The 58,588-nt window shown below is 35.8% G+C and overlaps 4 protein-coding genes across 6 annotated transcripts in view; 1 reads left to right on the top strand and 3 right to left on the bottom strand.

The window, feature by feature from the left end:
* LOC110458821 (tripartite motif-containing protein 2-like) overlaps window positions 1-6,054 on the bottom strand; it is a 117,646-nt gene extending 111,592 nt beyond the window's left edge. For 2 of the 3 annotated variants that reach the window (XM_021510748.1, XM_021510747.1), the window contains exon 1: window positions 5,973-6,050. The gene's annotated coding sequence lies outside the window, so the exon portion shown is untranslated. Of the gene's footprint in view, window positions 1-5,972 lie in introns of all 3 variants that reach the window. The other variant, XM_021510751.1, reaches the window with a different exon arrangement.
* Window positions 6,055-12,127: 6,073 nt separating this feature from the next.
* LOC110458814 lies at window positions 12,128-18,849 on the bottom strand. Its single transcript, XM_021510737.1, has 4 exons — window positions 18,775-18,849; window positions 15,441-15,605; window positions 14,691-14,818; window positions 12,128-13,195 (listed from the first exon to the last, which is right to left on the bottom strand). Exons 1-4 carry the CDS (start codon window positions 18,825-18,827, stop codon window positions 12,483-12,485), a joined length of 1,059 nt encoding a protein of 352 aa, XP_021366412.1. The 5' UTR covers window positions 18,828-18,849; the 3' UTR covers window positions 12,128-12,482.
* Window positions 18,850-26,184: 7,335 nt separating this feature from the next.
* On the bottom strand, window positions 26,185-39,874 carry LOC110458915 (cyclin-L1-like). Its single transcript, XM_021510889.1, has 11 exons — window positions 39,644-39,874; window positions 37,926-38,000; window positions 37,640-37,749; window positions 33,787-33,907; window positions 33,260-33,324; window positions 30,207-30,306; window positions 29,926-30,030; window positions 29,410-29,530; window positions 28,763-28,853; window positions 28,110-28,187; window positions 26,185-27,801 (listed from the first exon to the last, which is right to left on the bottom strand). Exons 1-11 carry the CDS (start codon window positions 39,851-39,853, stop codon window positions 27,459-27,461), a joined length of 1,419 nt encoding a protein of 472 aa, XP_021366564.1. The 5' UTR covers window positions 39,854-39,874; the 3' UTR covers window positions 26,185-27,458.
* A 234-nt stretch (window positions 39,875-40,108) lies between these two features.
* LOC110458845 (45 kDa calcium-binding protein-like) lies at window positions 40,109-48,176 on the top strand. The gene is made up of 6 exons (XM_021510799.1): window positions 40,109-40,536; window positions 41,634-41,770; window positions 42,127-42,240; window positions 44,514-44,669; window positions 46,347-46,522; window positions 47,822-48,176. The coding sequence occupies exons 1-6, from the start codon at window positions 40,229-40,231 to the stop codon at window positions 47,996-47,998; spliced, it is 1,068 nt and encodes a 355-aa protein (XP_021366474.1). The 5' UTR covers window positions 40,109-40,228; the 3' UTR covers window positions 47,999-48,176.
* The last annotated feature ends 10,412 nt before the right edge of the window (window positions 48,177-58,588 follow it).

Below are 58,588 nucleotides of genomic sequence, written 5' to 3'. Positions count from 1 at the left end.
TAAAACCTATCAATCAATCAATCAAGTTGTTTTCACTCGTAAACTTAATATTGAACGTACCTATCGCACAGAAAAAGAAAGTTTTACTAATAATATCGTCATGTATTAGGAGATTGTTTTTAGGTCCTGCCTTCACAAATATTAAGAGAAAACGATTCTTGAATCACGATCAGACAGTCGCTAATGGCTGATGAAAAGTTCGAAGTTATTTTTTGCAGTAAAGTGGCGTATATGATTTAACACACCAGAGTGCTTTGGCATGTTGGATAGACATAGAACGTAGGTAGTCCAATAAATAACCATGCAACAGATCGGATTGCAAACGTGGTATAAATGCTAAGGGTCTAACTGTTATTTGTTGCTTAGAATAGTAGCCAGAAGTAATTGTAAAATATTTTTCCAATGTCAAATTATCATATTTTCATGTTATGAACTTTTTCATGTTACTATGGTAAAGTTCTTACTTTTGATATGAACTGTTATTTTTTAAACAGGTCATGGAAATACAGAAAAAAAGACTGGTACCTGTTCTAGCCAAGGGTGGAATCGTTACAAGAAAGATTATATAATGTGTTGCATTTCTGATGTCAGTTTTTTTGGTGTAATAAATAAAAATCTTTTATATATCTGCAAAAAATGTTTTGTTTTATTTTCCTACAAAGATCTTGAAGTGAAAATATCAACAATGCAGATGTTATATATAGTAGTCAGAGAAAGCCAGGATTTGTTCAATACATTTGTAAATGTTATCTTAACCCCCAAAACGACGTTACGCCGCGACGCCGTCAAAAGTCTCACACATTGTAAAACCCAGTGGAGGGAGATCTCCCACACTGGACTCCTAAGAGGTTGGCAACCCTGGCCTATACTGTATGAGTCAAAAATGGAGACATGAGGTGGAATTCCCTAAACGACCCAAAAAGGCTCTGCTAAAATCTAGCCAAAGAAAACTTCTAGGGTCAGCATGAGTTCTCAGAAAACAACCAGCAGGTCAGCTTGGAAGCTTATTGACCATGGCCTAAATTAAACTAATACAGGAACCTACCATAGAAATTAAAACCCTCCAGCTTATCAGGATAAAGCAGACAGCACACTCAGAGATGTATAAGTAGATCACTTTAAACATGTGTCAATATATGTCCTACAGGACCTTAAGTTCTTATGTAATAACCAGTACACAATGTCCCGAGGAGGTCAGCAGGCCCCTCAGCCATTACAAATCTTCATTGTACACTTGACTTATATCTTGATTTTGAACAATGGATTTGATGACCTGAAATATCACAGATTTGTTTGGGGTGTTATATTGAATACTGGTTTAGTACATCAATTAACACTATATGTACATGTTAATTTTGACTTGGATCAAATATGAAAACTTGATTTCCAGATTGTTATATACTTAGTGACTACATTACATAGTTAACTTAGTAAGTTTCACGTTATTTGTAGCCTAGGGATATTGCAGCATTTGTCTAGCAATATGGTTTTAAAAAGCTATTAATCTATTGCAATATTTTTTCTAATAACTGTTTATGGATTTAAGCAGACTTTTGAAATAATTTTACAGATATAATGTTTAGATTGAATCAATATTATCCATACTAAAGTTGATTGTTGTGAAACTTTCAAAACCAAAATAGTTTTCTATTTTATCATTGAAGCTTACTGACCTTACATACTTTTTGAAATGTTCACGGGGCAGATTACGCATGTTCACAATTAAAAGCATATATAAAATGTGTGTACGTACACCCTAGGGAAAACATAAAACTTTGAAATTACATATTTTGAGTTATTCTTATAGATGAAATCATTAGATCTTAGAATATAGGAATAGTTTAGCAAATTCACTGGTTGAAAAAACTCAATTTTATGATCCAAAATCAGAAGTCTCCCTCCAAAATAGGGAGAGTTGGCGAGTATGACCTTATGCTCACATTTTTATATTATCTACATAAAATCTTTTTGAATAAACTATTGCAGATAAAGTGTATTTAGTTTTTTATTCGGATGCACAAACAGATGTGTACATGCAGGCCAGGATTTGAACCCAAGACCTTCAAAATCACAGACGGACTATATGGACAATTTTACTACTATGCTATATAGTCACAACCCAGTCCAGATTTGGCCATATTTGTACACTAGTAAGAAAGGGTTGTGACTTCATTTAAAGTCAGTTTTTCTTCATCTTATGACACATAAAGGAGGGTGAGTGTACGACTTCTGAGTGTGCCTTGATGTCCTATCCCCTTATACATCTGACCCATGTCAATATATGGTAGCTAAATTAAAGAAATTGTGCTTCAAAGAAATTTGTTTCAAGTTTCAATCGCCCACAAAAACATATCCATTCAACAAACAGAGCTGTATGACCTTACATTAATGACTCACCACAAATCAAAATACTATGAATCTTTGTTGCTTAAAAATAAATGAAAAATTTGATCCCATAAACAATCTCTATACAAATAATGAAATTTCTTGCTTTCCTTGTAATTTGAAACGTTGCTAAATGAACTCTTTGAGCTTATATAAATGTCAAGTGCAAAGAAAGACAAGTAAAATTAGATTATTGAAAAGTAAAGAATATACACATGTATTGGGAGGCTCAAGTTCAAACTCCCATTACCTTATGAACGCTATTGCCAAAAACGAATTTAACAATTACATTGTAGTAAGTTGTGTGGGTTTTCTGACATGCAGGGATAATTCTGGAGGGGGCCATCGATGGGGCCAATGATCCCTCAAAACTGAAATTGACCCCTCAATGTTCCAAATTTTCTTTTAAAACCTGTTTCACCACTGTAGACCATAATGGGCCTATCCAGATCACTTCATGGTAGAGTTTATCAAAGTTACATAGGGGTGAAAGGGTTACTTTTACATAGCATGGCCCCACTTATTGACTCAAAATTGCTGAAATGGCCCTCTGCTCTCAAATTTCCAGGATTGTCCCTGGAAGTGAATATAAAAAAGGTGCGAATTGATGTTGCCTAGCATATAAAGGGTTTCTACCGTACCTACTGTTCACCCAATAGCAAGTTGTTCCATAGACAGGGAAGTCGCTCTTTGTTACACTGAGGGAAGTTCACTGTTGACATGACAGGATTCATTATCCTTGCTTAACCTGACCGTAGTTTAAGGTGATACCGACCAGCTTCTAAACCCATTGTGTAGACTTCTTTTTCAGCACTAAAAACCTTTTCATAGACTTACCTCTAAAAAGCTTACAAATTGAATAGTCCATTCTTTATGTACTTACAAATATTTCTACTTGTATTATAAGCTGACTCACAGACACTTAATCCAGCTTGACAGAACATCTGGATGATAAACTTTAACACAATGGATTATAAATGAATAGGATTTCTTATTTCAAATTATCAATATCCTTTAGGAGCTCAAATAGCATATGACAGTATTATAGTTGCTTACATAAGAAATATTGCCAATAATGTGTCTGTATAGGCAGTGTATTTAATATATCTGTATCATCCAAGTATACATGTACATGATTTTAATCTTCTGAAGAGTTAGAAAGATATCCCTAATTTTCATTGGTATACATCAAGAACTGTGTACAATGCTCCCTACATTTCCTGCTTCAGTTACAAAAACAGTATTCTGATTGATAGTTAAATAAAAACTCTAGTAAATACTTAATTCAATATAATTTATATAACTCACAATACCAATGTCATCAGTCATCATTCTGTATTTTCTGAGTAATTTGTGATTGTGTTTTAATGAAATCTTGAAGTTGTTGTTATGTATTATTTTTCGAGTGACTTTTTAATGCAGAACTACCCCCAGGTGGTTACTTCTCAGTATGGAGGTGCATCATGNCCCCCCCCCCCCCCCCCCCCCCTAACTCAGCTGATTGACTAAAGCACAAATAGGAACAGTCAACCCAGATTTCTTAACAAAGGTTGACATTGACATTTGTCAGCATCAATCTATTAGCATTAGGATTGGTCAAATTTTTATCCAAAACTGTCCTTACTATCACGAACCGCTATTATATTCTGCTAGGAGGGTCATCAGTGTTTAATCCTTCAAAATTTTCCACCTCAGCGACGCCATTTTCTAAGTTATGCAAATAACATGTGAGTGATTATTCAACAAAATGGGGTGGTCCTCTAAGGATGGTTTTGGATAAAAAGTAACCTATTTAACGATATAAGTGAGGAATGTGATATATATATGTCAAAGCAGATTTTTGTTGTCAGCACCTCAAAACTTTCCGACACTAAAGTGAAACAGTGTCAGAGAATTCTGCGTCTTCCAATACTAGTGAGCTCTGACCCCCCACCAAACAGTGGGCTCTGACCCCCCACCAAACATATATCCGTCAAAAAGTCTAAAACTGGTGTCAGGGCCAGAGGGAACTAATTTCATATACCTCCGGTCAGTAAGAAGAAAATTAATTAAATATTGTCAACCCTGTTTGAATAATATGAAATTAAAGCTGCTGAAATAAAGAGAAGTTTGAACAATCCAACTCGACATCGGCAAAAATCAAGTCGTTGATATGCGACAACGACGGCTTATTACAATATGTTTGCAAATATGGCGATGGATAATGGTTCATAGGTCTTCCTTATATTTACTTATATATTGATAATTGATTATTAAGTTCAATCTGCACGTAATAGCAAAGATGGTTGAGAGACAAGCTATGTTAGCCGCAACCCTCTAGTATCTATTGACTTCCAGAATACGGAGAGCTGATTCAAACTGTGGTTAAGGATTGACTGGTCAAATCTGTTTGTTTTTGCACATACACAGGTAACATATCAATAAAGTAATAAATCAAGTGATCCGTGGCCAGGTTGCGATTATATAATCAAATTGTAAACACAGTAATATCACGACAATGCACAAGTGTCTGTCATCAATGTGTGACAGGAACGCTCCACGCTATGTACTGATAGGATATTGTATACATAGTCGGTTGTTGTAAGAAACTCAACAATTGCTAACATGTAGAATATATATGTATAAATTGTCTATCATAGATGACTATGATGGTCGCACATCATTGGTACTTATACTCACTACTCAGTTATTAAATGATGTCGATGCGAAAATAGATCAGTTTAGGCGAATTTCGCAAGGCTTAACTTATTGCATCGTCGATGGCTAAAATTGATCAATTATTGCGTAATTTCAGTACCCAAATTTAGTGTTCCAACAACCTGAAATGTTGGTAAGCAGGGTTCGAACTATAATCAGACAGAAATTTATTGTTTTTATTATACAAAAAGTGTGCTCAAATTAATTATTCGCCTATTTGAACTGACTGGAGGTTTACCATATTCTCATTTGCCGTAATGAACCCCTGTGGTATAGGGGTGTTTCTGAATTATCCCTACAACACATTTATATATCTATACCAGTATATGTTTGTTGATGTGTCCAGCAACTGTAGTAACCCACACTGTAGTGTAGCCTTTTACATAATGCAGTATCATTCATATTTCTTTTCTATTCTGACAATATTTTTAATTCCTTCCACCCTGTCAGTTACTTCATGCATGACCATATTTATAGAATAATATATATTTATGTTATAGAAAGAAAAGTATCTTGCTTTGAAATTGAAGCGTTGATTTATTTTCAATCTATGAGCCTTGATGCAGTAAATATTTTCAGTTTTGAGATTATTTACATCTTTATCCGATAATGATAACTAAACACATATAGTAAAAGATCAAGACCATGACAGCATGTAAGAAAGATTTTGGTGATATATCCAAAAATATCTCACTCCAGTCAGGTCGACAGCGATTCGCCGATATGCATCATCCGATATTCCGACACAGGCTCTGGTGACGAAACAATTCCACTCATCATGGTTCCTGTTCTAAATAAAGCCTAGCACAAGTCTTCAGTTGTGTTTGAACATTTTGTTATTCGGTGTGTTTCCTAAACTGATAATGACACATGTAAATTACTTCACTTACCGGTTTTCGAAGACTGTGGTGTTTTCTTACCGCCGAACCAAAACAAAGTGACAGCAGTGATGAATAACAGGAGGTAACAGGGAGGTAACTCTAACTGACCTCGGTAGTACACATGTGGTAGCATGCTAGTAATACCACTCATTCCAATTCATGCATTCACATTTCAATGCGTTTTACCTGTATATCTGTATTATTTCATATTTATCTGAAATTTGTTCATGAATTCAGAGAACAGGGCGTAAAATAAATGATAAAGTGCACTATAGAAACTAAATAGAAACCGCATCCGATAAAAAATAATTAAAAAAAATGTTTAACGGTAAGACTAAGGCCTACTTTTTCTAACTTCATAGGTTAATTAACAGATCTATGTTTTATTATATCCCAATAGTTATTTCAGATTCAGAAAAGTGGAGTTGGGAATATATTTTCACTGAAATCACCTCCGAAATCGCGAATGTTTTCTGAGATTGTGATATTATTACAATCTAACATAAAACCTACATGTATACATGTACGTAACGTAAATAAATTAAAACGAAATAATTAAATCTTAGACAGTCGGTAATTGACATTATCTTTCATCCGGCCATGAGTCTTTCACGTTACGCCAGTTTCCAACTGGATGCCATATTAATTTACTATTTTTTTCAAATGCTTTCATGACTTTGTTTAATATCCAATTTTGATCAAACTTGAAATCCTGTTAGAGAATTGGAAACATGGTCATATTTATATTATAATCCGTGACTCAATTATTGATATATCACCTTTTTTCCTCAGCATAAAAAGTATCCCTGCAAATCAGTCCAATAGACACAGTGTTAAATTTTGCCGAAAAAAATGCATTTGCCAAGTAACCCATCAGGGTTAGACTTGATTCAACGGCTAATTATTATTATTAGCCAAGAGAAGCGCCAGATAATTATTTTGCTATGTGATGAATTTCATCAATTTCTTGACTGAAAATGAAGACAGAAAAACTGTTTTTCCGAAAGTAAACTAACAGAATTCAATGGGAAAATGACGTAACGTGAAATACTTTTGGCGCTCAGGACTGTATAAGACAGTCAGCAACATTAATACTTTTAATCAATGTTAGACCATAGCCAGGGTAGTCTTTTTCTTTCTTTTGGAAATATATATATATATTTTAACTCACTCCATTGTCCCCTCATAAACCGCACCAGTGAAATTAATGTGCTAGAGCAAACCTTCATACCACGAAAGGATGGCTGATGTGACAATGGGCGTGGACATACATTTCATTTATTTACCGCGGGCCAATATACCTGCAATCGTGACATGTCCTGAATACTGATTGGAGTTGACCTAGAGTAGCGGTTCACATAAAATAATAACCTTATAAAAATATCTATTTGAACAACGAAGGTAGGTTTGGCAGACCTCTCATTCTCTGTCTAGGCTGTTTTCCTCAAACTTTACCTCATCTCCAACGATAGTTGATTAAACCATACCGATATACAAGCTTCTTACTACCATTGTTGGTACCATTAAAATGGGCTATATATAGGAGTGGAAATTAAGGAATTGGAGGTCTTTAGATAAAATCTTGATGTATCAGAACTTTAGACTACGATACCCCATACCAAACTGAAGGAGTGGCTTTGTTCTTTTTTTTTTACGATCGTTTTCTTTTCCAAGAAAGGTGCACAGTGATATGTACAGGCAAATAATTGTAAGTTTGTATATTATTTTTGTGGAGCATAGTTTGTGCAAAATATTACAAAGGCCAAGACGAAGAAATAAATTATTGAGTTCCTGTTTGACAATATCTTTGTTCAGCTCGGTTTTCAGCAGTCTGTTGGCTTCCTACAGGTCGACTTGCTAGGCTGAAATAGAGGAAGAGCTTATCATGACCTGTAACAACGACCTTGAAAAGTCCTTCCATTTTACTTTCAGTTATATTGACGAGATGCTGTCTTTGTATATCAAGACATATACTGACCTAATCGATCATATATACCCTCTTGAACTTGAACACGATAGACTCTTCTACATCCCTCTTTTTTCTCGGTCTTTACTTATAATTATAATAATTAATGAATAATTCGAGGTTCTTATATACCGCTTTATCACAACCTAGTTCGTAGGTCATTTAAAAGCGGTTCACAAATTAGTATCCGTGGCTAAAGGACCTTTGCAAAGAGCCAATACCTTTCTCAACTCCCTGGGAAGCATACAGCCGGTACTGCCATTTCGGCGCTCACAGCTAGCATTCAACAATTCTAGCGCTGCTCAACCACATACTCATTTACAGCTGAGTAGATTGGAACAAGCGGAATAACGTATCTTGCTCAAAGATACAACACAGCGCCGTGCCGTGCCGTGACTCGGACCCAAAACCCTTTGGTCACGAGCCCGGCGTCCCACCACTAGCAGACTACAGTCAAAGCATTAACCACACGACCAAGAGAAGACGGCTTTCTACCAAGTTGTACGATAAATGGGAGAATTTCGATTTTCTGTTCGAAAAAAAAATCACCCCTTCTAGTGACACACGTGATTTCTCAAACTATTGTGTTAACATGTCACAGCTAATCTGGTATTCAAGAGCTTGCTTTAGTATAATAATTTGATAGATGTCCACTACTGATAAACTAACACTTGGTTTCCAAACAAGATTATGGTCGCCGTAATGATCTCATAGGGAAAACATGTTATTTATAATTTGTTAGTGCGATATGAAGATTAATGTCTTTAAGTATGTAAATACGTTTTTGTTTTTGTTTTCAACACCCCGGGGTGTTTAACCTTTCTAAAATTTGACCTAGAAAAAGAAGACGCTTAACTTTCCGGAACACAAAATACTTTTTTTTTTATTGTATTCTTCAAACGTCTCCACGTAAATATGTGCTGTGTTGTGCCATTCTGCTTTATGCACAATGTACTGTAAATAGTTAACGTTTGTAACGATGAGTTGAACGACTCAAAATAATATAAAGTTTGAACTTGAACTTTTGAGGGAGGGGATAAATTCCCTTTGAACAAGGCTTGTAAACGATGTGATTCCGTAAGCATTTATGCTTCTTTGCATCAACTATTCAGTGACGTCAGTAAATGTTTGAATACATAATGCTCAAAAGTCAACTAAATAATTTCATATTCAAATATCATTTTGCCAACAATAGCAGAATTTATTGATTGATTTTGATTTATTGATTTAATATGTCTGTATGTCAGCCCCTTTTCTATGTACAGTAAAGCATGCTGAAAATGTTATACCTAGGACACTTAAGTAGGCACAAGTAAAGTGTTTTTTTCGTTTTACCTTTTTTTGAAACTTGTTTTGTGTATAACTGGGAGTTTTCTATTGGCCAAATATCACATATTGATACAAAGCAAGTGGACAACAGAATGGTCTATCGGCGCGAGTTTTGTTTGGTAAAGAAGAGAAACTTTACTCATTCACCCCTGAAATTTCATTATGAACTATTCCAACCTTTGAATTGAAAGAGTTCAAATGTGCCTTCAAGGGTGAATGAGTGAACTACATTTTACGCATATATTGTGAAATATTCCCTTACTATTGCAATATCTTGTACTATGAATATAATTTGAGATACTAGTACCCGCCCTATACTCAACAGGGATATTCGCTAGTGCTTCAATTTAGGTAAGTATAAAAAAAAAAAAATCTGGACTAAATACATTGCACGTAAGTCGTATTAACGGTATTTTTTTCGCAATTTAAAATCAGCTTCCTTCCTGTAAAACACATCGAGTTACATTGCTTTCATTGCTGCATCGAGGTTGTATTTCTCTCTCCTTTTGGCGGCTTGTGCGATGGAAATATTTATCACAGTGTTCCCATAAGATTACATCGTGAAAGTGTTCCTCACCTGTGCTTCTTCCTTGTGTGATATGAAAGTCAGTGTTTTTCATTTTGCCTATTAGCTGCTTTGTTATTTCGTTGTCACTATCCCGGTTCTCGCAAAGAGGACATCACATTACTTGGATCTGACTTAGATTTATTTGGCGGATATCGCCGAAGAAGCAGAAGACGAGTACCCCTTCAGGACACCTAATCTTATACAGTAGTTAATAGTTCAATTTCTATTAAGGCAACATATTACATTTCTGCTACATAAATCTCCTTCCGAAAAGAGTTCCAGTCTAAGTAACCTCTAAGATATCTTGTATGACTGTTATTATTAATTAATGACACTGTTAAGGCTTACAAGATTGCAAGTATTGATGACAATGAAGTTACTTAAAAGCAGAAACAGCTAAATGGCGGCAACTTTGTTCAAACGACATGTATAAAATGTAAGCTAGCCCATATCCTTATAATTTATGCAATGGTGATGTCCATAGCAGTTGTTCCTGTCTATTTCTCGGATTTCAGGAATAAACAGATATGCCAGAGTTTACTCTATGAAACAAAATAAAGAAAACTGTAGCATACATATGTGATTTAATTCGAGGATACATAGGCAAATACAAATGCATGTAGAGAAAAGTTCAAAGAGTTTTAATTATGGAATAGAGTGCGCGTAAAATCTGAACAGCATTGTCACGGATTTTTGTTCCAATCCGATGAACACTTTATCTATTCACATTCGTATCCTCACTGCTTGCCAATCTGTATGTCCCTGGATGTCTGCCTCTTCATCCAAGCCTGAAGGCACAGGTCCTGTTGGGTCGATGGTCCATTCCCAACGTGTGGCCTTGCTGCAATGTCCGACAAATCAAGAATGGCGCCTGGTAACACGTACTCCTCGGCTGACACAATGGTGCAAGGGGTTCGAAACCCGCGTGCTGCGCCAGGACGAACCCTCTTTTTATTTGAAATTTGGCTGATACAAAAGTCTTGGCCTGCTTTCACTAGGATCCTCTTGTCATTCGGAATTGATGATAAAGATTTCACCTGATCTACTCCGTCAATCACAGCTTGCATGTCCTGCTCTAATGTTATGACATCTGCTGTGATATCAACACTGCGGTTGTCGCTGACGGGTTTCCTTGGGCCTTTGGCGGCCTTTAGTCTAGAGTTGTTGACCCTCAGACAAGATTCAATTATCCACATTTTTATTTTCTCCTCCATTACCTGCAAAGTAGTTTCTTCGTCCTCAGGGATACCCTCAACAATAACAGCCTTTGCTATTGATATTTCTTCAGACCTGTTTTGTTCTAAAATATCCGCCATGACAACTTCTAGTTTGGACTTTGGCCTAGGGCTGTGTGGATTTGCAACTTCAGAAGACTTGCTCAGTATCCCTGATACATTCTGAATGCGAGACGTTGTTCTTGAATCCGGTTTGTCCTCCACCTTTCTTAATCTCCATCTTCTCCATCTCCAATTTGGATTCTTTCCGTTTTTACGACTAACTGTCGAGAGCATATTCCTCGATTCTGTACAGCCCATGATTATTCCCTATCGCAATAAAAACTTTTTCCGAGCAATTTGGTAAACACGAAGGTTGCGCGGTCCCGAAATGCATGCGATAATGTGACTATGACGGCGTGTATATTGTACGTCATAATGACGGTCACGTGCTTAACAACATCTGGTTATTTGTCAGCTTCTTCCGTTAAGGGGATTAAACTCTCAGGCTTAAGTGTAAAACATATTTGAGTACCTTGTCCGGCCATGATAGACAGTCCTCTGTTATACCATTGGAATAAGAGCGTTTAAGCTCGTCCATGATTTAAGCCTGAACTTGGTTATTTCATATCAAATACTCGCATTTCATACAATTTCAAATTTCTAAAAGGTGCGTTTGTTTAAGATGCTCTTGAAAATGACGGAAATTGAAATACGGTTCTTAATAACCGATTCATCTGTTATAGATCTGTGTGACACCCAATTCCATATACAAATGCTCTACCCACTTAACGATCTGAAAATATTACGCCTAATTACATTTCAGTAGTCCGAACAAGGAATAAAGAAAAGAAAAAAAGTTGCACCTCATGTTCTGGTTCAGTGCCGCATTCTGATATTTTGTTAGTTTCTTATTTCCATATTAGAATGCACATTATTCTTAAGGTTATTATTTAGAAGACGAGTACTCCTTCAGGAACATCTAATCTTATTCTCCTACTCTCCAAATAAATAGTTACCTTTGTTCATATTTTCCCCACATCTTACATATTTTGAGTTCAAATTACCGATTTGTTGTCACTAAGATATCCTCCTGTTTGTTTGTTTGTTTTTCTCCTTTACATTAATGTAAAATTTCAACAAAATTTGATTTAATCATAAGAGTTCATTGGACCAAAATAATGTTTCCGTCTGTAAAATCAAATTAATTTCATTTTTCAAGCAGAGGTGTACTGAATCATTTGATTACTTGATAACTAAAAAGTGTTCGTGAACAATCAAGTTGTTTTATGGTAATGCAATGAGCACCTCCTCGACCTACACGTTTTAGTATTTGTTTATACGCTTACAATTTCAATTGTATTCATTCGGAATTGTTCAAGCTAAATGTTGCATAAATGGGGTTGGTTAATCTTGGCAAAGTCATTTTGACAGTTCTTGTCCTAACTGAAGGCCGGACTGCTCTTGACCTGTAGCTTAGCACTTTCTGACCACTCCGGTAGCCAGCCAAGGTCATTGGGTTGTCCATCCTCGAAATCGTATTCGTCCAAGCCTACAAGGAGTCGGACTTCCCTGGTTTTAGCGATTTCCGGTATTTCATCAACCATTTCGATAAGACTTTTATGTTTTGTCTTGCTGCATTCGGAAGTGCTCGGGAACAGCCATACTCCTTGTGATGGCCAATGAGCAGTGGCTACCATCTTCTCGAATGCTTCCTTCTTCAGCTCCAAATCTTTCTTTCTTGCCCATCTTGCCGGAGTCATACAGACGAAGGTGACAAATCGCCATCTATCAGAATGTAGGCGATTCTGTTCCGGTTTGACGTTATCGTGGACTGTTCTAGAATCCCAAAGAACCATACCACCTTTGGGGACTGGGACCTTTTTCTCTTTTAGACCTTTATTTTTGTACCATTCGATATACTCTGGTTTTAAAATATAAAAATCTTCACCAGCGCAATCTTCTTTAGCCTCTTGGAAAGTGTCGAGGAATTCCTTATGAACTTTGCATGACCCCTCGATAACCCGGAAGCAGTAATCCTCTTCTGTTGTTTCTTCCAAGTACATCGCCCCTTGGAACGCATGCAATCCTATTCGCCAACTTCCCTGGTCGAAATGAAACCAAGTTTCACCTTGATTGTTGAATCTAGTATTTCCTACAGAAAAAAATAAAAGGATTTAAACAACAGCCTATAGTCCGAGTTAAACACCGGAATAACGATTGAAATATACACATGGGGAGATACACCATGCATTTTTAATCTGAAACCGTCGACACTTTCCGTAAACGAGAATTATGTTCGGTAGAAAGTGCAGACGGTTCCCGATTGCACCGTTCTGTGACTTTTCCGCGGTAAAGGAAGTATTGCTTGACGTTCCAGGGGTTTAGATCAGAATATAAGGTGTTATGATAACAGGAGAGAGACGACATTAGTTTTACAATGCCTCCGCTACGGTTCGAACTCGGGACCTCTAGCTTATTAGTCTGACGTTCTACCGAATGAAATTTCCAGGAGTCATAGTGATTCTGGTGGAAGTTTCGCTGCGTATTATTGTCAATATTTCCCCATTCCTTACGTTTTCCTTGTTCCCTACAAGGGCGCCATTGTAAGAGGCCATTATGTTTTCAATGCTTCGGCTAGGGGTCGAGTCCGGGACTTTTAGTTCTACCAGTTCTACCATATAGTGACCACCTTCAACTAATTGAAGATTTTGTCACGAAGTTGGGTTTATGCAGCACAAATGACAGACTGTATATATTACATAATAATTAATAATTAATCACTTAGTTACAGTTAAGAGAAGGAAAATTTAGTTCGAGGAGAGTCCGAGAGAAAGGTCGGAGCAAGCAAGTGATTGGGCAGCCCCCACCGACAAAGCTTGTTCATAAAAGGGGGAAAAGAAGAGAAGTGGTAAATTATTATGTAAAGTTTGTTGAAGTAACTTATTACTCTGCATCTTCAATTTTATAGGTGTGCCTGGAAAGAGATGTTTTGAAAGAGTTGAAAGTGGGTGCATTAACGATGTCAGATGGTAATTTGTTCCAGTCTAGTATGGTACGAGGAAAAAATGATTGTTGTCTAGTTCACTAGCCTGGCGCTCTACCGACGGTACTAAAGATACATTCGGTATGGGGCGGTTATCGTTTTGACAGTACGACAATAGAAACGTGGATCATGAGAAACTCAATCAAAGCTTCCCACAGCTACTCTCTTCTCAACGTTCCTCGGTGTGCCATAGTTGTGGAAAAACGGAATGCCACTTCCATCCTTCTTGTTGACATGATTTATTGGTGCAAGATTAATGTTGATTTAAACCCATAAACGTCTACAATATCCCCTACAACACATTACGTCTTAAATGAAGATTTCTATACATGATGAGATTGTACAATCCTATAACAATAGTAATTTGTGAACAAAGTGAATATAGCCCATTAAAGTAGTAATTGGACAAACATTAGGGAGTGAGTGCATCTCAAGCAAACACCCATAACATCTGGAAGTAGGTATATATATAGTCATAAAGAAACATGAATATGATTAAAGCATTATATATCATGATTTTTATTTTTGTGTTAATTTTCCTATTGTAAGTATGAAAGACAAACAGGAAGATATATTTTTTTCTCGAACGGGAACGATAACTTACCGAGTTCCGGGGGTTCTCCGATGGCCATTCCGTCCATGCTCGATAGAAGTTTCTCCGTGCCCCATACTGTGGCGAACACAGGTTTGGCCTTGAGGCGAGCTTCCCAGGCCACAGGGGAAGCTGAAACTCTGTAAAACATATATTTAGGACAGTTATTTTACACTACCAGTCGATAATACTAGTACCACAAATTCATGAAATCGTTCTAGTACTCAAACTCAGATGCAGTGCTCTAGCTCAATTTCTTGTTCCGGCGACAAATGAAATTTCTCAATGGTTTGAAGGAATTTTGTAGAAGCAAAACAATGAATACCGTGTTCAAAGTTTCATCTATTGCCTATTTTTACCATTAAGATATAAGCAAGTTACAAGTTAGTTTTTGCACAGAATCCATCCTTGAGCACACAGACGGTTTCATTAATACGGGTGTAGAACTGTAGCTGTCTGGTCGGTAAAAAAGGCAAGGGTGTTTGTCAATAACGCAATGTAGCGATATATATGTTATTTAAAAGATAGGGAATTTTTCTGAAAGAATACACAAAGATCATATTGAACTCAAAAAAGGGCTGTTTGAGAAAACTTTCTTTAATGCCCGATAAACAATATAGATATTACGACAAGAAAAGCATGTGCGTTACGTTGGGTCGAGCCTCCTTAACCAATCGTGGTGAAATGACAATTAACATGTACCAAAACAGCACGGAAAGCAACACTGGAAGCCATACATGAAGACAAAACGGATAGACCTACCTGTACTGTTGCGTGAGGGAGTTATGCTTGTCTATCGGCGAATCTTCAACAAATTTGTCTAGCCATTGTCTTATCTGGTCAACCAGATCGTCGCACGTGTCTGGGGACAGGACACCAGGAACAACTGTGTAGCCCTTCTCCTCGAGATCTCTCATCAAAGAATCCCTGCCAACGTGACATTTAAGTGAGATTGCATTTAAGATCAGTATGATTAGTTGTGCGTTTTGTGTTAAGGTTACCCCCCTTGAACTCAAATACACTATAATTACCCGGTCAAATAGTCTTAACCTTTCAAATTAGGGTTGTCAAACCGGTAAAATATTGGTAGCCGGTTACTCGAAAAATCTTCCGATCGAGTAACCGGTTAATCGGTCAATTTGGTAATCAAACGATTACATGTTAACCAAATGTTCTATGCAAATATTAATTAACATGATAGTTTACTCGCGTATTTCAAGCTAAACGCAGGAAATAGTTACATAAAAAGTGTGTTTCATGGACAACGAATGTATATGCAGCAAGACGGGATTCAGTAAGTTATCTGCAGTACTCGAAATCATATACGGTAATATTGTTCTTTAGGACAAAATTTGATCGACAAACGTTTTAATACATGCTTGCACATTTAAGTGTGCACTCCTCAGATTATATATACATCTCATTTGTAAAAGCTCTAAAAAAAATGGTTTTCTTTTAAAACCTGTTTAGGTTTGTTTATGTTGCTGGCGGCATCCCTTTGTCAATCTTTACAATAGAGTACAATAGCAACACTAACATGTCATTTTTTATTACAAAACTATTCGATTTTTATCGCATCTATTCCGTCTTTGCGTATTGCAGAGTTATCTTCTCTTGGGAGCAGGTATTGATTGTTACGTCATTGGTTTGTGCGAGAAAATTACGGCGTTTTCTCAAAAATTGATGACGTTACTCTCGCAAACAAGTGACGTAACAATCAATCCCTGCCCCCAAGATAAGATAACTCTGCAATACGCAAAGACGGAATACATAATAAGTAGGTCAATGCCAGTGAAACGTGGGGCTTCCCAAAGGGATGATTAAATGTCCGATTGTTCTGTTATTGAGACCAAGTAACCGGCTTACCAGCTAACCGTTGACAATTATATTTCAAATATATTATCAAACCACGGAATTAGATTAGATGCTATCTTAGTCCGTCATCAAACTAAATAATATTTATTCATTCATTTTATTCATCGTATCTGGATGAACGCCAACATGCTTAAACTTAATCAGGAAAAGACGGAACTAATCGTCTTTTCCCCAAAGTGTCAGCAAACAATGGCTCTCTAGCTCAAGGTCGGTGCCAGAACTATTGAGACTGTTCCAGCTGTTAAATATCTAGGGGTATACTTTGACAGTTCTCTGAACATGGAGAAACAAGTGAACGCTATTGCCAAATCCTGTTACTACCAGGTCAGGAACATCGGCTGTATTCGGCAGTTTCTAACTGCAGATGCATGCAAGATTTTGGGTGCATTCACTTGTTACCTCTCGGTTGGATTATGGTAACGCCCTGCTCTGTGGTATATCTGACAAACTAACTAGTCGTCTGCAGAGGGTCCAGAACACTGCAGCACGGCTAGTTACTCGTACTCGAAAGAGAGAGCACATCACACCTGCGCTTTATTCGTTGCACTGGTTACCTGTACGATACAGGTCACAGTACAAAATTCTGGTATACACATACAAGGCACTGAATGGAACAGCTCCTCAGTACCTACAGGAGCTTGTTACCCTGTATCAGCCGTCAAGATCACTGCGGTCGGAGTCAGAATCTTTGTTGTGTGTCCCAAAATCTCGTACTGTGACCTACGGAAACAGATGCTTTGGGAGGGTTTCGGCTACGTTGTGGAATAGCTTACCATCTGCTATTAGGAAGTCAAATACCCTGGCCAAGTTCAAGAGGGACATAAAAACTCACCTCATCACGTCTGCATTTTAGAATCTTTGCAAAGACGTCATGTAAATACCACCCTTTTATTTGTTCAATTATGTGCACATTGCTTGTTAAATGTATGAAAGTGATTGCAAGCCTTTGTTTTCACAATTATAACCATTATTATTATCCATATGTTGTAAAGCGCCTTAGAGTAATTTTACAAATTATATAGGGCGCTATATAAATGTTGTATATTATTATTATCATTATTATTATTAATATAATTTGCGCATTCCTTTAGTGCAAAACTCTTTCTGGAGTTGAAGTGCGTGTCAAAAAAAAGGAAGCATATACCGTTAAATACAACCTTAACTTAGATTGACTGATAGCCTGATTGTCGACACTGTCAACTTGATGTCGATATACCACGAGACATGACTATGGTTAAAAATATGTTTAATGTTGAAACACATTGTATATTATACAACATATTCCACTTATCTTTTACCCGATTTTCGATGAAAATTACACTTACAAAATTCCAGAAATGTTATAGTTTAATAACGTGTAAATATCACGTTTTCATTCAAACCTTCATCAAATTGGGAACCGTCCCTACGGAATCTGCCGAGATGTGACGAGTGGGGGGGGGTTAATTCTTTATTTTCTCGTTTACGGAAAGTGCCGACGGTTCCCGATTGTCATTCTACATGGTTGAATTTATTTGTCAGAACTTATCAATGATCAGTAATGAACCTAGATAAAACTGGGGCGTTTCCATAAGCACTTGACAATAAGTTATGTAAGAGTAGTTGTGCAGTACGTCCTACATAAACATTTGTCAATTGGACCTTTCCTTTTTGTTTTGTTGGTACAAAATGCTTGACAGTCGGATAAATGTTTATAAGTAATACTTTACCCTAAAATGAAGCAGGGGCGTAGTTTGAACTTTCAGTATTTAAACTGAGTAAAAGAGAGTGAGCGCCGATCCATAAAAGGGTAGTCATAAAAAGGCATAGTTGACAAAAGTATTTGTATAGGCACGTACGTACCTTCTGTAGCCTGTCAACATTGTCATATACATATGTATATATGTCAGGTATCTAGGTCACTCAGGGGTGTTTAAACGACATCGCGTGTCACCCCCTGGATAATCTTTCGTGTAATTTTATGGGAATAAAACCCGACCCCAGTTCTACGGATGTTTCATGAAAAAAGCAAAATTACAATGTAGAAGTTTAGCGAGGTGATCTCTCTCAAATTGCAAATAACATTGATACAGCAATAAGCAAACATGGGCTTATCGATTTTACAGCCTTAAAAGTCTGTCCAGGTCATGTAAGAAGCACAACTGGACAACCCAAAGAAGCTTACTTCCTCACTGAAAAGCAAAGTCACGATGTCATGTGACAATCGTAATCATACATGTACCTGTCGAAGACCGCCGATCCGTTTTCCTGGCCAGCTGTACATGTGTCGTCCATGATGACTCCACCAGTTACTATATATCTGACCTAAAAAACATTGAAGGATGGTGTCATCAAGCTTATCTCGCATGCACATCTCGCTATTTATCAGGTCTATTCACTGAAATTCTCACGAGTCTACGTGCGGGTTTTTTTCATTTGTATACAGGCAGTATTTAACGTATATACAGTAGTTCTCACTTGTATAGAAACATTATTTCTAATGTGTATACTGGTGTTATTATCAGGCAGCATTTCTCATGTTTGAAAATGTTTCAAGTTAATACCGTGTACATTAGTCCGAATTATTCTGACGTTTTATCGACTTTTTTCATATCGGTCTGTCGTTAATCGACGACAGACCGATTTGAAAAAAATCGATAAAACGTCAGAATAATTCGGACTACGCGTACATGTATGTATCCAGCGGTATTTCTCGCTTGTTTATCATTATCATGCGTATACAGAAAATAGTTCTCATGTGTATACTGGTCTTTTGGTTTCGAGTTAATACAGTGTATATTTCTCATGTGTACACTGGTGTTTTGGTTTCGAGTTAATACCGTGTATATTTCTCATGTGTATACTGGTGTTTTGGTTTCGAGTTAATACCGTGTATATTTCTCATGTGTACACTGGTGTTTTGGTTTCGAGTTAATACCGTGTATATTTCTCATGTGTACACTGGTGTTTTGGTTTCGATTTAATACCGTGTATATTTCTAATGTGTACACCGGTGTTTTGGTTTCGAGTTAATACTGTGTATATTTCTCATGTGTATACTGGTGTTTTGGTTTCGAGTTAATACCGTGTATATTTCTCATGTGTACACTGGTGTTTTGGTTTCGAGTTAATACCGTGTATATTTCTCATGTGTTGCAGCGGTATTTCTCGCTGCATGGAAAATCCCGGATCATGAGAGCAGTTGGCCATTTCAGCAATTTTCACTATCAAAATTAAGTGGGGCCATTCTGTGTAAAATTAAAAGAAAATTGGAACAAGGAGGGGTCAATTTCAGTTTTGAGAGGTCAATGGCGCCATGGTCCCCTCCAGGGTTATCCCTGTGTATGTAAGTATACTCATTCTCATGCGTATACAGAAAATATTTCTCTATGAATACAGAAATTCTTACGTGTGCACAGCTGGTATTTCTAACATATAGCAGTATTTATCACATGTGTATATCCGTATTTTACATTTATACATGACGTGTTAATGGGCAAATTGTTCGAGTGGTTAACACTCCGGCCTTCCACGCAGGCGGCCGGGGTTCGATCCCCGAAGTCGTCGTACGCATGGATATTCAGAGATAGGGTTTTTACTCCTGCCCACACAATTCCTACAACCCAGGTGAAGTATAAATTGGTCTGGGATGTATATTGCGGTCTCTGTGCTGTAGCATTCAAGAGAGAGGCACTATAAATGATGCCATTGGAAGCACGGTCCCAGTACAAACAGAACACATTACATCTCCAGCACACACACATAGGGAGATACTAGTCAGGTGGCATAGGACTAGTAATTAGCGCCTGATAAGGCAGCTCTTGCGAATTCCCCAAACTTGTATTAATTAATGTATATGCTAATTGCATTAATTGTATATCTATGTACTGTAAAGCGCTATTGCCGGAGTGGCTTATGTTAGTTAGATAGGGCGCTATATTTAATGCTGTAGATGATTATGATTAAACAGTAGTTACGTGAACCGTAGCTCAAGTTCCGATCTAAATCTCTTTTTATTTTGAAATGTCAGGGCCATCTAGTCACGGTATTCTTACGCAAACAAAGACAGTATTTCTAACGCGAAGACAAACGATATTCCTCACGCGCAGGGAGAATTTCTCGCTAGTGTAAGGATGTAGTTCTCACATGTAAACGGACTGAATGGCGTGTTCTCGATCACCTTATTAATCACGTGTTTCAGACAGGATTTCACAGGTATGTACGCAGAATTTATCACCCGTTTTCAATATTTCCAAGGTTACACTTTACCCGACGTATATACAGCGGTATTTCTCACGTTTATACTACGACTTTCTCGTGTGTATGCCGGTAGTTTACTCGCGATTATACAGTATTTCTCATGTGTATGCCGGTAGTTTACTAGTGTTTTTACGTATTTCTCATGTGTATGCCGGTAGTTTACTCCCGATTATACAGTATTTCTCATGTGTATGCCGTTAGTTTACTCGTGATTATACAGTATTTCTCATGTGTTTGCCGGTATTTTACTCGCGATTTTCCAGTATTTCTCATGTGTCTGCCGGTAGTTTACTCGTGATTCTACAGTATTTCTCATGTGTATGCCGGTAGTTTTCTCGCGATTCTACAGTATTTCTCATGTGTATCCCGGTAGTTTACTCGTGATTATACAGTATTTCTCATGTGTATGCCGGTAGTTTACTAGTGATTTTACGTATTTCTCATGTGTATGCCGGTAGTTTACTCGTGATTCTACAGTATGTGTATGCCGGTAGTTTACTCGCGGTTCTACAGTATTTCTCATGTGTATGCCGTTAGTTTACTCGTGATTATACAATATTTCTCATGTGTTTGCCGGTATTTTACTCGTGATTATACAGTATTTCTCATTTGTATGCCGGTAGTTTACTCGGTATTATACAGTATTTCTCATGTGTATACCGGTAGTTTACTCGCGATTTTCCAGTATTTCTCATGTGTCTGCCGGTAGTTTACTCGTGATGCTACAGTATTTATCATGTGTATGCCGGTACTTTACTCGTGATTATACAGTACTTCTCATGTGTATGCCGGTAGTTTTCTCGCGATTCTACAGTATTTCTCATGTGTATACCGGTAGTTTACTCGTGATTCTACAGTATTTATCATGTGTATGCCGGTACTTTACTCGTGATTATACAGTATTTATCATGTGTATGCCGGTACTTTACTCGTGATTATACAGTACTTCTCATGTGTATCCCGGAAGTTTACTCGTGATTATACAGTATTTCTCATGTGAATGCCGGTAGTTTACTCGCGATTGTACAGTATTTCTCATGTGTATACCGGTAGTTTACTCGTGATTGTACAGGATTTCTCATGTATATGCCGGTAGTTTACTCGCGATTATACAGTATTTATCATGTGTATGCCAGTAGTTTACTCGTGATTATACAGTACTTCTCATGTGTATCCCGGAAGTTTACTCGTGATTATACAGTATTTCTCATTTGTATGCCGGTAGTTTACTCGGTATTATACAGTATTTCTCATGTGTATGCCGGTAGTTTACTCGTGATTGTACAGTATTTCTCATGTANTGTATGCCGGTAGTTTACTCGTGATTATACAGTATTTCTCATGTGTATGCCGGTAGTTTACTCGTGATTCTACAGTATTTATCATGTGTATGCCAGTAGTTTACTCGCGATTTTCCAGTATTTCTCATGTGTATGCCGGTAGTTTACTCGCGATTATACAGTATTTCTCATGTGTATGCCGGTAGTTTACTCGTGATTATACAGTATTTCTCATGTGTATGCCGGTAGTTTACTCGCGATTATACGTATTTCTCATGTGTATGCCGGTAGTTTACTCGTGATTATACAATATTTCTCATGTGTTTGCCGGTAGTTTACTCGTGATTATACAGTATTTCTCATGTGTATGCCGGTAGTTTACTCGTGATTCTACAGAATTTCTCATGTGTATGCCGGTAGTTTACTCGCGACTATACGTATTTCTCATGTGTATGCCGGTAGTTTACTCGTGATTATCCAGTATTTCTCATGTGTATGCCGGTAGTTTGCTCGCGATTATACAGTATTTATCATGTGTATGCCGGTAGTTTACTCGTGATTATCCAGTATTTCTCATGTGTATGCCGGTAGTTTGCTCGCGATTATACAGTATTTATCATGTGTATGCCGGTAGTTTACTCGTGATTATACAGTACTTCTCATGTGTATCCCGGTAGTTTACTCGCGATTATACAGTATTTATCATGTGTATGCCGGTAGTTTACTCGCGATTATACATATTTCTCATGTGTATGCCGGTAGTTTACTCGTGATTCTACAGTATTTATCATGTGTATGCCGGTAGTTTACTCGTGATTATCCAGTATTCCTCATGTGTATGCCGGTAGTTTACTCGCGATTATACATTATTTATCATGTGTATGCCGGTAATTTACTCGTGATTATACAGTATTTCTCATGTGTTTGCCGGTATTTTACTCGTGATTATACAGTATTTCTCATGTGTTTGCCGGTATTTTTCTCGCGATTTTCCAGTATTTCTCATGTGTATGCCGGGAGTTTACTCGTGATTATCCAGTATTTCTAATGTGTATGCCGGTAGTTTACTCGCGATTATACATATTTCTCATGTGTATGCCGGTAGTTTACTCGTGATTATCCAGTATTTCTCATGTGTATGCCGGTAGTTTACTCGTGATTATCCAGTATTCCTCATGTGTATGCCGGTAGTTTACTCGCGATTATACAGTATTTATCATGTGTATGCCGGTAATTTACTCGTGATTATACAGTATTTCTCATGTGTATGCCGGTAGTTTACTCGCGATTATACAGTATTTCTCATGTGTATGCCGGTAGTTTACTCGTGATTCTACAGTATTTCTCATGTGTATGCCGGTAGTTTACTCGCGATTATACAGTATTTCTCATGTGTATGCAGTATTCTGATGTGAACATTATTTCTCGTGTATATCTGCAGTAATTCTCACACAAAAAAATATTTATCACGCACTAACAAGTTTCCATATGAATTTCATATGTTAATAGTTGTCATTACATATCCTCATTAGTTATCGACCTCCACTGCAACGAGGAAACAAGTCAAGGCAACCCCATCGTTCTATTCCAATTTTGAATAGCAAGTTTTGCCTATTGCCAGAATCCAGCTTCATAGCAATTTGCAGGAGTTATGGCCTTTTTATTAACTGAAAATAACTGAAAATGTTAGCATTTTGAGATTTATGGAGACAAAAAATGTTGCTTCTGGAAGATAATATTACTCAACTAGTTCACATACTGTATTTAGTAGGATTTACATTTAAACTAAATGCGCTAAAGGCTCCAGTACAGGCATATAGTCGACCACATTCAAACAAATCAAAGTCTTGCAAGGCAATCCATAGTCCCCCACCAGTAATGATTTCTATATTTAACAAACTTTGTCCTAGTGACCTACACTTATGTACTTCTTCCACTCTACTATCCCAAGATGTCCTTGTACTGGTTCGCCCGTTCTCAGTATAATGTGACTGGGTTGGTGTCTTCGGCAGTACGTTTCAGTGAGATAGCACTATAAAGTCGGCATCAGTTCCGCGCTATCATAAGGAGACGAACACATTGCAGCCACCCAAAACACACACGCATACATCTTGCACACAGGGGAGGCTGTCCTTAAATGACCATAGCTGTTGATAGGACGTTAAACCGTGTACCCCAGATTTGGATACTCCAGGTGAATTGTTATAGAAGATATATCCCCGACAAATATTTTCAAAAGAATTGTTTTGTTTTTGTATTGTTTAACGACCCATCCACAATGCAGATTTCGGGCCAACAATACTGTTAAAAATCACATTCACGAACATAAACACACAAACAAGAGGATATATTTATACAGAGAGTTGATTTGTTTTTAACAAGAACAGAAATATTATTCAGTGACAAAAAACAATAAAACCACCTTATTCAATATCTAGCATACAGATTTAAGACTAAAAAGTATTTGAAACTAGCACCTCTGATTCTAAACAAGATTATTTTTTTTTTTTTTTTTTAGCACACTGACTCCTTTGGGCCCCACCCTACAGCCCTTGGGGGTAGGGCTGACTCAAAATTTTCAAAATATCAAAGTGTCAACTCAGGGTAATAATTCAAATCAAGTTATTAACATGTAATATTCAAAGTAGCATTTGCCATTATAAACCACAATAAATTTTGTGTCTACCATATCTAGGTCTTGAGAAGAAGATTTTTGAAATTTCAGTCAATTCAACCCTTTTTGGCCCCACCCAATAGCCCCGGGGGGTCAGTCAGGGCTCATATGTGCATACGATCAAACTGCTACTCAATGCTGATAATGCTAACCTAAATTGAATTACCTCCAATGGCAATTAAACAATTGTTGGTCCAAAATTTGATTTCCCTATATGAACTATAGTAAAGTTTACCCCCTCCCCAGGGGGAAACGTGAGACCCCAGGATCAAGAAATTCTTGAGAAAAAGATTTTTGAAATTCCAGTCAATTCAACCCTTTTTGGCCCCACCCAATAGCCCCCGGGGGGTCAGTCAGGGCTCATATGTGCATACGATCAATCTGCTACTCAATGCTGATAATGCTAACCTAAATTTAATTACTTCCAATGGAAATTAAACAAGTGTTGGTCCAAAATGTGATTTCCCTATATAAACTAGAGTCAAATGTCCACCCTCCCCAGGAGGAAACGTGATACCCAAGGGTCATGGAATTCACAATTTTGGTTAAGCACCTTAAGACCCTTCCATCTATGAAGAGTATTTGATTCTACCATATCTGGGTCTTGAGAAGAAGATTTTTAAAATTTTAGTCAATTTGACCCTCAGGCCCCTGGGGTCGGGGACCAAACCGGCAACCATTTTTGTTAACCTTTGGCCATGGAAGGTTTCTGCAAAATTTCATCGAAATTGGTTCAGCGGTTTTGGAGAAGAAGTCGAAAATGTAAATTGTTTACGGACGCACGACGGACAAAAGGCAATCGCAATAGGTCACTTGAGACTTTGTCTCGGGTGACCTAAAAACCCACTAAATAGGTTAACATATGTAAAGGATTAAAGAAATACATTAAAATCGAACAAACTGGATGCACAATATATCATATATTATTGTAAAGATGATTAGTGAATAGTGTAGTAAATAGTCAAATATTAATTGCACAGAAACTGTATGAATAATCTTTTCAAAAGTAAATGGCAAGTCATAGGTCACAGCGACGTTATTCTTGCACTCTGCATTCCCTTACCCCAAGACATTCTTGTACAGCAAAATCTGGCTACTCCAGGTAAAATAGTCTAGAAGGTATGCCCCAGACAAATATTTTCAAAGGTGAAGTCATAGTGACCTTCTCACACTCTGTCATCCTAAGATGTCCTTGTACACCGATCTAGTTAATCCAGGTGAAATAGTACAGAAGATATGCCCCGGACAAACTTCTTGGGCGGATGGAGTGCAAACTTTACCCCGCCCCCGGAATTTAGTGCCGACAGGCTTCGATGTACACTACAAGAGCTATAGAGTCTGCATCTCCTGAAGTTGGGCCCTGAATAACTAGGTGCAGCTGGAACTACACTGAATACTAGATATAGTGCAATGATTCAAATAAAACAAAGACATATAATACAATTTAAAATTGTGTATTAAAATGCATCATATCAATTCAAATACATAAATGTACAATCTGTATACAGGATGCTCAAAAACATTCTTATTCTTGCTCCCTTTCAACTACAACACTTTCTTGTTCCCTCAACCTTTTACTACTATTTCACATGCTTCCTCACTCCCAACACATCTGATGTATGTACACTCCATTTTCAACCACTACATATATATATACACACTCCTTACAATGGTACACCACAGCGGTCACGCACATTACAAACTCAACCAGACAAAGATGCAAGTACCCGTACTGCATGTTTAATTAAATAACCGCTACAGTCCAGTCGGTTAATATCATTGGTCCTTAGCAAGAGAGCTTACAAGGAATACCAATTGTAAACCACTTGTACATTACCAGTTCCTCATCTGCAATAATGCTTTGTTCAGTCTTCTCATCTCGAGGAGTATTTCAATTCTCTTATAATACCAGTATGACTTAAGAAGACTTCAAAGGAAAAAGTAGTTTCAAAATACAAGTGGTTTACAGAATTAGAAAAAATAATAATATACATATTGAAATGCCCATAGCTCATATATATATTCAGCACTTGTAAGGAATCAGCATCTCCAGTTACAATACTTACAGTTGTCTTTTCTGAACAACAATAGTATAGATAATAAGATAGTGTCAATCCCTGTATTAACAGCGTTCAGACCTGCTACCTAGTTCCATACCTTATGCCACAACATTTCTTGTGGTCAATAAAATAGAGAAAAATACTGAAATTGTGACCACAGGGGTAGAATTTGATATTATAAAAGACACTTTTATGTATTTGCATAATTTTGAAAAGGATAAATGCATTTTACATGCATTAAATAAGAGACATTCAAATTATTTGATTTCTTGCGCCTTATGACTGTGCACAGAATTATTTTTCTTTAAATGGTTGTCATTTTTAATGATAAATCATTCTTGAGCTTTTAAAGAGATTTTGTTGGTAGCACCATATGAAAACAAAGACTTCATTAGAAGGACAACTATAACAAATATCAGCTCTGTCCCCTTCCACGGTACACACAACCAACCTTTGTTCCATTGTTTCAAACAACAAAATCTTGATATTTCCAACAAATTAACCCAATTTTTTACAGCAAGTTCAAATACTTCATATCACTTGTGATGTAATTATTATCAGAAATTACACACATCTTACAAAATCCTTTCTTCCTTGTTCACTTACGACTTCATTGCTATTTAGATGAAACATTTCCTAGCAATAACAATCATTATCTACGGTATTTGTCGTAGCGGTCTCTAGGTGAAGGGCTCCGGTGGCCATTTCTGTGTCGTTTGTGGTGGCGTTCTGGCGAGTGGTACCTACTATCCCTCTCGTGTTTATATTTCTTATGGTTGGCCTTGTAACGCTCTGGCGACTTGTTCAGTGAAGGACTGCGACTTTTGGAATGTGAGTGCTTCTTCCTTTTTCGGGAATGTTTGTGCTCTTTAGTGATGTAGCGATCTGGGCTGAAGTAGCGATCCTTCTTGTATCTGTGTGGAGAACCTCTGTTCTTACGACGTTTCATCGAGGGGCTTCGACTTAAACTGCGACTAGATCTGGACAGAGAGGACCTGATTGTATGGGGGAAAAAATAAATGATCTTCATAAATTTGCAACTTTCAAGGTTTCTCATCGAAAAAGTGCATATGTAAAATTGTAGTAGATATAACTAAATGACTATGTGAAGGAAAATTGGAGGGAATACAACTTAAATTTGTATGTAGTGTTTGCTGGATTTTGTTATTGCATATATTTTTTCCAAGCTTATGATTCCAAAACAACTTAATTTCTAGTTTGTTAATTCTTTTGCATTACGATCAAAATTGCATTCACATAATAAATATTTTTCCAAAAGTCATAAGTGGAAATCCAGTTTTACCTTTGTCGACTTCTTGACCGAGATCTACTTTTATCATGTGGACTGTGACTGCGCTTCTTTTTTGACGAGTGATTTTTTCTGAAAAATTTAACAATCGGATGAAGATAAATTATTGATGAATCTGTAATTGTTTATGTTTACAAATGTCAATATTTTTGCTTTTTGCTTTCACATAGCTATTCAAGGAAGAATCTGTCCAATCCCACGATGAAAATGGGTTAATGAACACTGAAAATAGCTGGTCCCACTTAAAAAGCTGAAACCTGTATCTCTGCAAAAACAATGACTTCAGTCCATGCTTGTGTTTTCTGTCTGTTACTTATATTTTATAGTGAATCAATTCTTGATTAGATTTTATGGGCAGTACCCAAAAACAAATCTTTTTATGTGGAGTCCTGGGATTGGAAGGAATAGCCCTTACCGAGATTGTTTAAGTGGAGTAATAGAATACAAAAGACATCAAATTAACTGTTTGCTCTTTAAATAACCTGTTCTATAATATTGAAGCATTGGGTATATCCTTTCCTGCGAAAGGTTGAGATTGATATAGAATAATAGTGTAAGTATCCTTTTCAAGGATGAATTGCAACATTTTTTTTCCTATCACTGCAAAACTGCCTTGCGTAAAATATACAGAGTTAGTAGATACTTACATGGAACCTCTTTCAGAGTCTCTGTCATCTTCTTTCAGCCTTTTCATACTGGGAAGAAGAGCAGGGTTAGGACTGACATTCTTTGGTGAATCTGAAATTCAAATTGCCACATCATAAAAATTGCTACATACAATATTCACAAGTTAAAAGTCTTAATTTCTTTATGGGGCCATAACTTTAAACCACAATTCTAGTAAATATCTCCAAAATGTCAAAGAGGTTAATAGATAACAGAAGCTACAACACCTTACTGTTATTCATAAACCTTTTAAGTCTCATGAAATACGATCAAGTTAAAACTGGACAGCCCAAACATTAGACCTTGGACCCTCGTTACCTTGCCATTGGCGGTAGCAAAGTGTTTGCCTTTTCACTTTATCAACAAGAACTGATGAATTGATTTCAGGAGTTCAAAAAGAATTTGGGGCAAGCATAGAGATTGTTTCCACTTTTGTGACCTTGCCCTTGGGGTACAAACATTTACTGGTACAATGTATGTGATATACCATCTTCCCATAAAACACCTTTCTAATAACTTTTCATCATTTTTTTCTCTCATCAAGTAAGAAGTTAAGGTCCAGACAAGATATGAAGGGATAGACAAATGAACTATACTTATATAAATACACAGTTGGGGGTACAATTACTTGTTCGAGATGAGTGATTTGGTGTCCCATTTTCAGAAGAGACCCCTTTAGCTTTCATCTTGGCTTCTATCTGAATCTTCTTTGCATCGTTCACCTTGGCTTCTAGTTTATCATAGTTTGGCTGAAATGTCAAGCAAATATATTTGCATCAATGAGATATATGAGGCATTTTTCTTGCACAATCAAATGACACTGGAAAAACCATTAGCGTGTACAAAAACATGTATGCAATAACAACATTATTTCATATCCCTGTATTTGCAATTTAATATTTTAGTGGCAAATGACAAGTGTGCAAATTGTTAATAATTCAGAATTCAAATAATACATTTTCCAACATAAGATTTTTGTATTATATAACAATGATAATTTTGGAGATTTTTTTTTTTACTTAACATCTCTCTCAAGTGTTAAACACAAACAAACAACTTGGTCTAGATCTATCTATTATTTAGACTTGCTGAACTTAGGTTATCATGTCTCCATAACCTGGAAGGACGGACAGTATATACCTACCCGAGGACGAGCGTAGAGCCTTAGAATGGTGAGACAAATGTCCGCTACCTCTTCATCGTCTACGCTGAACACATAATACCAAGGTGGACTGCTGGGCAGTGGTATCTGTCAAACAAAGACAGCAATCAAACTAACATTTCTCATAAAAAGTACGAAGTTCAAACCTTCAAGGACTTGTGACAAAAATCTTTTCGATACAAACTTCATCCTTTCCCTTTGACTAATTCTGAATTAAAGTAAAATTGTGTAGATGTATGACCATCATTCATGATGTCACTTACTTGTAATTGTCTTGCTGCTAAGTAGATACAGGCACATGCGATCACCTCTGGATGGAACCGAACAAACACGTCAGTCCTGAAACTATCGTTCATGTAGTTCCTGCAATTACAATCATAAAAACCATCAACAAATCCAACTTCATGTTTGTCTTACTAAGCTACTTAATTCTTATATAAACATATTTCATAGGGATTGCTTTCTAAAAGTGCAAAAGGATTTGTTCAGTATTCAATGGACGATTCTTACAAGTGACATTTTTTACATATGTTTTATTGCTTATTCCCAAACATGGTGTAGAAATTTACCAAGTCTTGACAAGTACACAAAAATATACAAGAAACTGGTAAAAGTTAAGGTAGAGAGTCCAATATCTATTGTTTTGTATACAGATGTTGAAAAGTTATATTTATAAATACTGTAAATTATGATATGTCCTGGATATACATTCAAGAACAGTTATGGGTTGGAGTATTTTTTGAGGAGTTAAACACATGGATTAAGCTCATTGCTTTATAATCAAGAGGTCCAGGAATCAAATACCTGTGGTGTTGATATTGTGAAAACAAAGTATTTCTTCCATATATAACTTTTCACTGTAGGAAATTGGAAAGCATCTCTAAATCAGAAAAATTCCCAACTAACTTGAACACTTTTTTCAATAGAGATACCTCCAACATTGTACCAAGACCCTCTACCTTGAAGATAAAATGAAATATTGACATCCTAGAAATATGCAACAAAGGCATTTGATGCATCAATATGACACAGAATACTAACCCATGGTTGAACCAAGTATCTCTTGCTACCGTAGATGTAATATTCCAGCAACAATTCAATACCTTTACCACAAGTGATCAAACAAAAAAACAAAATGTAACTAAAAACAAAACGGTAGAACGATAAAGTCACCAGCCACTATCTCATACATCCACACCACTCCATTTGACAACAGCTATTTTTCCTCGCGGTAGACGGTTTTCTCAGACACCGTTCCAGACATGCATATTGTTTTCAGTAAGCAAAATCCTTCATACGGTCCGGTGTTATGAAATTCTGTTTTCCATCCTGAAAGAATCTTTCATGATTATATGCAATTATTTCAGACCTTTTTTGGGCAACTGCTTTCATGCATTATAAACATATAATGTATGTAAATGTCTCCTTTTGTAATCTCACTTTAAAAACATGAAGCTTTTATGGACAATTAAATCAGCATCATGATAGGGTCTGAGGAGTCTTGGGGCTTAACAAGGCTTTATAAAATTATAGACTGTCAGTAAAACCAGTTATAGCAGCCTTCGCTCTACCACAAATGATCTTGAGTTGAGGATGTTATACACGTAAGTGCAACACAACACAAACAGTTCTCTGCTTCTTCAAATAGCTTGTTGCTTGGAGATCGTCTTCTATGTTGGTGGCAAGACATTCTGTAGCTGGTAGTTGCTGGATGGATAGCTCTTTAAGGCTGGTGAAGCCTGGGTGAGGCTGTTTTTGGAGGATGGTGCAATTCAACACATCTACCCACCTAGGCTGGGGTAGGCAAAAAGGAAAAGTATAGATTAATATCGGTACTTCTTTACTTCACATCTACAGTAAACCATATAAATATTTACCTGTCCAGCTCTATAATGCTTTTTCACACAAAGTCGTCTATGAAGTTGTATCTTGTATAATACACAAGTGATGCAAAACATAATTTATGGATTTCGAAAGCTATTGCAAATTACATTTCTTTGTATACAAACATTAAAATTACACAATCATTATTAATTAACTTAACAAGTCAATGTAAAAAATTCTTAAATACACATTAAAATTGTAAAATTCCTTTTTATTAATTGGAAAGGCAAACACAAATCTTTCCATTGTTACTTACTTTTCCAACATAAAAACAGTCGGAGTACAGATTTGTTTTACTAACAATCAGTAACAAACAATCTTTACAATTTATTACTTCTTTTTTTAACAATGATTTTGTATACTAGAATCACAGTAAATGTCACCCCATCCAACACTGGTCAATCTCACTTATTATCTTCTTAAATGCTTTATCACTTACAATCTTGGATATTGTTAACTATTTACAAGTTAGTTTTGCATTAAGTTGTAAAACTTCAGCAAACGAAGAAAAGAAATGTCACAAGTGATTCGTCTCCTCCATGCCTATAATTCTTTCACCCAAATAAATAAGGAAGATATTCTGTTCATACATCTTCAATACTATGCTGCGACTATGACCAGATCTTATGAACTATGCAACATGTGAAACGTTAAAACAACCAATTACTGGCTGGAGTCAAGGTTATTTGATTAACAAACAATATCAAATGCATACATCTGTATCATAAAAAAATCAAAAGTAATTTAAGTCACAAGTCCAGACACAAACACTACAAATTTCATGTCATGAAATGAACATTGGTTGCGAATTACACATATATATTTTTCCATTGAACAATGAAACAATCCTTTTGCACTTTCAACCTAACAATAAACAGTAACATAATTATGAAATGTCTTACCACTCCATGTCAATGATTACAATTATAAAACTACAAGTTTTTCACTTAGTTTTTTCAACTCTTTGTAATGCTTATTTGAAGGGACAAATTTCTTTTTCAATTATACTTCAAGAACAAAAACAGTTAAGTCTGCTATTTTTCAGTCAAAGATTCAAAATAATTGACAAGGATCTGACATTACTGCCCTAGGAACATAGTACCTTTTGCAAGTACTAAAATAGTGTGTTTTTCAAAACTCAAAATGTCATTTGTCGTATAGCAAGATCATAAATAGGACTATTATGTGATAAATGGTACCATCATTTTGATCTTGCAATATGACATATGCTGTATTCATTCTAATAAATGCCCCCACCTCCCATTCAATTTTTATGTCGGAGCAGGACATAAAAGTCTTTAGCTGAAAAGGTCACTTTTGTGCGAGTTTCCCCCCTTATATAAATGTCCCTCATTTTCAAGGAAATTAAATACTTTAAGGGCATCGGTTAGAATAGTTACAGCAAGAGATAAGATATATATGTGGTACCTACCATGCACACTGCCCCAACTTCTGGTCTCTTTCACATTCCAGCACTTGCAGGAACATGACAATCACCTGGAACAAAGAAGTGGTAAACAATACAACATGTGTGCTAAACACTCAACTGATCTTGCTCTGACAAGATCCTAATTTACCCATTGCCTTCCTATGTGCGGAGGAAACTCAAGTTTAAAAGCAAAAACTTTTAACCAAGTCCTTGTAGGTACTGCATCAATTATTGGACAAGTTCAACAAAGGAGTTCTTAATACTCAATTTCAAATTTACGAGTGCAGTTCTCATACTTAAAACCAAGTTGTTAATTATATATACCAATGGTACAAGTACCATTATAATCTTGCAGCATCTCTTTAACAATTTGGCCAAGCATGAAACTACTTTCTCTGTAACAAATCAAGTACATTTCAATCAGACTGGAGAGAGATTTTAAATCATAAAAGATCCTTAATATATCAGTGTTAATGTTATCAGTTATACAAACTTCAATGAAAACAATCTGTTAAGTAGTATAAATTTACCTTGTGAGGGTTTTTGGCATGTACAGAAAATCCCAACTCTTTCAGAACCCTTCTTTCAGCATTGTTAACTTGTTTCTTGAGATTGATGTAGTTCTGGTCTAATGGAAGAGGATGAAGTGTCCTGGAACGATAAAATATTGCACACATCCACCACTTGTCCAAACAAATATGTCTTTGGGGCATCTAGTCCGTGAAGGAAACATCAACATGCGCTTATGGAATAAGTTTAACACAATTTTCTCTTTTACTGCACAAAACCACCCATGAAAACAACCAGTGACCATTTTAAGTTACATTTGCAAGTCTGGCGTGTAGGGAAAAAATCTAAGAAACTACTTGGGGCATGTAGGCATACAAAATGCTCTTGGCTCAACAAACCAACTCTTCTTTAGCTATTTTTTCTCTCGATGAAACCGACATTACCACACTTCAATGGAACATACTTATAAAATGACTCCTACCAAGATTGAGTATCAACCTGCTTGAATACAAAGATCTACATAAGCCATATGTACATCAATGTTTTCAAAAATATAACCGATTGATTTACATATCAGTATCTGAAATATGAACAAGTGATTTCCGGATTTCACAATGAATCTTGTCGTGCCAGACTATAGAATTTGTATCAATACCTTGGTGACCCTCCATCTGCATTAACTTTGAAAGTATTTCAAGCCAGAAGACAACACTAATGTGGAGATTTTTCAATTCAAGTCCCAATTAAGGGAATGTGTCATTTTATACTTCTTTAGTATACAGGGTTTATTTTTGTATGTTTTAACAGCATACGACAAGAAAGAGTTTCTTCTGACATCAACAGCATTATATAAACAAAGGAAAATAGTTACAGAAATAGACATGAACACATTGGGTTTCACAAATTCACATGATGTTGAACAAAATTTATATTATATACAAAACATATCAGCATAATTGTCAATGCATCTCTGATATACTGATTGAAAAGCTATTTTCACTTCAGTCATCTGTTGTGCTTGAAGACAGACTTTTCCCCAGAATAAAATTCACTTGTCCATCCTCCAACATCTGATCAATATGATTGGCATCAGTAGCCGACTTGTAACATGCATGTAAAACCAATACATTTCCAAAAAAAAAAAAAATGTTTCTCGACTGAATGGAAATATTCCAAGGTTCTCAACTAAGTAAGCTCTTATTACAATATTTTGCAGTATACAGTCTTTTAATTATTGAAAAATTTGCTCACACATGCTTCATTCGATTTTAATTTTCTGATATGCCACATTGAAGCCATTTTAGTCTCTGTGGAGTATAACATATAGATTGATAGATATGCCAGTTAGTGAAATTTGACATAGGTATCTAAACATTTTTTTTATATCATGATGTGACTGGAAGTTATAAAGTAATCACATGATGAAAAGTGAATTTCTTTTATATCATGATGTGACTGGAAGTTATAAAGTAATCACATGATGAAAAGTGAATTTCTTCTGATAGATTCCATCAATAGTTTACAAGTGTAGTATTCTGTTCACAGTTGTGATATATCACGATACTTTACTTGTCTTCAACCTTTATTAATAAAGTAAGGTGACTTTAAGAAAGCATAATTTATTATGATCTTATATTTACTTCACTCGATTGTTTTAGTTACTAACATGGAGATGCATACCAACAAATTTGGAATTCAATATACTGCATATTGTCCAGTTCATCGACTTGTGCACGTAAAAATAAATCCTCCTTGGCTCGTGTGTCAAGGCAGATCAGGATTATGATAAGAGCAACTTTTACTGTTCACGAATCAAGTTCTTTACAAATTGTCTTTATAAGATTTAAATCTCCTTCCAACGATTTTCAACTTGTCAAATTGAATGTTGTTTTATAGACATATCATATTTCTCCCTCAAGTTATCAATTTTGACATATAATGGTATGAATCGTAGGGGTCTCGATAAAAGCTGGTTGCCGACAAAAACCAACGATTATTTCTGTGTCTTCTTCAACCGGATATTTTTTCAGATTTTTTTTTTTTTACAGAATTGACATTTCCATATTGTGATGATTTGATCAATATCGGCGAACAACAATATTGACTTTACCAGTTGGACAGAATCACTCAGAACTTCCCAGTCTATTTCACCTTTCTACCTCGATCTTTTACATAAAACAGCAATATCACCAATGCATTTGAATTATACCAAGGCAACACTTCCGACAAACGTCTAATTGATACAGAACGAGATCAATGAGAAATGGAGCCCTCAAAGGAAAAAAATATCAATCAACAATTTCTTTGTCGCCCAGAGCAGAAATACAGGCGATTTGGTCGCTGTAATTGGCAGCTGTTCATATTTGCTCTAAATCCAATCTGAACTGTTAGCATTTTTTTTATGTCAGTCACTTCTGAATCATGTTGCGATTTAAATTTGTAAGTGAAGTCATCAGTCACGAGGAAAACCCTATCAGTCTCGTGAATTTTCACGAAATTGCAACTTTCGAAATGATAATTAGGCGTGTCTAATTTACGTAACAAGCACTAGTATGATTTAATTGTGAACTTCAAAAATATTCAAAAGAAAACCTTAGATAACGGCAATGTTCCTGGCGATAATGGCGAGACATTCGCATTGTGTACATAAAGGGGAGTAACTTGTGGTGTAAGAAAACAAATATCCAAATAAAGTGTTGACAGTTTTGTAACAATTTCTACGTCAAAACTTTTAAAAATTAAATTATCCATTGATTTGTGAAAGTTTCACAAAATTGGACTAAAAATCATAATCAATTTGAGTTCAAAACTTTCATGCCAACAGTGCAAGATGATGCCATCAATATTTTAAATATATGTGAAAATGTGCATCAATAAAGAAATACAAAATGAAATTGTGTTCTGTGTATAGAAACAACATCTAACCCCCCCTCCCCACCCCAGTAATAAATTAACAAATTATCACTTTTTTTTTTTACTGAATGTAACAATTAAAGAATCAATATTTTCCAAGACATTCGAGGGCAGAATAATGAGGTGCCTCTGAATTGGATCAATACAATACAATCAGATGTATCAATTTCCAAATTAAGATGCAAACATTCTACACAGTAATTCTTTTAAACAGAGTGCAAAATGACAATAGAAATAAGAATATCTTGGATCGATCCAGCATAAAGATTTCCATTTCCTTTCAATTTTGATTTTCGACAGTCAAATGTAAAATTTCCTGATTCACATTGAAATAATAGGTATATTACCAATGATAAAGTAGATAGGCAAACACCGACATGTGAATGAGGATCATGGATATTTCTTTCATACGGTAACTTAATGGCCACTGGTTGTTATTTTTCTCTACTTGGTGGGGGTCATATACAAACCATCATTACCATGTACCATGACAAATGTGGCTGGACTTGCACCATACCACATTGGCGTATCCTGGGTGGAAAGCCCAAGGTCACAGGTCAAGGCCACCACGCCAGGTCGAGCCCTTGAATCATGTGCAGTTTCCCAGCAAGATTTGAAGAATCCAGGTGCTGTTTAATACAGCAAAGAGAAAATAGTGTTAAACCATGAGAACAATTACACTTCACATAAATTGCTCTATGTAGGAAAGCACACTATACCATAAGCATTTTCTATGCTCATGTCTAATATAGAATCAGATGCTTTCCAACATATTGAGCAAATCTAGTAATAGTATTTCTAAGGATTTTTACTTACATTTTTGTTATATCCCTGATTAGAAACTTTCCAACTGACAGCATTTTCTGCAAAAAGCTCATCTCAACGCCACACAATAAAAGCAAATAATCATAACAAAACCTTAACCTACAGAAACACAGAAAAACAATTTATCATACTTACTTTTGATTTCTAACTTGTTTGATGTGATGAATCACATTGATAACATCCCTCATTCTTCTTGGACATTCTTCTATCTTTGAGGCCAAGTAGATGCATGCCATGACAATGATCTACGAAAAGAAATATTAAAAATTTCAAAACTAGTTGAATAGAAAACTTCTTTTTCTGTTGAATTTTTTATCATTTAAGACTGATAATTGATACAATTAATACATTAAAAATTTGAACAGCATAATATACTGTCAACAAAATGCCTTGACCTTTTTGATTAACAAAGTGAACTTACTTCCATATTATGCTTGACAAATGACTTTGAATAGTAGAACCTCTGAAAGATGACCTGCCCAGTAGCCATTGCAAGCTGAAATGATAAATGTCGAACAATTTATCTATGATTCCGAGTTGTAGGAAAAACTTGTATCGAGCAAGATATGTGATTGGTCCTTATTTCTGCTATATACTGCTCTATAAGACACAGGAACTTGTCAACATATTCTATTTAGTAATTGTGAGAGTTTTACAGGACAGTCAGGTCCAGTACACTCTGCTGATTGAGCTATAAAGACCTAGGGTACATTCGCGTTCCGGTTGAATCTGCAAAGAAAACGACAGGCACAGATCTGGACCGAGGCCGACCTCAGGAAAAATTGGCACGTGTAGAAAGGTCATAACATTCTTGATACACTGTTTTTTATTCTCCGAAACATTGCATGTTTAGCTCTGCTTATATAAAGAACGGTCCAAGCGCATTCGTTTATCGTGGAATATTTCTTCGCCACATGCACCGTTTCAACCGGGATACGCGAATGTAGCCCTTTATGGCTATATTCACCTAAAAATTATAGCTGTATTGAGCTATATTTTCTCAGATTTCAATTTTCATTAAATTAAAGCAAAGTCGCATAAAATAATAAGGTTTATGGTAATGTTGACAACAAATAGCATACATTTAGGTGTTTATTTTGATTTTTACATCAGGCCAATTTTTTTTTAAGTCTATTTAGGGTTGCATGGGCAAAAAAAAACAAAGGTAGGAAGGTCGATTTTTTTTGTTTTTGTATATTTTTGTGTACCGTGTGGTCATGTGATTATACCCTACTATTGTATGTAAAACAAAGAATTACATAAATAGGTTCATTTGGAGGCAATTGTGCTACATATGATGACATTTAGCGCCAACACGGAGCTGGAAGCCATTTTGAAAGGCAAGGAACCTTTTTTTCCAACAAAAAGTTTTGGGTCACGGGTAAAAAGCTAAGGTCGGGACCCCAAACTGATTTTTTTTAATTCAATCATTATTTTTTAAAAAGAATATTTATTTTGAATGTCTTTTGTTATCAACCTAATGATAAAATATTTTCAAAGCGACTTTGATTAGTTTTCCTTAAAAAAGAAAATCACAGCAAATTTCAGATATTAATTATTATAGGTCTTTATAGCTATAGAGCTCAATCGGCAGTGTACTGGACACGATAGTTTCATTAACATTACCAATCAAAAAAAGATGACCGTTATTATTTCAATAACATAGTCAAAAAGTTTAAGAATGTATATAGCTAAAGTTTGATGACAATTGCTACAAAGCCGTGGTGTGCTTTCATTCTATAAACAGGGAAAATATCCAATGAGGGACAATCCCTCACCCAACAGCAAGGCACATAACACAACAGTACTTGAGAAGTTAAATCAATGTGATCAACGTAAACGCAAAGTTAGTTTTCGAACGTAGGTTAAATATTATTATAGTCGAAACACATGGGTCTGAACAGAAGCAACTGACATATTTAACAACTTCACACCGAATAACCTAAGAACTGTGAAAACATTTTTACCTCATTTCATGGAAATTTAAATAATTCTATATGGTGAATAAATAATTTGTGATAGTAACAAATAACAGTAAATCAACATCTCTTTCGAGGCACATATTCTTTTAAACACATTTCTCTTTCACAGAAGAACAATACATATTTATAATTTGATGGAAATTCAACATGGCCGCACCTGTGGAAGTTTCAACAGGATGCCTGCCGTTTGTATCAACTCGCAACCAAGTATTCGTAAATCTGTTTCGGTTTCATTGTCAAGTCCGTCTTGCATTGAGGGAGTCGGTGAACGTTTATCGTCGGGTAACAATACATTTTCCAACGTCAAAACGACCCTGCTGAAGTCTCTAGTATTGAGAGGATTCTTCTCAGCCTTTGTCGCCGTCATCTTGGATCGTTTCACAGACGTGTGCACGATGTATTAATCCGCGATATGGCCAGAGCCACTTTTTCAAAATTCATTTTTTTTCTATTTTTGAACGTTTCCTTTATAAAATGACTTTATTTCATTTCAAGAAATGTTGCAAAATAAATATATTGAGACAGAGAAATTGGAAAAATATCGAAAGAAATACGTAATTTTATTTTCAGCGGATGAATGTGGTAAATTGGTAGGAAATGACGTCAATGCAAAATACGCAATAGACCGGAACCGGAAAAGCTTCAATATTTTCCATTCTCGTTCCCTGACTTTTGTATTATTTACGTGTGAACGAGGAATAGACACATCGACGAGTTGGCTACGGTAGTTTTGACAACAATCATGCGACGAAGTGCAGTTGTGTTGTTTGTTACTTATATAACGCTTGTAAGCAGCAGGCCTCCTCGGGACGTTGTCGCAAGAGATGTTATTCGCATGGATATGGGAGATACTGACAACGATCTTGGACAAAAACCAGTTCTGTCCGTTGACAAACTTGTCCCTCCAGATCATCTTGACGCTGTCCGTTTAGAACAGGACGGGCACATCAACAAGGACTTTCACAAGGAAGCTTTTCTAGGAAATCACGAAGAGATTGATGATGAACCCGCTCCTGTGGCTGAATCAAAGCTGCATGAGATATTTAAAAAGTATGAGTTATCTTCTGTAGTAATGTAATAATAATAATATTTATTCAGGTTAGTAACAGGCAAATAATACACGTATATCACATTTTGCAGATTGGACAATATATATATATATCATCACAGATATTATTTATGCCATAAAACTAGTAGTCAGCCAGGTGTTAAAACTGGATTGGATTAGATTAATTTAGGCTTTTACCTGGGATGACCCTACTCCCATAACATGAGAGGCCGCTGGTCGGCCTTTTTTCAATCGGATATGATTTTGCCGACTGCGACGCCTGTCAAAAAATTTTCGCCGTGTAAAACCTCTAACATTGTTGAAGCAGGGATGACCCATAAAGCCACATTGTGGCTTAAATCCAAAGGGGTCCCTTGGACCTAACACAAGGATATGAGAATTTGTTACAGCACTATTTGGACCTAAACTAAGGTGTTCAGACTAATTTTACATTGTTTAGATCGACTTTCGGTAAAAATGATGTAATGTATACGAGAAGGATGGAAAGGTCTTGATGTCGAAAAGTCGACCCAACTTTCTTGCATCAAAAACAACATTTCTAGAAAAATGCTTAGTACCTTTGGAGAGATGGATAATTTTTCCTTTTAAAAACCTCCTATATATATGCACGTAAAATGTATTCTCCTTCCGTGGTCACAATCGTCGTTTCCTCGAAATACACACCATTGAAGAGTTTCCACGTTGTTAGCAGTCATTGAGCCACTTTTTGTATATTAATGTGGTTGATGTCAGCCTCATGTCGAAACATGCAGTGTTGGTTGGCTGGTAGTTTTAGCGGAAAAAAATGCTGCGCTTCCAGCCAATCACGCCACAAGTCTTGGCAAGTGGCTGACATACTGAAGGAACGATGAAATATTTTTGAAATGAAATGTTATATTTTACAGTTTATTGGTATCATACCATATCTACCTGTAGCTGGTGTGTAGAATATCTTCCTTCAAATGATTGCATGGTCGCAATTGGCAAGACACTGAAGGTCACATCGGTCAAACATGTTAAAAATAAATGAAAAGATATTAAGGGTCCGGAATTTCTTTGTAACAGATGTATCATTATATATATAATTATAACTTTGTAGAGTTGATACGAATGGAGATGGCTTTATGGAAGCAAACGAGATGCAAAAGTGGATTTTATTGAAAATCAACGATCATTTTGATGAATCTATGAAGGAGAATTCCCACATATTCAAACACATGGATCCAAAAAAGAAAGGTACATTTTTACTTGTAATATTCCGATGATTGATTAATCATATCACTAGTTGATAACAGGGTGTCATCTGTTATCAGGAGAACTGAAATTTAATGTTTTTTTAAGTCACCTGGGTCAGTGATAACATTTCATCCAGATAACACAAGAAATTGGTGGCAAAATACAGGCCCCTTTGGCCTCTTGTAAAGTTTTTTTTTAAGTCACCTGGGTCGATGATCACTTTTTATCCAGATAACACAAGAAATTGGTGGAGCAATACAGGCCCCTTCAGCCTCTTGTAAAGTCAAACATTTTCACTCGTAAAGTTGATCCAAGTACAGAAATATGTTGTTTCATAAATGTTTATATGATTTCAGGTTACATAGAATGGAAGGAGTACTACAGACATTTCCTGCTGGCCAAAGGTTACGAGGATTCCAAGGCCTCCAAACATATAGAAGACTATGACACAATAGACATGAAGGATGACGGTTGGTTAAAATGTTCACTTTTATGATGTTTTTGTCATGATGGTAAAAAAGTACTGGGTGCATCCTTTAATGTTGTTTTTGTCATGTCACCCTGTGAAAATACTAGCTGCTTCCTACCCTCTCAGAAGTACTGCAGTCGTTAAGGTGTCTGACATTCTGCTACAATTAGCCCTAGGAATTCAGACTTTTCTCCGCCACCGAAACCTGGCATGTCCTTAAATAACCATAGCTGCTAATACGACGTAAAACACAAACAAACCAAACCAAATCCTACCATCTCGGCTAGGGAGAATTTCTGTTAAGTGCATTTGGTTGAGCATAAGACTAGTAAACTAGAAGTACCAGGTTTAACAAGAAACTCCTATTGGAGGCATTGAAAAATAATGACCCTCCTACATCGGCATCCACATAGGCAAAAATACTCTGTCTTGCAATTATTGCTGTTACCCCTTGAACACTCTGTACAAGTTCTTTACTAAAATACTGCACCTACTCCAACAGTGTTAGAGGTGTACCAGGCGCCATGTAACGGTCGACAAAATCATATCCGATAGAAAAAAGGCTGACTTATTTAGTGGCCTCTTGTGTTTTAGGAGTATAGCCGTGCCTCACCTACTCGGCTAGGAAGAATTTTCCTTTAGCTCTTTCAATGGAGCGTCAGACAGTAAAGCAGATTTCTTAGGTTCAACCCCTAGCAGAGGCATTGGGAAAAAAATGACCTCTGTTAATTTTTGTTGTTGTTGTTTGATAATTTGCCACGACAAAACCTGTTTTTTTGTTTTAAGTTCTTTGATAAACAAACAAGGTATTGCAGCATGTTATCAGAAACATCATGTAGAACTGTAGGTAAACAGTTCCAAATAATTGTTGAGTAAATAACTATAGATTAATCTACAGGTTATAAAGATTGTAGATATTTAGGATAATTACATTTCTAAACTGTTGCCAACACCACCATTACCCCACCACAATCTTTTTAAAGAGTCATAAAGTGAACAGTTCTTGTCAATTTCCACATGTAATATTTTTGCCTCGAAGTAGCGGAAGCGAGACTAAGGGGTTGCTTTTCCAGCGTTTGGTTCACTGAAAGTATAAGTGCTAGACTAACCAAACTTGGACCATAGATGTATCTTAGGCTGTACATCTCAACCCATGCACCAAATGCTGGATGCGGCCTACCTTTCATGGTCCATTGACTTTGTCAACATCTCCATCAACATTAAGTTTTTGAGTTTCTCTGAAACTTTAAGTGCTAGACAAACCAAACTTGACATGTGCATTGATGGTCAAAGCGGGGCACAGGTGAGACATATCAATCTGAATGGCTTGTCACTTAAATTACAGTATGTTCCTGTTACACACATTGAATGCTGGGTATCAATCCATAATTTGATCACAATACTACCAGGTACTGCGAGGGAAAAACTTATCACAAGTAAACAGTCGTATACTGTCACCAGTGAAAAGTAGTTCCTCGCAAGAGTATATATATATATATTCTTATTTCTGTCATTCAATACATTGATTGAAACAAAGAATATATGGACCTTAACTCATTCACCCCTGAAGATACATTTGAATTCTTTCAATAATAGGTTGGAATAGTTCATTATGAAATGTCAGGGGTGAATGAATTGAATTAAAATGTCTTAAAATTGTAACTGGTTCTAAGGAAGCAAATTTTAGTTTTGTTTGCTGTGATTCCAGTCAGTCTTATTAAAATCTTTATTATACACTATGTATGCAAAAATGAAATTCTTGTTTGCTGCCAAATACCTAGGTAATGAAAATAAAACAACAATTGAATATCACAATTTACTTTGTATTCACTTGTAAAATTAATTTCATCACCTGATTATAAAAACCTTGTGAGCTTGATATTTTTACCTGGCAATGTTGTGCAAAATTTTGTCCCTTTGAAATAGTTCTAATGAGGAACACTGTGAAATATTAGCATTGAAAAATTAAACATTATTTTAATCAGATAGAATTCTGGTATATATTTTTTCTAGCAAATAATCAAAACATATGATTATAATATAAATTTTAAAGTGGCCCTGCAGGACTGACTATTTTGTCTTGCTGGTTCAAGACCGGAATGTGGGCAGATAAAGTTTCAAGCAGGTGATATTGCACGAAATGGGCTGGTACCGATATAGGTTGTTACACATGGGCAGCCACAGGTAATATGGAGAGTCACAATTTGAGTGATAATTCAAGACAGTACATGATAAAATTCAGTATCTAACAATGACATGTATCTAATTTTACAGAACGGGAGTCTTTGGTGAGGTACAAATTCCGTTGGACAGACGCAGACCAAGATAACAACAACAAGCTAACGGAGGAAGAGTTCCTGGCGTTCCGCCATCCCGAACAGAGCCAGATCACAATGAACAATATGCTGGAAACCATTCTTAATGGACTGGGTATGATCAGATTAGTTATAGGTCATATGTTGCAGATCAAAGTCATTTTCAATGTATTGGATCACAATTTGTTTAGGTCACCTGAACTTTGTTTTAGTGACTTATTTTGATCACTTTTCGCCGTCATTGTGGGCTATCTATTGTCTGTAAACATTTTGCGTTTTTGACCTAGAGCTGGTGAAAGAACTTCTGTAAAACTTGATTAGAATCATTCCTGGTGGAAGATAATATCAAATTATAAAACTTTGGTTCCTGCCCCAGTTTCAGATGCCAGGACAGAACTCCAAATGGGAAATTGACTAATGTTTCAAAAATATTTTTTTCGCCAGGCTCAGATGTACTAGAATCAAATGAAGAATCCTTAGGTGTTTTATCTTTAATAAGTGTAAATTTCATGACCTCCGCTCATTCATTCTTCCTTGGTATTGGGCTGAAATTTATTTCATTTTTTTGTTGGTTTACCTAATGATAATCACACATGCAACATACAGTTTTGTCTCGTTGCATGACGTGATGATAGCCCACATTAAATGATGTCAAGTACTGTACAGCGGTTGTATTACGCGGAGGTTTTAATTTCGCTATGTTCACACTTTGACTTATATCCATGACTTCTAAACACCAGCGAAATTATCGAAAATGTTACATGTAACCACTTTTACAGACCTTATCACTACATTTTGAAAATACTTATTACTCAACCCTGTTATGTATATGCAAGCTTAAATGAACTCTAATCAGACTATCACCGGACAACTGGACAGTCCATGTAAAATCAACACTTACATATAAGTGGCCACAACATATTTATGTGTACACAGTGGGTGATTGATCTATTACAGTTTACTCCTACAAAGGTACATACACATTTGATTTTCTTTCGAGTGAAGTCACTGGCGGATGACAACACTCGGGATCAGTGTTTTCAAACGGTTTACCTTAATTTCTAGGTTTCACCCTTAAATTATGACACCCAAAATACTTTACACTACACTTGGGATTCGGATGCACAGCCATATTTAATCCCCGCGAATATGTACTGAATACGAAACTGCGAAATAATGACCCCGCAAATTTAAAGCGCTATACAGTACACAGTGACTGTTAACATTATACACAGAACTTTAATCCAGCCCCAGATTCAGCTGTGTCAATGTCTGTTCATCCCAAAACATTCCATGTGGTAAAAATATGAGTGAATAGTGTACTCCTTTCAATTAAATGGCTTCAAATCAAATTTCCCAATCAGGTGTAAATAGGTATGGGTTCACCTGCCCGACCAGGTGGGCTTTCTCCCATATTATATGTAAGACTCCTGCGTACTAACATCTAGGCCAACAAGTGTTGCGGGTTCGAGTCAAGGCACAGCACTGTGTTGTATTTTTGAGCAAGATACTTAACTCCGCTTGTTCCAGTCTACTCCGCTTGTTTCAGTCTACTCAGCTGTAAATGAGTATGTGGTTGGGCAGTGCTAGAGTTGTTGAATGCTAGCTGTGAGTGCCGAAATGGCAGCACCAGCTGTGTGTCCCCAGGGAGTTGAGACAGATATTGGCTAGTTGCAAAGGCCCTATAACCACGGATAATAATTTGTGAACTGCTTTGAGACGACCTACGAACTAGGTTGTGATAAAGTGGTATATAAGAACCTCGGATTATTATTTTTTATGCTTATCACAGATGTGGACAAGGATTCGGAGCTGACGGAGGAGGAGTTCTGTGCCCTGCCCCCGGGGGAAGTCGTGGGGGAGGAACAAAAGGAGATGGACCGTAAATGGCAGGAAGAGAGGCGTCAGGAGTTTAGGAACTCGATTGACAGAAACGGAGACAAAAAAGCAGACAAAGCAGAACTCTTGGTAGGTATATTTTAGTAACCTTTTCACCACTGTAGACCATAATGGATTCATCCAGATCAGTGCATGGTAGAGTCTACTGAAGTTACATAGGGGTGAAAGGGTATATTTAGTTAATATGGGGTTAGTTAATATGAGTTTACAGTAGATTTGTGGGAAAAAAAAGTAACGACAATGACATGCCTTAAGTCTTTCACGCTACATCATTTCTTATTGCAGTATTCGATTCTACGTTAATTTACTCCCGGAAAATTAATTTCCTGTCCTGACTTTGTTTAGGTCATATATTGGTGAAATTTGGCATAAATAGCTTAAGAATTGTCTAGTGCTTCTATTGATGATATGAATATAATTATCATTTTCATTTTCATAGAATTCTAACCATGATGACTTAATTGGTCAAAATAGTTTTTATGACAAAAGTTTACATTGTGTGTATGGGAATGACATCAAAGTATGACTTTCATGCTGGGATGAAAAGTGACATCTCAATAGCTGAGCAATGAATAAAAATATAAATATTACCAGAGGAAACGTAAGATAGCACTCAAAAAGGATGTCAAGATTTATACAAAGCCACGAAGATTTACAAAAAAATTAAACAGAATACAATTGGAAAATGACGTTTGGCTCCTAACTGTATACCTTGTCAACTTATGTAAATTATTATTTGAAAAGAAAACCATTTCTCCCAGAACTTTTATGAAAAAAAGTTTTCAATTTAAATGATTAGAAATTACCTTTACTACAGAACACTTTGCAGTCTTTGCAGTAAAACTACCACAGATAGTATGCTGTATCCTAGAAATGTCCAGAAAAAAATGCTTAGCTTGCACACTTACGCTAAATATCCATAGATATAGAAAATTATGAAGTTAGTCCTAGTTGAAATTCTGGTCTGTGTAGGTTTTCAGATTATATAGGTTCAAATGGTTTTCAAATCATCTGGGCCCAGTTGTTCAAAAGATGGTTTATAGCTTAAATCACTGTTTAACAATATTTTTCAACCTTTAATGATTTCGTAAATATTCAAGGTAAAATCTCACAATTTTGCATGTAAATTAAATTTACTTAACTAAATATTTGATATCTGGCAAGTTTTAACTAATTCAATGGTTGTGTTTTAAAGGTGCACAGAAATTAAAATTTGCACCAATCACTGATTAAGCTAATCACCTTTTGAACGACGTACTGGGCCCTGGTATCTGTTGTCAATTTATGAAACAGTATACATAACTTGCTATGGTTTAGATGGTTTTGATGTGGCATAATGTTAAATTGTAAACGCTTCCTGATTTGCAGAAATATGTTGACCCCAGGAATCCAGACCAGGCCAGGTCGGAAACGGAGAACCTTATAAACATGATGGATGAAAACAAGGATCGCCTCGTCACCATGGAGGAGATGATGATCAACAAGGACATTTTCGTCAGCAGTAAATGTGTGGATGTCAAACGTGTCCTTCATGACGAGTTCTAAACTCAAAAACTGATCAAAGCTGTGATAAAATTCAACTCCCAAAGACTTGTAGCATCAGAAGGTTCCATTCTGACAGGTTGGGACTGATTAGGTGTGTCACAATATGCCTGGAGTATATCACGATATATCGCAATACAGAATGATATGTAAAAATGCTTAATTTAAAAAAAAAAAATGGTGTAACAGAACGATATCAAACTGAATAATATACAACGGATCACACAGATTTAAGATTTTTTGTTAAGCCAACCATTCTTCATGAAATAGGCCTGTTGTAACGAATTTTTGAAAATTATTACGATACAGCGATATTTCATTTCTCTTCTGCGATATGGTACGATAAATGCCTGTTGTGACACCCTAGAACTAATCGCAGAATATGAGGAACTTTTCTGATGTTGACTTCTGAACTTTATTATCTTTATTATCTCCTGGTGAATATTAGGAAGCTAAATCACTTTCTCCATGCTACTGTCTACCGGGACACTACTTTTATATTATTTTATGCTATACATCTGTAAGAAATGTTTTTAATTGATATAAATTTGGGCAACTCAATGGTTTGAAATATTTAACTGTCCTGTTGATTACACTTTATACTATAATAACCTTTGTACTTTTCAGCGAGATCTTTTAACTCATTCACCCCTGAAATTTCACAATGAAATATTCAAACCTTTGATTTGGAAGAGTTCAAATGTGTCTTCAGGGGTGAATGAGTTAGTGATTACTTTGAAAGTATATAAGACAGAAGACTGGTGGATTCAAAAACATTATTGATTTTGACAGAAACTGGACTTAAAAAAATATATTCATTCGGATATGTTTTCCTCAATATTTTACTAGTTGATGTGTGTTTCTCTTACCCTGGACAGGTGTATCCGCACTTTTACTGGTGTGGCATTTCCTTGTCTCACCCTAGGGTTAAGACGGGGGGATTCCCCTATTCATAACAATGGCATGACATCACTATGGAAGAACAGGGTAAGAGAAAAAGAATCATTCACCCCCTTGTGGATGAGATAGGGGAATCTCAACCCTCGGGGAAAGATTCTCAAGTTGCCAAACACTCGGCAAAGCCTCGTGTTTGGCAACATAAGAATCTTCCCCCTTGGATTGAGATTCTCCTATCTCACCGCCAAGGGGTTGAAAGATTCTGTTAATCTGATAGTCCTAAATGAATTATCTCCCCTTGATGAAGTGTGGGGAGTGATTACATTATATCGTTGTGCTGTGTCTGTCTATCATTTATCACAGCTCAGATTAAGTATTTTTTATCAATACATTACTTAGATTGTACATAGGGCCTAAGTTAACATTTTGTATGTTTGGGGTAACACGACCGACCAAGTAAAGACGTCCTGACTGCAAAACGTCTTTGATATCTTCTATACCAAAATTTATTTTGACATTAATTTCAGGTATAATATACAGTCCTAATTTAGAAATGTTAAGTGTTAACTGATGTTTATAGATAGGATATCTAAAGTGCTTATGTGCCTGTTTCAAGGTGGTGAGACAAAATGGACGCATGGCTTCTGTTGACCAATTCTGCTGATAAAAGTTGATTAAATGTAATATTTTTTCTTTGTCACTTTAACAAAATAATTGGACCTACCTATCTACCTACCCAAACCTAAAATCCATGGTCGAGTTACGCCAAACAGAAAATGTTTTAATAGTGGCCTAGGTGTTTTCAATGGGGTCAAACAAATAAGGCCAATTTTGCTATCTAAATGGTTTTTTTTTTATGAAAAATGTTTTGTGACAGATCAGATAAGTTGATATAAAGTGGAACTCATGTCAAAGTACCTAACATCTACAGAATTACATTACATTGATCATCAACTGGAAAACACAGGGTTTCAAGACAGTGTGATATCAAACCAAAAAGGAATTAACTGCTAATATATGGCCATAGGAATGCTGGCATTATAAAGAGGTTTGTCAATAAAATGAGAGAAATGTACAACTATTTAACTTTTGTGGGGGGAAAAAGAAAAAGAGGCTTCAAAATTTGTTGGGGGTAAGCAAGGTGGTAAGTAAAAGAGAGACATATCGAAGTTTTGCGGTAGATGAAATGTACTTGTATTAGAATTTCAAAGGACTAGGGGCATTAAGAGTCATTTCCGGTCTCATCGAGGATTTAGAATAAGTTGTTTTATTCATAATCTGTAATAAATGGAGCTTGCAAATATGAAATTTAAAATTCATTCGACAACTGGTTTATGAGATAACAAAATGTGTGAATATCATCTGTTTTGGATGAAAATCTGCCAATTTGAAGGAAATAAACCAAACACTCTTCAATTTTTGAAAGCCTCGGCATGAAGTTGAAATTTTAACTTTTTACGAGGCCAAAAATGACCCATAAAACCCCAAGTCCTTTTGTTTTTAAGAATTGTTATTCAACATAGAATTTCTTTGTCATTTACATTTTTTTGAATTTCTAACGTGTATACCCATGGGATAAATCCAAAGTAACTTCCTACTTCTTATTGACGTTGTCACTTCCTTGTCACATATCTCCGATGTTGGAGTGATAATGGTAATACTACGACTCCAGAGGGTCAAACATTCCATACACATTGTGTAAATGTTGTTTGTGAAAGTGACATATTTATGATTATTAATTTTTTGTTTTGTTATTTCTTTACAGAAGAAAGGTAGTAAAATTCGGAACTGTTAACCCTTTCACCCCTATGTAACTTCATTAGACTCTACCATGCATTGATATGGATGAGTCCATTATATTCTACAGTGGTGAAAGGGATAAATACGCTAATTTATTCACTGTGTTTTCATGTAAGAGAAATATACAATGTACACTGTATACCATTTTTGCTGTAGTTTAATTTTCGTCTTTTTTTAATAAAAGTGTTTCAACGTTTTAAGACCGACTGGTTCCTTTGTCAAGCTATGACTTAGACAGGGCATTTTTCCTATCGATATAGAGTGTTTTGCATCGACGTTTTCACTCATGGTAAAGAGAACAAATTTATGACAGCGAATACTTACTTAGAGTATACCACAAATAGTTAAATTAACTTCGAGCAAACATAGACTTTACTGATGATGGGAAATATTTGAAAGCTTCATGATATATAATATTTCTGATGGATGAATAAGAATGTTTATCACATAATGTACCATGTTATCCGGTGAATATACCCATGTCATATTTTTTGGCGTATTAACCCATGTAATATGACCTATCAGCCCTGTGATTGGTTGTAAGTTTTTATTGTTTCAATTGTGACCTCACGCCTAGTGCAAGTACATGACGTCACAGAATTATGCACTGTCGTTTTACACGAATTCATGCCACACATCTCGATTATGTGATAAAAAGGATCTTACATTCGTTTTCGTTTTATATGAAATTTATGGAACTCGTCACAAATTTTTTATTTTTGCTCGCCAGAGGCTCGCTAAATTGAAAAACTCTTAGGCTCGTTTCATAAATCTCATATGAAATAGAAACTCATGTAAGATCCTATATATATGACCTTCAAAAGTTCTAGTGTTTTACAATAGAGAAAGGTTGTTGAAAAGAAACAAACACTTTTAACAGTTAATTGTACTTATATTTCTAACTATATCTATCCACTTAATAACAGAAAAGTGCTATTTGATAATTTTACTATAAGTCATCATATGGTTGATGCACTCGTACAATCTGAGACATCAGATGAACACACACGCGTGGTAGTGACTATATATGTCGCACCAAATACACATGATTAGCACGATTGATTGTTTATCTTTTTATCGGAACAAATCAAAGGTGTAAGAACACAAATTTTAGAATACAGAACTTTGTTATACTTTGTTATTCATGATTTGTTTAATGCATAAATTTGAAGAAATAATTTGTATGCATTTCAATTATGGGTTAATTGCAACATATTGTGTCATAATAAATATTTTGATGGTGTTGAGTAATACTTATGTTATTGGTGGATTCCTCTTAATGTCATGTGACATTATCAAGTTTGTATGTGACATTATCAGAAGTGTATGTGACATTATCAAGTGGGTATGTGACATTATCGGAAGTGTACGTGACATTATCAGAAGTGTATGTGACATTATCAGAAGTGTACAAGACATTATCAGAAGTGTACGTGACATTATCAGAAGTGTATGTGACATTATCAGAAGTGTATGTGACATTATCAGAAGTGTACAAGACATTATCAGAAGTGTACGTGACATTATCAGAAGTGTATGTGACATTATCAGAAGTGTATGTGACATTATCAGAAGTGTACATGACATTATCAGAAGTGTGTGACATTATCAGTAGTGTATGTGACATTATCAAAACTGTATGTGACATTATCTGAAGCGATGTGACATTACGCAAAACATAGAATGACAAAATGAACTAGATTAAAGCAAACAAGTAGTGTTTACCATTTGTTTAATCAAAATACAGGTACCTGGTAGTTTTTACTAGTCAAGCAACTGACAATTAGACATGATATTAAAAGCCATTCCTGTCTATTTGTTAAATCACTATATAAAACAAATTAAAGAACAATCAACAATAAAATATGGAGGTAGATATTGTACTTTAGGAAACCATGATATAACCGATAATGTGACATTAAGAGGAATTCATCATAAATCTCTGTCTCAATGGCATCCTCTGTTTACTGCAGTTAATATGAGCATATTTTGTAACATACAACATTAATATATTTATTTTAAGAACCCATGGTGTTTACCATAATGTTTCATGAAGTTATTGTAGTAACAGGATTTCACTATCAAACTTCGTCTTGGTAATTCCCTATATGTCGGTATATAACTGTTTTCAAAACTGAAACATTATGATCCGCAAATAACAAGCTTGATAGGTCTTACATAAACAAATGTCTGCATAATGAAAATGTAAATTGGCAGGGCTCAAGTCCCAAAACATCTTTCATTAATTGATTAATTAATTAATTGACATGAACAGAGTTTTTACAATCTAATGAGTAATGATACTGCCACACAAGTATCTGAGGTAGCCTGAACAATACTTATGTCTAGATGAACAATTTCTCTGAAATCAGTTCATGCAATAAGTTTGCAACAAAACTCTTTGGATGGCAAACTAGACTAGACATGCATCACGCATCCCACAAACACTTACTTTTCCCAGGTTTTGAGATGAATCAAAAAGAGGCCAAGATAATGGAAATATGATTTGCTACAATATTTCCTGAGGTGACCAGAATGGTAAAAAAAAAAAAAAAAAAAAAAAAATCCTCGGTAAAATAGAAAATGAATTTGATGTTGGGAATTTGACTTTTTGGCAATTTCATTATTTTGGTCCAAGAAGACACATATAAAGAAGATAAGAAAAAAATATATGTGAATTTCCTACACTGATCCTTACTTCTTTGCATGTCAATTAATTGTTTGTTTAAATACTCTTATGAAAAGTTAAAAACAAATATTGCTATCCATCATTGCATCAAATTTTCAAATAACAAATCAAAAATGATAATATTTTGTAGAAAATATGATAGAAATTATGTGATGATGTCTTCACTGCACATGTTGTGATAATTTCAACTTCACACTCTGCAGTTGAAGGCAATGTCCATGATATTGTTGAATGTTGCTGTTTTTGTTGGCGTCACATTACCGGTCATTGTTGTATATGCCTAGTGCGACTCGCACTTTGTGTGGGTATACGTGGTTGATTATTTTACCTCGAGTGGTATGAAAAGAACTATTTTAACCAATATATCCAATATTTATTGTGAAAATTAAGAAAAATGGCTTGTTGTATATATCATCAGAATTATTTATGATGAATCATTACATTTTTGCTTCTGCATGTATTACTGTGATTATTTTTCCAATTACCTGTTTGAGAAGATTTGAATTTTTAAAAAAAAGGAACAACAATATATGTTCCTAGTTTGATTACATATGAGTAAATATTCATATCTGAAGTGGCAATCATTTCTCTGCACAAATTGTCATATAGAGATAAATACTGTGATAATACAAGATGGGTGTTACCCAAGTAGCCGAACTACTTTCCCTTTTTGGCTGGAACTGATTGGTTGTTATCTACGGAACCAATCAAAAATTGAAACAAGATTCTAGATATATCAGCATCATAGTAAGGAGATTTAATTTTTCTGTTAAAGACACTGTTTTGTCTGCCATTATTATTTGGTTCAAGTTTTTTTGGGAAGCAAATTGAACTTTGATGTGGGGTAATAATGATTTATGTTCTGCAAAAATTTTAAATGCTTATAAACATCATTTGGTGGTAGGTAATAAAGGCCACATCACATGTTAGTCTTGTTCAAACAGACGTTCTGTTTGACGTAGAATGCCCAGACAACAAGAGTCTGGTTGAACGAGACTACATCGCACGTGTGTTTGTCTGACATTGCTGATTGTACATCAGTCTCTCACTTTGACTTAAGCTGTCATCATATGGTTGATGCACTCGTACAATCTGAGACATCAGATGAACACACACGTGTCGTAGTGGCTATATATGTCGCACCAAGTACACATGTTTTGCACGATTGATTATTAAATTTTTTAGGGTTTTATTTGGGCTTTATGCTGATTCTTATCATCAGTATTGTGTTGAATATCAAAATATTGATGAAATATTGTGTACATACATAATTTTTATTTATCTTCTAAATTTGATACTATATGTATGGTATTTATCCTGTAACAAGCCATATAACAACTTTATATCAAAGTAGGGTTCGGCTTATTACAGGGGAAGTGAAATTGTATTCGTCTGCATTTCTACTGGCCTATAATATATATGAGTGGACTAATTAGGAGACATGGGCTCATTACTGGATATATACTGTATAGCTCACTTATGGAAGTGTATCGTAAAAAAGTGGTATTAACATATTGGTTCCAATCCGTATCACATCACAGGTTCTGTACAGTTCAATTTTCAAGAAACTCCTAAGTCATTTTTTTAATGGATTACTTCTATATAAAATGCTTTATCGAAAGTATAAAATTTATATAATATTTTACCCATTTTTAATATGAATTTGTATTGCTTGCACTGTGCTACATGCATTGTAATATACACTTTTTGTTATGTATTGACTCAGTAATTTCTTTATTTTGAATAGCTAAACATTTACAAAATACTTGGTCCAGGATACTAGATATTGGAGAATGGAGTTCCCAAAACCCTGTCCAGTACAAGACAACTAGGAAGGTAGATATTGTGCGAGTAAATTATGAAATTATAAACAAAATTTATGAAAATTTGATAAGGGCTGTTCAGCTTTGTTTTCACGTTTCAGAGGACTGGGTATTCTTTGTATAAATTATTACATGGAGCACTGTCAACATTTTTTAATTGTGTCGAAGAAAATTTCCTGAAGATATTGTCTCATTTAAACATTGTACATATCATGTATCCGAGTGATGGAAACCAAACTGTGAGATCAAATTAAATAAAAATTGCAGTGTATTTTGTCTTTTAAATTCAAGATGTTTTACATTTTTTTCTGCTACTATACACAAAAGGGGAAGTAAGAACAACATCAAACTTGTATTAAGAGACCACCGTTAAAAGTCAATAAAGTGATCACTTATCGCAGGTTGTCTTAGAACAGGCTCAGTAAAAAAAAAAAGTAACTGCAATGAGAAGTTTTAAAAGCGGTCTCTTAACACAGTTGATTTTTAGCTCACCTACCCAACATCCTTTAAACAACTTCTTCTGAAGAACGGACAGGCCTAAGTTATGCTATTTGACTGAAAGCTTCGTTGGTAGGAACCTGACAAAGTTTGAGGTCGAAAATCACCTTGACCTACTTTCAAGGTCACATGGGTCAAATGTGTGAAACACTTCAAACGACTTCTGAAGAATTGAAAGGTCTAGTATCTACATATTTGGCTGATGGCTTCCTGGGATAGAGCCAGACAAAGTTTGAGAATGATGATGACCTTGACCTACTTTTAAGGTCACAGGGGTCAATTATGTCAAACGACTTCTTCTTAAGGACTGTAAGGTATAGAATCTTCATATTTGCCTGGTTGCTTCCAGGGATAGAGCTAGACCAAGTTTGCGAATGAAAATCACCTTGGCCTACTTTCAGGGTCACGGGGACTTCTTATGAATAATCGAAAGGCATATTATTATAGAGGAGGGAGATCTCTCACGGGCCTTTGGGCCTGTGAGAGCGAAGCTCTTCCTATAGGTAACACGTATGCAAGAGAAATAAAGATTATTTACAATACCTATGCTATGGAACTGAAAAACTTGTCTTAACATGGCCGCCAGTCGCACGCGCTGTAGTTTCCGCCATTTTGATCTCGAAACAAGTTCTCTTTTGCCGAATCTCGAACAAACGTAATATTTTTGCAAGGTTTAAAACTTATATCTAACTTTAGATATTTGTATCTAACTATAGGATATTTAAATATTTGATACTTTCCGGTTTAAGATGTAATTTCTCTCGATATACCTAAACGAGTTACTATTGATTTGATTGGTCGAAAATTATTGTGTCATCTGCAGAGAGAAAACGGAATATCAACAAAACAAGGTGCTGGTTGTCAACAAAAAGGGAGTCAATCGCAATATCAGGTTTATCAAAGAGACGCAAAATGAAAGGATAAAAAACATACAAGCATTGTTATAAGAATTTAGGCATTTTAAATAGATATTTTGCACACAAAAAAAATTGAAGAAAATTAAATCTGCGGATAACAATTTCATATTTGATTAGGCCTACTTACGTTATCTCACAACTATTTTTTATTAAAAAAAAAAATCTGCACGTTTTGAACAAAAAATTCTATACAGTTTTATGTGCTGAACTGATTCAATTGTTAATTGAGGAAACAATACATTTTCTCTATTGCTAAAACTATACATATAGTCGGTAAGTTGCTGGTATATATGATACATAGTTCACATTAATTTTGTGTAGAAATTCAACAACTCGTATAAAGATGAAAAATTCTACAAACCTCGACCATGACCATTGCTATACCTCAAGCACATGTAATCTGGCTACAGATATGTCAAGAGTGGGGGAAATAAATCATGACCATAGTTACACTTACGCTAAAAGTGCGTGCTCAGTTGGTACACATGTATCAAATGTGGAGCAAGTACAATTTGATCACTCCTACTCCTGCTCTGAAGGCAGAAAGGGTTTGTGTGATCTTGAAATGGCATTGCCTCTATTTGATCTAGAGACCCTATCAAGTGACACAATGAACAATGCCAAATTATGTATCGAAAATACAATTTTCGAAGTTTTCAATGTCCCAGGGGATGGACACTGGTTTTTTTTCATAGTCTAAGTCTTGCTTTTCATGGTCATGTAAACAATGTAATTGGTTACAGAAATATAATTTGTAGATATGTTTATGAAAACTTTGATGTGCACAAAGACTCGCTATGGTGACACAGATATAACAGCAGCAGAAAAATACTGGAAAGAAATGGTGCAGGGTAGAGGTTGGGCAACAGCTCTTGAAATTAAGGTTGCTGCAATATTATTTAACATAAAAATTAATGTGTATCTTCAGAACTACTACAATACACAATCAGTGCATCCAAGTAGGAACAGAAACAAGTTAACGTTCGAGTCTTATGCCCCTGATGTACAAATTGCAGGTAACAAGACTGTTACTCTGTTGCTCAACAACAGCTATTTTCAAGTTTTGCACAAAACAACAAATCCCAAACCACCACCATCACAAAACACATCTCATGCACATAAAAATGTAAATCATGAAATTCATAAACCAAATCACTTCACAAACAGACTGAATCAAAAGAGTACAAATACAAAAAGAAAAACACTATCTACACTAGAAGACATAATCAACCCTGTTCCTTTCAAAACACATAAAAGACATGTTAACCAGAAGAAACAATATCTTGAACAAAACAATGAAATATTCCAGTTAGATCCTGAACCTGGTTTAGAAAATTCAGATAAAACTTCCACTCAAAATCCACATGTCACCACAAATGTAGATAACAGCATCCCAATGCAATCAAACATATATGACCCTAGTACAACAGATTTGTACTTAAAATGCAGAAAACTTGGCATTCACTATGACCCTGAACCTCAGAACAAAGCAAATAATTCAAATATCTCAAGAAAAAGGAAATAGTTGCGTCAAATTGAAAGAGTCCAACAAAATCTAAACATTAAATAAGATGATGTTCCTAATCCACCCCCGTTACAAGACTATGGACATTTCAATTTTGCTATGGATGCAATACGTGCATTTGAACTAAAAGAAATTTCTTACAAGTTTAGTGTATGTATCATTTGTAACGAAAGAAGGTTAGAGATGAAAATGGCATCCATAGGCATTTGTTTTCGATGTTCAAAAGACAAATCTTCCATAAAACAATTTTCCTCTGAAAACAATATGGATCCACAATCTGTACCAGCTCAGCTAAAATACTTGACATTAGTTGAACAGTAAGATATCACCTGCTATCAATATACATATGCTAAAACATGGGGGGGATTGCAGCCCATGGTCAATGTGTAGCATTTCCACAACAAATGAATGAACCTGCCCAAATCTTACCAAAACTTCCCTCTG

Source organism: Mizuhopecten yessoensis, unplaced genomic scaffold (assembly GCF_002113885.1).
Source record: "Mizuhopecten yessoensis strain PY_sf001 unplaced genomic scaffold, ASM211388v2 scaffold9847, whole genome shotgun sequence".
NCBI lineage: Eukaryota > Metazoa > Mollusca > Bivalvia > Pectinida > Pectinidae > Mizuhopecten > Mizuhopecten yessoensis.
This window is presented reverse-complemented; position numbering and strand designations above follow the sequence as displayed.

Excerpts from the sequence above, each read along its gene's own strand:
- LOC110458814 (XM_021510737.1), bottom strand. The coding sequence starts at position 18,827 with ATGGACGACACATGTACAGCTGGCCAGGAAAACGGATCGGCGGTCTTC. Across the intron at positions 15,606-18,774 it reads GGATCGGCGGTCTTCGACAG|GGATTCTTTGATGAGAGATC; the intron begins GTACATGTATGA and ends TCACGTTGGCAG. Across the intron at positions 14,819-15,440 it reads TCCCTCACGCAACAGTACAG|AGTTTCAGCTTCCCCTGTGG; the intron begins GTAGGTCTATCC and ends TATGTTTTACAG.
- LOC110458915 (XM_021510889.1), bottom strand. The coding sequence starts at position 39,853 with ATGACGGCGACAAAGGCTGAGAAGAATCCTCTCAATACTAGAGACTTC. Across the intron at positions 37,750-37,925 it reads TTGTCAAGCATAATATGGAA|ATCATTGTCATGGCATGCAT; the intron begins GTAAGTTCACTT and ends TTCTTTTCGTAG. Across the intron at positions 29,531-29,925 it reads GGCTCTACGCTCGTCCTCGG|CCAAACTATGATAAACTAGA; the intron begins GTAGGTATATAC and ends TTGACATTTCAG.
- LOC110458845 (XM_021510799.1), top strand. The coding sequence starts at position 40,229 with ATGCGACGAAGTGCAGTTGTGTTGTTTGTTACTTATATAACGCTTGTA. Across the intron at positions 41,771-42,126 it reads CATGGATCCAAAAAAGAAAG|GTTACATAGAATGGAAGGAG; the intron begins GTACATTTTTAC and ends ATATGATTTCAG. Across the intron at positions 44,670-46,346 it reads AACCATTCTTAATGGACTGG|ATGTGGACAAGGATTCGGAG; the intron begins GTATGATCAGAT and ends TGCTTATCACAG.